This window comes from Marmota marmota, unplaced genomic scaffold (assembly GCF_001458135.2).
Source record: "Marmota marmota marmota unplaced genomic scaffold, marMar, whole genome shotgun sequence".
Taxonomy (NCBI): domain Eukaryota; kingdom Metazoa; phylum Chordata; class Mammalia; order Rodentia; family Sciuridae; genus Marmota; species Marmota marmota.
The window spans coordinates 8,836,947-8,909,035 of record NW_025999949.1 but is presented as its reverse complement, the minus strand read 5'-3'; positions in this window follow the sequence as shown (position 1 = coordinate 8,909,035).

The following is a 72,089-nucleotide window of genomic DNA, read 5'->3' as shown; positions in this document are numbered from 1 at the left end:
CTAAAAGACCATTTTCTCATTCTTCAATCTTCCCAATCCTCCAAATCCTCCACTCCCTGTCACATATGTTGACACATTTTCTTTAATTTTAATGTGGTGCTAAGGATCAAATCCAAGGCCTGGTGCATGCCAAGCACGTGATCAACAACTGAGCTATACCCCAACCCCACTGATACACTCTTTATTTAAAACTCATAACTAAGTTTTAAGTATCCATCATCTTATTTTTAATTTGATAGATTGTAGCTAATTTATTTTTTCTTTTCTCAGTCATATCCATATCTATTCATAGGTTTTCTGCTGGCTCAAAAAAAAAATAGATTTTTCCTCATCTGCAGTTGAATCAAAGTTGTAAATCCAGCTCATCTCTCAGATCAACATTCCATTTTTATACTACAATATCAGGAAGGTTCATATTTTTCTGTCCAGTGTGCACCCAAATCAGTCACTTTCACTAGAACTATTGAAATAACTTCCTATGAAGGAAAATGTTTTCAGTATTTCAGGAGGCTTAAAGAAGGACAATGAGAGTTTAGGCTGGATGTATTTTGTTGAAGTGCGAGTTGAGGTATTTCAATGAAAATGAGAGAGAAGAATAGGAATGGAAATTTGGGGAAAATGGGAAAGATAAGGTAATGTGAAAAGCAGGTAGAAAATTTACTGAGTTACTTTGCAAGGTATATGCAAATCATGCAAATGCCTTTTCAGAGAAAAAAGAACAATGGGAAATTAACATAGTTCTTTGTAAGAGAAATGAAAATAAAAATGTTTATCTTAAAGATTTAAACATCCCAGTGGCTTAGGGGACTGAGAGGAGGATCACAAGTTCAAAGCCAGCCTCAGGAATTTAGTGAGGCCCTAAGCAATTTAGCAGGATCCTATCTCAAAATTTAAAAAGGCAGGGGTGGGGGAGGGGGAGTTGGGATGTTGCTCAGTGGTAAGCTGCCCTAGGTTCAATCCCTTGTACCAAAAAAAAAAAAAAGAGAGAGAGAGATTTAAAGAAATGTTATACCTAAAAAACTTTGATAATACTAAAAGAAATCCATTCTTATAATTAACCATATTCAGATTTATAACACAGTTTAGTATTTAAAAAGTAAAAGATACTGAGCTTTTAGTGTTATAAAAATTTTCGTATATTTTGGTTCTGAGGGTTTTGGAAAGAATTGACAAAAGGGAATGAAGGGAAGGGAGGGGGATTCGAGTAGTAAAGACAATAGAATTAATCTGACATAAATTTCCTATGTTTATATATGAGTACACAACCATTGAAACTCTACATCGTGTATAATCACAAGGCTGGAATTTTATTTATTTATTTATTTTTTACCACTAACTCACATTTAATAACAATACAGAGAAAACTCAGTCCTGTCATATTTAACAATTTTTCACTTAACTACACCCCTATAATCCCCCAGTTTGCTTTATCATTTTGTGACCTCAATGACATAGACTTTACACTTAACTTCACATTATAATTTTTTCTTATCTGTCTCCACAGCAGAATATTACACATTGCCAACTAAAAACTGTGCGTCCTCGTTTTATTAAACAATCTGTGCTTCATTGTTCCCATCTTTAAAATAAAGGTGCTAAATGGCTAGGATACCTTAAGATCACTCCAGTTAAAAGACAACAGGAATGCTAAATTAAGGTGAGGACCTTTGTGATCAATTTAATGTTCCTGAAAATGGAATTTTAATTAGAATAAGTTATACTCTATGTATGTATAATATGTCAAAATACACTCAACTGTCATGTATATCTTAAAAGAACAAATTAAAAATTGAATTTTCTGCACTTTGTGTGATATTCAACCAGTGCAGAAACAAGCTGTGTGATATTCAACCAGTGCAGAAACAAGCAACAAGCAGTTTTTGAGAATTCCTTGCCTTTTAAACATTGCAGAGAATTGTAAGAAATATGAATGTACAAATACTGTTTCAGGTACTGTACTAGTGAATTGCATAATTAATAAATAAATAATTGCCTGGAACACATGAATATGAATGTACAAATACTGTTTCATGTACTGTACTAGTAATTTGCATAATTAATAAATAAATAATTACCTGAAACACAAGTAGTTGTTTTTTTAGCAAGACCTAGGAAGAACCTTGCTGTAGTTTGGCTCTAGAATGTCCCACAGAGGTCTATCTGTTAAAGGCTTGATGTTATTGGGCATTAATGGAATCTTTGAGAAGTGGGGTCTGGGAAGTTCTTAGTTCATGGGTGTGTGCTCCTAAAGGGAATTGTGAGACTGAACCATTCTTCTCTTTTCATTCCCTGACTCATGTAAGTGGGTTAGCTCCACCACATTCTCCTACCATGATGTACTGCTTCACCTGGTTCAAAAACCATGGGTCTTCCCAGTCTTGGACTGAAACTCCCAAAATTGTGGACCAAAATAAACCAATAAATCAATATAGGTTTATTTTCTCAGGTATTTGTTATTGTATGAGAAAGCTGAGTAACACCAACCCCTTATGCTCCCTCTTGGTGTTCAACTAGTATCACATCTACCTTCTAAATATTTTTATCCAATATTTCCTTTTTTTGAACCCATTAATACTACACAAGTTAATACCCTAGTAGCTTCTCTCCTCAAATACTATAAAAGCCTCCTAACAGGTTTCTGTTTTAGTCTTACCTCTCTAAACACCACCCCATTGCAACTAGAATTGCCTTCTAAAATCCAAAGCTGATGTCATTACCCTGATTAAAAGATCCACAAAATTTTGGGGTTCTAATTGTGCTGAACCACTTGAATTTTCTCTCAAAGATTATATCTCCTATGTTGTACATGTTTTTCCTTCTGCTGCTGTTTCTCTTGCTCCTGCCCCACAGTCTATACTTACCTAAAGTCAACCTGTGCTAACTTACCTATTTTGGCCATTCCTCTAGGAATTCTTCCTTGAGCCATTCTTTGCCTGTTCCTCTCTGAGAACCCTATGGCCCTCTTGAGTGCATCCACATCAGTGTTAACACTTTGAGCATTGACATTCATCCAGCTGAGTTTTCAATGACAATTGACTTGTCTATCTCCTACATTTATTTCTAACCCAAAGGTAAGAAATGTGAATTTTAACTCTATATTCTCAATAGCTCTCACAGAATCTAATTAATCATAGACATTCCTTAAATGCAAAACATTTTCATTTGGGAACACTTTTCTGTTAGATAGTAACAGCATACATGGACTATTTTCCATCTTATGCATACAATCCCAAAAAGTTATTTTAAAAATCTTTCCTTTTTATAATCACTAATTGCTCTTATTTCCTATTTTCATGTCCTGGAGCATTGAACATCTTTTGGATTAACATTTTGGAATTTATATAGATAACCATTGTAGACACTTGTATAAAATGATAAAAGAAGTAGCAAATTTCAATGACAAATAATATTAGAAAACTGAATTAAAATCTTTAAGTTCTTAAGTATTCCTGAGACATTTTTCCCCATCAAGATAGGTCTTTCGAAGTACAATTACCAACACTTAAATTTACCCTTTTAAAATGTGCAGTTCTATGAGTTTTGACAAACGTTTATGCTTGTAAAACCATCCCAATAGTCCAGATATAGAATATTGTCATAACCCTCAAAACTTCCCTTAATCCTCTCTATAGTCATTCTTTTTTTCCCATCCCCAGCCCTGACAAATACCAATTTGATTTCTGGCCATGTAATTTGCCTTTTCTAGACTGTCTTACAATCATACAGCTTATAACTTCTATATTTGATTTTTCTTACTTAGCATAATGTTTCTAGGTTCATCTTGATTTTGCATGTATCAATAATTCATTCCTTTTTATTACTGAATGGTAGTAAGCATATATAGCACAATGTGTTTATTCTTTCAGGAGTTGGTAAGCATTTGGGTTATTTGCAGCTTACAGATATTATGAATGAAGTCGCTATGAAGAGTCATTAACAAGTCTCTGTGTAGACATATATTTGTGTTGTCTTTGAAAAATGCCTGAAATGGAATTGCTCAGTTGTATAGACAGTTGTTTGGAAAGACTATTTCCTTATTTCATCGTACTTTCTGTTTCATTTGCTTATGTGGTTAACTTTAGGCCGATGCCATGTTGATTACTATAGCATTCTAGCTGTATAATCTTGAAATCAGGTAGTATAAGTCCTCCAGTTTCATTCTTTCTCAAATGGTTTTGGTTATTCTAGACTTTGTATTTCCATACATATTTTAAAATCATCTTGTTAATTTCTACAGAAAAGCGTCTAGGGATTTTGATTGGGATTATGTTGAATCTAGAAATAAATTTGGGGAGAATTGATTTCTTAACAATATGGAGGTTCTAATTTATAAATTTATTTAGGCCTCCTTTAATTTCAGTGATCTGGTTTTGATCACAGGTTTCTATTTTTCATTGCACATCTTTTAGAACTAATTATTTGGGACAAACTGGAAAATGTTAATATAAAGAATAAATATGTAACATATACAATTTTTTAAACTTAGGCTTATTAATGAAGAGTAACCATAATATAAATAAAACACTTCACTTATTGCCAACCACATAATAAATGCTCAAGAGAAATTCACACATTAAAAAAATTGATTCAAATGTTAATTTGAGCATTAATTCCACACATATTGTACATTTATTCTTTCAATAAGATCACTATTAGTAGTATTATGGATACTATTAACATGAAAACTAAAATAGCTTATTTATGTTAAGTTACAATTGGGTTCCTCTACCCAATAAGAAAAATAGATAAATATTATTTCATAATTATAAAGAACAGTTGTCTTCACAGCTTAGACTCATTAGATTTCCACCTTACCCTGCAGGTAGGACTGATTAAATTAAATATTCCTTGGCACCTACACAACTATTGTTATTTTAAATGTTGGAAATAGGGCTGGGAATGTGGCTCAAGTGGTAGCGCGCTCGCCTGGCATGCGTGCGGCCCAGGTTCGATCCTCAGCACCACATACAAAGATGTTGTGTCCGCCGATAACTAAAAAATAAAATAAAAAGTAAAAAAAAAAAGAAATACTTAAATGTTGGAAATAATTTATAAAATTTATCCTACATAATACAAAAAGGGGTAAACATCCCTGCTTTTTGGTCTAAGCTTGTTTATGAGGAATAAGGAGACAGTTGACTTTCCAAGTCTTGTATGTGCCATTATACATGTTAGGAAGGCATCAACCATGTGAAAAATCTTGGAGATCATTATCTGATCATTAACCATTACTTATTCTAAAGCAAATAAGATCATTTCTGTGGTATTCACAGAAAACAAGGATATAATTTGATAATCACAAAAACAAAACATTAAAATTAAATGCAGCTTTACCTTTTATTTTATTTTTAACTTAGTTCCAAACCTATTGTCTGCCCTAGTGTTATGCAACCACAGATAACTTTATTGATTCATTACACACTGTTTTCCATTTCCTCAGTGTAGTCGGTTTGTTCCTTTATGTGTAAGAAGTCTCAGAAAAGTCATAGCACCGGACAATGTACCAAATTTCTCCTCCCTGATAAAAATTTTTGCTTAAACACTAACCACATGGCTCTAATGATTGGCTATCGCTGGATCTACATTTCCTGACATTTTAGGTGACAGTTCATAATAATGCCTGTAGATGATTTTGATACATCATATTGTTAATAGAATCTTTAAGTCTAGACTGGAGTTTATTTTTTAGGTTTATAATAATGATCTGCTGTATTCCAAACAGAATGGTGTGTGTTGAGTGCTTACCTTAAAGCAAGAACAGTTGGGTAGCAGGAAGTAATCATGTTGCATTTCCCATTGGGAGGAAAGAGAAAGAAAAGATTAATTATGCCTTCATTCCCTAACTCTGGGAGTACATAAAGAAAAGATATTGCATCAATCAATAAGTATACATTTGGTTAGAAATGATGGTGGAATGTGATGGACATTATTATCCAAAGTACACGAATGAAGACACAAATTGATGTGAATATACTATGTATACAACCAGAGATATGAAAACTTGTGCTCTATATATGTAATAAGACTTGTAATGCATCCCGTTGTCAAATATAAATAAAAAAATAATTTAAAAAACTGATCCATTTGTTATGAATCTGACTCAGAGTGATCTGAAGTCCAGAAAACCAGCCTTAAAATAAAAAACCTAGGTTCAAGACCTACCAATGTTACTTGCCTTAGATAACTTTGCTAATTTCTCTTAGTTTTCTCATCTGTAAAATTCTCATCTTAATTCATACTTTTATGGTAAAACTATAAAAGTGATTTGCAAAATATTGTATAAACTACACATCACTAAAATGTTAGTATCTCATGTGGAAATGCGAAAACTTGGAAATAATTGCTGTCTTTTTAAATAATGTTAAAAAATTGTTTATTTTAAAGTGTTTTAGATTGTTTTCTGGTTTTTGGGTTTTTTTCTTATCCGTGATCAAAATGACTACAAATATATTTCTTTGAAATATATATTGATATTTTCTGAGTTATGTACTCGATGTTATAAATCTATAGCTTCTAACATTGTTATTTTCCCTCCTGTGGTTATAAGCACTTAAAACCTAGCCCATTGGCATCTGGCCAGTCTCTTCAGGTCTTGAAAATAATTGTTAGTAGCTTGTGATGACTTCACCTAATCTTTAAGGAACCTAAGAGGAAGGCATTGGAATTTAAAAATTGGAAATCTTTATAAAAAAATATCTATTTTCTCATATCCACTTCATCCATTTGTAGAACCATAGATGAGTGAGATTATACAAATGGGTTTTTCTAAGACAAACTAAAAGTATATAGTTCTTTAAGAGTCCCTCTACCTCCAGAAGGCTCAAGCTGTGTCTAAGCTAGCCAGCTGCGGAGCAAGAACACCCTTCATCCCAAGATGGCTGATCCATGAAGAATGCATGGATTATGCAGTAACCATAACAGGACAAATGGGAGAAGTGATTTATGAAGCTCTAAAAAAATGAAATGTTATGTTTAAAAGTTCACCAACTGATTTAGGAACTGTTATTAACCAAAAAGTTTAAAAAATGCTTGTCTCTTCCATAAAGGAAAAGTATCCATCTCACAGTTTCATGCCTATTATGTGTATACATACTACTTCTTCCTTTCTTCCTATATATGTACTCTATACACTTTATTGGGGAAAGAGGGATGAGCCTTTGTATGAAAAACTTGTGAGCATACGAAAGATGAAAAAGATGGATTTTATTGAAATTAAATTCTGTCTTGGTAAATTTGTGCTTTTTGTCTCTATTTTCTTAAGATTTCCTTCTATAGCTTTTTTCAATTGGCTTTGTTATAAATGAAAGGGTATGTTTTAAATGTACCATTCATAAAATGCCTTGTTATCATATTCTAAGAAAAATTAAATGTGTCTCCATAATGAATTCAGATTTATCTCTATATTCAGTTTATATAATTGTATAATTTTGAATATAAGCTATAAGACTTAAAATTTTCAAAGTACAAATAAAGTAAGTATTAGGATAGTTGACATTTTTTATTTTCTTTCTCTTTATAAACTTAACATCTTCTGTTTCTTTTTGTGCATAATTATAATATTCCTTTTGGCTTCTTATTTGAATTCTACTGGAATATCCTAAGAAACATTTAACAGTTTTTTTTTTTTTGGTACCAGGGATTGAACCCAGGGCACTTATTAACAACTGAGCCATATCCCAGGCCTTTTTTATATTTTATTAGCAGCATGGTCTCATTGTTTAGGGCCTTGATAAGTTGCTGAGGCTGTGTTTGGGCTCACAATCCTCCCGCTTCAGCCACCCTTGTCACTGGAATTACAGATGTGCATCACCATGTTGGTGGCCTCATTTAACAGTCTTTAAAAATATTCCCTGGGGAATGATTTCTACTTTTTTGATGTGCAAAACAATTCTACAATGACCACCCCTATATATGCCATTGTATACTTTCATCTAATTATTTCCTGTTACTGCAGAAGTAGATATTGTGCATAATTATAATTATGAATTAGGTGCACACCGGGTCTTAAGGTGTTTGCTGTAAAGACCAAATCAACTTCCAGAACAAAAAGGTCATAATATATATATTCCTGAGAATTTTGAGAACTTGCCTGTTCACCCCTATCCTCACTACCATAGATTTTGGTTTATTTGTTTTTTAAATTCAGGGGTTTCATTTACTTTACTCTTTATTCATCAGTCTCCTCAGTAGTGTTATATTAAGAAATAGTATAGCAACTAAATAAGTTACATAGAGAAAAGTGTTTGAACTAAATATGGAAAATAATTAGCATTAATGTTATGTATTCATTTTAGTCATATCTAAAACCATTAATTACATATTTACATGTAATTATATAGATATAAAATATAAAAGTACATTAAATTACATATATTTGTAAGTCTCCACACATGTCAACATTTATAATTAGGAATAACTTAATACTTAATGTTTTAATAGGCATATTATTTTTTGCAGACATCTTAATTATGACAAATTTGCCACTACACAGTCCATTTTGAAACCACAATAATACATTCCAGTGTATTTTTGCTGGGAAATTGCCATTCTGGGAAGAATGAAGTCACTTGGCCTTAATTTGGTGTATGCATCAGAACATGTTCAAAGAAAGCAATATTTAATCAGAAGCCATTAGTACAATGGCTACTAATTTAATTCAGTAAATTTTGGTTCCAATAATGTTTATTTATTTCATGTCATTTTAAAAAATGCTGTGCTAAGGTTTTTACTAATCATTGGATTTGTTTTTTTAAAGAACCAAAACTTAAAATATATACCATAAGCTAGAAAACAAGCCAGAAACAAAGCCTTTTCAGAACTGTGGTAAAATCTGACTAGTTGGCACTGATTTCCATGCTGATAACTAATGATCTCTGTCTTCTTTGAGCTCATACATTTTCACATTATATATTTTATATCTATTCTATCACATGACCATAAGCGGTACTACTTTCATGCATTACATTAGCTCATATTAGTTTCTCACATGATTTAATCATCTCTAGAAAGCCCTGAGGGGATGGAATGCAAGACAGGTAAAGCTGATGAGAAAAGAGAAACTAAGGGCCATTAAAGGGCTGAGCTCTATCACTGGAGTGATGTCACTGGGATAGGGAAGGAGAGGTCTGGGGAGAAAAAATAAAATTAATAGTTTTACATTAAGCTGGCCTGCCTTATGAGATTTAGATTGAAAGGCATTACAGTTTTCTTTACATTTAGTTTGGGCAATTCTGGGAAGAGGGTTAAATTTGGGGGCACTTTGATGCAGGAAAGACAGTATATCTGGTAGGAAGGAAAAGGAAGAAGAGTGAAGACATTTAAATAATAGAGATTAGAAAGTATGCTCAATATACTTGGAGTTGCAACATAAGCACTTGGAAAAATGCAATGCATGTTTATATACACTATGTCCATTTCCAAATATAACACCAAGGTATGAAAGTGAAAAAGTTTTGGGGCTGGGGATGTGGCTCAAGCGGTATCGCGCTTACCTGGCATGCGTGCGGCCCCTTTCGATCCTCAGCACCATATACAAACAAAGATGTTGTGTCCGCCGAAAAACTGAAAAATAAATATTAAAAAATTCTCTCTCTCTCTCTCTCTCTCTCTCTCTAAAAAAGAAAGTGAAAAAGTTTTCACAAAAAGGCAAAATATTATATTAGCATAATTATTTATATCACTGACATATTAACTTTTAGAGCCAAGTTGAATTTCACCACTTTGCCTAAATAGAACTGTTGTTTCAAGATTCACATTACAGCCATTTCCATTGATTAGAAACTTAATCTCCAGAATCTTCTGATATGTATCAATACCAATTTGTTTAAGACAAATTATAAAGAATTCCAGAAAATGTAGTTACCGATTCAACATATACTTTCAGGAGCCTTTGCACAGTAAAGTAGCAAGATAAAAAGTATTCATTTCTTTTCAGGGCATAAACTTAAAATTTATTTCATTGACTTATAGTTAATTTGAATTGTTCTTGCTCCACTTGTGTTAGCAAGCGTAGCAAGCCTGGAATACTAAGTAATTTTTCCAGGTACACTCAACCCATTAAATGTCAAGTTTTCAGTTCTGCATATGTTTCAATAAAATTCATGCAGGTACACTAGGAAATCATAATAGCTCTGCATATAGTAATATAATTATACTGTTATGTAATTATATTACTATACATATTATGTACTGTAATTAAGTTTTTGTATGTGTTCCACATCTGGGATGATGGGACAGAATGGGTTAATTGGTATGGTTTTCTGAAATGCCACAAATGAATGTGATGTACTTTTAAGGAAAGCAGTTTCTCCAAGGGAAAAGGGCATGTCAACATGCAGTTGAGATTAATTGGAATATGAGTTCATGTTGTTGTAATAATGATGCCATAAGTATAAGATGAGAACATTGACATTAGATTTAGAACGTAAGAAGAGTATACTGCCTCTCCCCATAATAAATCATTTTGAAGAATTTTTAGTTTATGAAAGTTTAACATTTAAGGAGGTCATATAAATTATCCTCTTACTCTTTTTTCAGAAATTAACAATGTGCCTAATAAAGTGCCTTTGAGAAAAATTAGCTTTATCTGGAACTAAAATTTTTTTTGGTACCATGGATTGAACTCTGGTATGCTTAAGCCCTGAGGCACATCCCCAGCCCTGCCTCCCGCCTTATTTTTTAAGATAGGTTTTGCCAAGTTGCTTAGGGCCTTGCTAAATTGCTGAGGTTAGGTTTGAACTTGAGATCCTCCTGCCTCAGCTGCCTAAGCCTCTGGGATTACAGGTGTTAACCACTGTGCCTGGCTATAATTCCACAATTTATGTAAACATATTGGCTACAGAAATTATCATCACAGAAATCTTTGTTCTTTTAAAGGGAATTAGAAATGATTGAGTAAAATTTCACCCATCATTATGTAATTTACCAATTTTAGATTGGCAGTAAAATTTCTTCTGACACTAAGTAAAATTAATGTAAAGTACAGAAGTGCAAATACTTGGGTAGAGACAGGATTAGGAGAGAGATGGCCTTAAAGTCTCCAGGGAGGCAATGAAGAAGCCTAACCACAATTCTAAAACCTGAATAAGATATTTTCAGATAGTTAGAAACAAAACAAAGCTAATGCTGAGTTCTTCCTGTTAGACCCAGTTCGAACCACAGTATAAAGTTGATGACTTTAGTACTCAAGATTCTATGAAGTAAAAAGCAATTTTATAGGTAAGGCAACTAGGGAACCTGGCCCAAACTCTCAGCTGGTTGAAGGAAAAGCTGAAGATCTATCTTAAGAGTCTGATTCTGAGTTTCTTTTAGGGGTCAGGGTAATGGTCTTCAGTTTTTCTCTCTTTACACTCAGGCTGTGGAGAATAGTCAAACTAAATCTCTTTACCTCCACCCAGTTTGGCCCTCATTTATACTTTTAATGCTTCCTCTTTTATCAATTCATCTATAATAATTAGACTTTTCAATCTGTTTTCCTTTAATATTGCTGTGAATGGATAAACTGAGACTCCTTCAGAATAAAGCCCACTGACCTTGAAGACCCCTTTATTTTTAAAAACATCTTATAAAACAAGAGCTTTGTGTTTCATAGCTGGCATCATGGGAGTAGTGTCTTTTCCTTGCGTTCTTACTGCAGCCCTAATCCTTCCTAGGACAATGCCTTTGAGGCATTTGGTTGAACAGGCAGTAGAGTTTAACTAGTCAGTGTGGAAAAACAAATACATTTTTAAAGAATTTATAATATGAAATAAACAGGATAGTTACACACTATCATTAGTATGAGGCCAGAATTTTTAAAATCAACCTGGGTGATGAGAAGGTATGAAAACAGGAAGAAACTTTTAAGAAGATTGTAAAGGAAAGTCTTTGAGAGGGTCATTTATGTACCTTAACTCAAGAGCTGAGGATAAAAGCAAACGAAAGGAAGTGAAGAGTTGGAAATAAATCATCAATCAGGGCCTTTAGATCATGGTAAGGAATTTGAATTTTATACTAAAATAAATGAAAGCTTGTGAAGAGGTTTAACTAGAAGAGAGTCGTAATCTTATTCATATTTGTAAAACATCCCACGAAAAATGGATTCTAAAATGAGTATGTCACTTCCATGTGAAGATAAAAAGCATTTGGAGTTCAGGCAAGTGGTCTGTGCTAGACATGCTGTTCAGAGCCCAGTAAGTGGTTAAGATTCCTGAAATAGAGTAGAGACAGAAAAGAAGAGTATCCAGGACTAATTCCTAAAGCTATTCAAACTCAGAAGCTTGGGAAGAGCAGGAAGAGGATAATGTGGTAAAAACAAAACTTTGACCAACCAAGAGTTATTTGTCATGAATCCTGAGAGCTATGACCTTGACTTTGGAGTTTCATACTAATCTGCTATCATTAAATATGACTTTGCCAATATGAGATCTTAATTTGAGTTTGTGTTTTTGTCTTGGAAAAAAACTTAACAAATATGAATGAAATTGGATTTATGATATTAGTTATTATCTTTTGGCCAGTAAAAATCAGTGTATTAAGGCACACATTAAAGAGGTAGGGCTAGTTTATAGAAATGTCTTTTTTAATGTCCAAATATTGAAAATTATGATTCGACATTAAAGACATGTATCATGTCAGGCTAAAATTAATTAGAGTTGCAATTATTGATGATATTATAAAATAATATATTTTAGGAAAATAAATAAACTATTCACAACATAACCACAGTCTCTAGAAAGATACTGTGTGACTGTCCAGTTACTCCAGTCTACCCAAATTTTAACTTATAATTTTCCCCTTAAGCTAAATTTTATTACTCTTTCAAAAAGCTATTGTTTTAAAGTTAGATTTAATATGGGATAAAATGTATCAAAGAAAACACAAGGACACAGACAACTAAAATAGATTCATTTGGTGCATAAATATCAGCACAGAAAAAGAAATATGTTATCCTGTGTCATTTTTTGAATTTATATATCAAATTAAGTTGAATAAAAAGTTCCACACTTTTCTTCAGGCAAAATTTGTTGTTTTCTTAAGCAGCAGTTTTCACTTAATACAAAATAACTCTGTGGCAAATGCCCAGATTTTATATTAACACATGTAATTTTCCAGAGGAAATGTCAAGTCCTATTGCTGGCCTTTTAATATGGATTGATTAGATGCAGTGTCAGAGTTCTATTAAGAACATCTGAAATGAAGAATGCCTAGAAAAGTGGGTACATCAGTGGTAACATTAATATTTTGTTTCAAGGGAGGGACTGATTTTTTGCTAGAGCTGCACATTTCTCTGGGATTGAATGTATTGGAAAGAATTCAGACTGCATGATGAAGTAAAAACACTTGCATTCAGATTCCTTGTTATTTTACACATGTATACATTGCTGTCCGGGGAGTTTCTGGTTCCTGATGATATTCATTAGCTTTGGGGTCTCTTAAATCACCCAGCTGTAACACGTTAATGGATGTGCACATCTAATTCCAACACCTCCTGGTCATCCTACTTTTCTTATGGGTCTTATTTGTCAAAGTTAGTCTCTGAGATTTTTGGACCTGAAGTCTTGTCTTCTTTAATACTGAATTAATAACCACACTGTTTTTACTGTTCCTGCTTATATTTGAATTTTATACTGAAATATTTTACTCCTTTCTTTATGATATTTGCAAAGACTGAATTCTGTATTTAAAACAATAAATAGTAGTTAATTTTGAAAATCATAAACTTCAATAAAATGGAAATTGTTTCCACCATATTTTGAGTTTGAATCTAATTTCCAGTTAATATGGCCAAAATTTAAGGTAAATATATACTCACAACTCAGAATTAATCTTTCTGTTATCTCTTTTTTTCATCATGGTCATAGATGGAGAAGCTGACTTAATATTTTTAACATATCAGCAGATGTACTGCTTCTTTTTTTTTCCCTAAGAAAATCTTTATTTACCTTTTTTCCACATGGGTTACAGAAGTATTTTCCATGATACTAGCTTATTCATTTAATATTAAGGATTTATTGAGCATCCACTATGTGCCAAACACTACATAGAATTTTAAATAAGTTAAACTGACTTCCTCTTGTTAAGAAGTCTGCTTCTAGAAGAAAGTGTAGGCCCAGCTCTCTTCTCAGTTTAGGAACCAAATTTATCAATACAATTAAGACTCCTAAAGTGCAAGAAGTAAAATTAACAATCAATAAGTGGGATGATATCAAACTAAAAAGCTTCTTCACCACAAAGGAAACAATCAAGAACATAAAGAGAGAGTCTACAGAACAGCAGAACATTTTTACCACCTACACCTACACATTAATCTCCAGGATACACAAAGAACTTAAAAAACTTCAGACCAAAAAAATAAATAACACAACAAATAAATGGTCAAAGGAACTGAACACAACACTTAATAGAAGAAATATGAATGGACAAAATATATATGAAAAATGTTTCAAGATCTCTAGCAATTAGAGAAGTACAAATTAAAACTACTCACTCCAGTCAGAATAGCAATTATCAACAATACAAATAACACACAATGGAATTTTACTCAGCATTAAAAGAGAATAAAATCATGGCATTTGCAGGTAAATTGATGTTGTTGGAAAAGATAATGCTAAGTGAAGTTAGCCAATAACAAAAAAACAAATGCCAAATGTTTTCTCTGATATAAGGAGGCTGACTCATAGTGGGGTAGGGAGGGGGAGCATGGGAGGATTAGATGAATTCTAGATAGGGAAAAGGGGTGGGAGGGAAAGGGAAGGAGCGGGGGATTAGCAAGGGCGGTGGAATGTGATGGATATCATTATCCAAAGTACATGTATGAGGACTCAAATTGGGTGTCAACATACTTTATATATAAACAGAGATATGAAAAAGTGTGGTATATATGTGTAATAAGAATTGTAATGCAAAAAAACCAAAGTATGTGTATAAAGGCATGAATTGGCATGAACATACTCATAAAGATATGAAAAATTGTACTCTAGATGTGTAATAAGAATTGTAATGCATTCTGTTGTGTATTTAAAAAAATAAAATCAATAAAACTTGAAAAAAAAGAATACAAATAACAATAAATGTTAGCGAGGATGTGGGGGAAAAGGTTCATTTACATGTTGCTGGAGGGATTGCAAATTAGTGCAACCACTCTGGAAAGCAGTATGGAGATTCCTCAGAAAACTTGGAAAAGAACCACCTTTTGACCCAGTTATCCCACTCCTCAGCATATACCCAATGGACTTAAAATCAGCATACCACAGTGATGCAACCATATCAATGTTTATCAATTCACAATAGCAAAGCTATGGAACCAACCTAGGTGCCCTTTAACAGATGAATGGATAAAGAAAATGTGGTACATATACACAATGGAATATTAATTACTCAGCCATAAATAGGAATGGAATTATGGCATTTGCAGGTAAATGTTGAGAGCCATCCATAGGCTATGTGTGAACCAAAAATTGGCATCACAGCCAGTAAATGGGGGAATGTGGAAAATTCCAGTGGATATTTCTTCTGGCCCAGACCACTCAGACACAGGTGAGCCCTATTCAGCTCTGCCCCAGGTCCTACACAGCACCTGCGATGGGGTGACCTGCTGCAGCTACACAGCCTCTCAGAGATGGCTGTGTCCTGCCAAGAGGCCAATCAACCTGCTGACTGTAAGACATCACGAAACAAGACTTCACCCCTGAAACCCCATCCCTGCCTTTGATGTACCCCACTAAATAAACCATGGGAGTCATTTTTTAATTGTCCAGCTCCAGCTCCTGTGTGGACTGGATCTATCAGGCACTCAGCTTCAAAATTATAATTCTAACTCTGATTATTGTTTGTTCATTAATTATTTCTGACTTATCTTCTGCAGTGGCTTATACCCTTCTGGGCAGGAAGAAGGACCCCCTAGCAAGGCACTGGCCACCTCCCCATAGGTAAATGGATAGAACTAGAGACTATCATGCTAACTCAAATAAGCCAGTCCCCTCAAAACCAAAGGCTGAATGTTCTCTTTGATATGTGGATGCTAACACACCATAAGGTGGGGTGGGGGAGAACAGAAGTTCATTGGATTAGACAAAGGGGAATGAAGGGAAGGGAGGGGTGATGGGAATAGGAAAGACAGTAGAATGAATCATACATAACTTTTCTATATTCTCACATGAATACAAGAACAGTGTAACTTCACATCATGTGCAACTACAAGAATGGGATCCTAATTAGAATAAGTTGTACTCCATGTATGTATATGTCAAAATACACTCTACTGTCATGTATATCTTTTTTTTTAAGATTCTTTATTGTTAGAATCACATTGAAGGATTCACATTTTTTAAGGTGGACACAATATCTTTATTTTACATTTATGTGGTACTGAGGATAGAACCCAGTGCCACATGCATGGTAGGTGAACGCTCCACCACTGAGCCACAACCCCAGCCCCTTGTTTCCTCTCTTTATCCCTTTCTTCCTCCCCTCATTCCCCTTCTCCTTCCTCTACTAGACTTCCTTTTGCATGTCTATTCATTTGTATTTTTTTGGATTTTTTATATAATGTTATCCTTCCCACCCCTTTCTTTTCTTTTACTCTAGCTTCCGCATGAGAAAAAATATTAGATCTTTGAGTTTCTGAGTTTGGCTAATTTCACTTAGTATAATATTCTCCATTTACATCAATTTACCAGCAAATACCACAATTTCATTCTTTTTAAAGGCCATGTAGAACTCCTTGTATGTATATACCACAATTTCTTAACTATTCATCTATTGACAGGTGTCTAGGTTGATTCCATAATGTAGCTATTGTGAATTTTGCTGCTGTTGTTCTTCAAATGTTTTCATCCTGGGCTAACAGTGAACTCTGAGCAGCCTCTTCTAAAATGTCAGGATATAATAGCAAATCAGAGGGGAATATAGATGTCATATTTACTAAGTACTCAATAGTCTGAGCCATTATGTCTGATGTTCCTCATTATTTACCACTGGGTCCATTTGTGGTCCAGTAGGTAGAGATGCAATAATTTTGTTTATCTTTATGACTTATTTATCTCAGATCATCAGGGAAGTGTACAACTATTTGAATTTGTAAAATAGCCCTATAACATAGGCTCTAGGATATTTTTACTAATTACCCCATTAGTAGTAATAAAAGGCTGTCATTTATTCATTAATTTTTTGCATTAAGGACTTTTACAAACATTATCACAGCAACTATGTCTTAAGGTATTAGTATCTGTGTATTTTGGAAAAATAAAGGTTCAGCATGACTATAACTTGTTACCCACTAGTAAGTAAAAGAAAGAACTGAGGATATAAGCCCAGGTCCTTGGGCTCACTTGCATTATACCACAGTACATCACTACATCAGGCAGTCTTAGGTTTGTCCAGGCCCTGAGACTATTGGTACTAAGTTTTATAATGCATCAGGTGCTCTTTTCCCCTAGAGGTTGCAATATTTAATTAGTATTTTACTTGGAAGGCAGAACAACAAAATGCAGCCTTGAATACTTTCATATAACTGAGTTGTGATAAATTCCTTAACTTTTTTATGGATTTTAATGAATTTTAATGAATGACCTGCTACTGAAAGAATAATATAGCCTTTGCAAATCTTTTTAAGGTTTTAACTACATGTAAAAAAAGAAATGGGGCTGAGATTTTGGTTCAGTGGTAGAACACTTGCCTATGACATTCAAGGTGATAGGTTCCATCCTCAGCTCCACATAAAAATAAATAAATGAAATAAAGGTTAAAAAATGCAGTAATTGCCTTTCAAAAAAATGTTTATCTTTCTTTGAACTTTATGTTTTGTTTAGATTTTTTAAGTTTTATTTTGTCTGTTTTTTACTTTACTTTCTAATATATCCTTCCTTCACATTTCCACCATATTAATGTTCTGAAGCTTTACTTCCATTATATCATACATATGAAATTTCTAGTGTCTCGTAGTACCTATATGTTTCTAGTCTATTACACAGAGTCTATTACAATTTCAGCAAAACTTAGTATTCCTCAAGCAGGCAGGTATAGTCCCTGCTTTCCCCCACATAAGCCCATCCCAAAATCTTTTCTCATTTCATTGCCCTGACCATGAATATCCCCTTTTGACCTCTCCCTGCATATCTAATTTCACCCATAATTTAAAGCCCCTGTTGATCTCTACTGAGAAGACCTGCCCCACTCTGTGATCAATACATGTATTCTACCTATTTAGAACTTATTGTGTGTTCTACTTCTTAAAACGTCCATCTTCTTAAAATATAAGTTGAACCAAATGATTTTCTCAGCTAAGACTTTTCAGTGGCTTTCTATTGCATTTAGATCAAAATCCAATCACCATGTCATTGGTTTCAAAGCCAGGTATAATCTGGTCTCTGCCTACATCTTCTTCATCAAACCCTAATTAAATATTTTACTAAGAAATTTATTTTATAAAGAGATTCATTTCACTTCTCTAAGAAAAGTCAGCTGAAAAGTTTTCAATAAATTTTCTTTTATTATTTTTATCCAAGTTAATAAAGAGTTATAATGGAATTTTACCTACACAGTTCCTCAGATGTCAGCTCATTGGATTTCTTTATTTTAAGAGTCTGGACCATTGAAGTTGCTGTTCCTACCTGGCTCCCCTAACCAAAATGGGGTGGATAAGACTCATCTATGATTAATTTTCTGTACACATGATTATTAACTTCATCCAAAGGCAGGGATTCTTTTATAATCCACATAAATGATTGTCTTAACATCTGGTTACAACTGAGAAGTGAGCTTTTACCTTTTGCCAATTAATGAAACACTAATCAGTATATATATATATATATATATATATATATATATATATATATATATATATATTCAGAGAGAGAGAGAGAGAGAGAGAGAAAGAGGGAGAATGGGATATAAGGATTTTATAGAACAACCCATACTTAATTTCATTCCTTTATTGTATAGAAACTAACACTTGGAATGTAATAGCTGGAATTGCACTACTTGTATGACTGTGCTTTAAGAACCAAGGTCATCACTTCCCAGGTTAAAGAAGAGATATAATAAGATAAATATTTCAAAGTCTCTGCCTTTAGGAAGAATATACCAAACATCTTTTGCATCATCTCATGTCCCTGGTCCCTGAGCATACTTACCCACACTGGCTTACCTATACTTGCTCAAAGAGGGCTAAGCTGTTTCCCAGCTCAGATGTTTACATGTCTGCCCAGAATGTATTTCCTTTCATCAATTTTATTGGTTATCTCTTCCCTCAGGTTGATCACCTCAAACTTTGACAACTGCTCAGTCTAGAGGAAGTGTCTTCTTCAGGCTGGGGATATAGCTCAATGGTACAATGCTTACCTAGCATATGTGAGGCCCTAAGTTCAATCCCCAGCATTCAAAGGGTAGGGGATGTCTTCTTTAATCTGGGGTTTAACAATATGAATGTTTCTTTTACTGAGCTTTTTTTTTTAAAAAAAAAACTCTTAATTACTGTTTATTCATTTATTTACTTTTTTTACATTTTTCCCCGTTGACAACAGGTTCAATGAAAGCTGATTATGATTGTTAACTATTTCACATCCAGTGCCTAGTACACTGGCTGGTACAAAGACCATAGTTAATAAATATGTGTTAAGTGAATACTTTCCATTTTTTAACTTTAGAAAAAGATATTTTATGTACTTATGTCTTGATTTCTCATTTAGACTATACTACCTTTAAAGAAAGAGACAGGATCTTAAATCTCTTGATCAGGCATTATAAAAATGTTTATTTATATCGATTTATTTTTGTGTTTTAGACTTTCAATTCATCACAAATTCTTTTGAATCTGTATTTCATTATAATATTGGTTGACATCTTTTAGGAACCCCTAAAAATTAATTCAACTGACAGGGAAGATATAGATGTTTTAGATTAGCTCATACAATTCAGGGGGGGCGGGTACTTTCTGAAAGAAAAAGATACTGTATACAAATCAGGTATGTTCCTTAGAAGGGACCTGTGTGGATGAAAAGAGCATAAAACTTATCCTTTGTTTTGCTCTAGTATAATAAATCCATCTTTATTTACTAGGCTGAAATCTTGATTGCAACATGATTCTTCTTGTACTTATGTCCTGAATTTGTGAGATGTAACATTTGAGCCACATTCATCCCACAGCTTTTTTTGCCTGACCTTTGATGCAGCCCCACCCTTCCTCTGCACACTCGTCACTGCTGTTTACTGCATTCAGCTAAATGCCAACTGGATATCAGTATGAGAAGCCAGACTCACCAGAACTGCTGTTAATAACACTGATACTAACCCAGTGATGTAAGTAGTGATGGTCACATTGCTCTAGCTATGTATTGGCTTGGAAATATCATTCTTTCTCCCTTTCAAAAATGTTGCCCTTGGTCCCAAGTTTACTTTTTTTCTCCTTTTAACTGTCAATCTGCATCAGGAACTTTCATCTATTTAACTAACAATAGTAACTATTTTTTTTCTGTTTTTTCTTTTGTTAAAGAGTTAAACAAATGCATAGCAGCCACTCCACTGTCCATTTGACTTACTTGCCAGCTATATTTCAGTGTTAGAAGTTTAAGTTTTACTGATAAGGCAATAAACTTAAGGGGGAAATTGGACATATACTAAATATGTCACGAAGAATTAGAGTTTCTCAAATAAAGTTTCCTTGCAGGAGCAGAAGGGTAGCCCTCTGCCCTGCTGCCCATATTTTAGGCCAGTGAATTATTAGCTTTCACAGTGAGCAGTAGTTTAGTGGATCTGGGGATGATTTGCCATCTGTGAGGGAATGTTTAAGTTAAAAGATCTATGTCAATGATTGGGAATGCTGAAACATAGGTAAAGAAAATAAATGTCTTGAGGGACATTAACTTGTAGAGAGCATATTTACCCCATATGACTACCTTGCTTGCCTGGAGAAAGCCAGATATTTAATCTCTGAGGCTGCAATTGGAGCAGAAAGTAATGGAAATGATGACAAGAAAAGGGAGAAGTGGGTTGCTTAAAGGATTATGATCCATTTTTTGTTTTGTGATTTTAGAGTAGTCCCCAAGTAAGAAGGAAGACACTGGGCTGTGTTAATGCAGCATTCAATCAGTACCTTCTATGTGCCAAGTACTGGGCAAAAAACTGGGAATAAAGCAGTGACTAGGACAGGGTCCCTAACTCTAAGGAACATACAGTGTTGTAGGAAAGAAGACATTTAACATGTACCATGTTAGTGGTTTATACCACATAGTAGTCACAAAAAGGAATAAGTTACTTTTGATTGGGTATCAGGGAGGACATCTCCCTGATACCTGAGTTACAAGTGGAAGATGCTGTTGATTGCTGAATTGAGTTCTCTGGAAAGCAAACCCCAAGACATAGATTTGGGTGCAATCCCAGGATGCACTGTGAGGAATTGAGACAATAAAGGGTGCCTGAGTGGGTGTACAACCACTGTGGGCAAGTGGGCCTCCATTCTACTAAACATCTAAGAGATGCCTCAAAAATGTTCCAGGAATGAAGAATCTGCATTAATTGCCCACTGCTTCCTGCTTTCATTGGTTGAGGAGGATTCCTCCTGGTAGCACAAGCTGTCATGAGCAAAGAATGGGTATTCTCAAGCAGAGTGAAACAGAAAGCCATGGGTATTATAAGGCAGTAATTGGGGCATCCATAGTCTCTGCTAGAGCCGTCTATTGAATAGCTATTCTTGCTCTCATTTGATTCATTTTTTATAGAATTCTGATTTTGTCATATATTTGGAAGTATAATAACCAGTGGGCCCCTCTTCAACCTCAGAGAGTGAGAGTTGATTAGTATAAGTAATTAGTATAAACCAGTTGTGATCATTCTACTTCTCTTTTTAAGCATGAAACACTGGGCAAGAAGCTACAATTTGATATTTACTGGGAACTTTCTGGGAAATTTTTTCTCAAATTTAAAATGTGATAGAGGCAGGAATTTATCACTTTTCTGCCACTCCATAGGGATTTATAAGCATGCAGGCTTAGAGCTTTGACAGCCATCTTGCAAGCAAGTCAGAAAAGCCTGAAGATGAGAGCAGAGGGGAAAAAAGAACACCCGGGTCTTGATTATTTTTTTGAGCTGTTATAAATTTGTAGCATTGCATTCACCTATCTTCTGGGCTTCTTGAAAACATAAATAACAAGGCTGAGCTTACTGACTAAATGAGAGGCATATAGCAGAGGAGTGATCAAGTTTGACTTGTTGAACTGGATGGATGTCAGTCATAGATGGTGGCTCATCAATTGTTAACCTGTTCTTCAAAATATTAACATTTATAAGACTAGATATAACATAAACATTTTTCTCACTTTAAATATTTATTGTTTTCTGGGATTTTCTCCAACCCCATTTCTAGAGTTCTCACAGGACAGAATGGCTTCCTGGACCACAGTAGACTTAATCATGCCTTTTGGACTCTTCCTTTCAGATACAGCTGTTGAATTACTTTCACTATTCTAGCCCCCACCCCAATCCTGGCTGCTTCTCATCTATACTAGCTAACATAATAGAGGTCTCAGCTTAATTTGCCCTGTAGGAGCAATTATGCATTTGAAACAGGACCTGAAAAGTCTCCTGAGGGGAAGTGAATAAGGGTACCATGATGTGGAACAAGAGTTTGGAGATTCAGGTACTAAGATTCTATCCTCAAAACTGTCCATAGCCCAGAAAGGACCTAGACCTATGCAACAACAGTAGTACCACAATGAGGGGCATAGTTTTATTGCCAAGAAATTTTGTTACTCCCAGAAAACCTAAGTCAGATCAGAACCTGTTCACTTGCTCATCTAGCAGAACTGACCATCCACTGAGAAAGGATTATACATGTTTTTACATCGTTGTCTTGAAAAGTTTGACCTTTATTTTTATTCTTGATCAATTTTCCAATATCTGATAATAGTTTCCTTCCTTAGGGCCAAGGGACAGTCAGAATTCAGAGTTTCCATATTGGATAATTATGAAAGAAGGAAGCACTAATTTTCATGTATCCACTCAAAATGTATTTATTAACACACCGGTAAGGTATCAAGCGCAAGTCTAAGTGCTGTGGATACTATCAGGAACAAGACACAAAAACATCTTGCCTTTTGCCTTTATGATATACATTAGGGGAAGAAACAGACAATAAAGAAGTAAGCAAGGGGGCTGGGGATGTGGCTCAAGCGGTAACGCGCTTGCCTGGCATGCGTGGGGCGCTGGGTTCAATCCTCAGCACCACATAAAAATAAAATAAAGATGTTGTGTCCACCGAAAACTGAAAAATAAATATTGAAAACTCTCTCTCTCTCTCTCTCTCTCTCTCTCTCTCTTTCAGTGTGATATGTAAATCACATGCAAATGAGAAAAATATACAAAATAATTGAAGAGTGAATAGGGATGAGGGACAGGGCAGAATGGAGGGACAATTTTAAATATAGCAGTCAGGAAGTTGTCAATAGAGGTGAAAGTTCCAGTTGATAAGACCTAGGGGAAGAATGTTAAGAACTGAGACAAAAGATGATGCATTAGAAGGCACTGAATTTTATTACAAACTGCAGAGAAATGTCCCTTAAGACAAGGAATTACTGTGATCCTATTTAATTTTCCAAAGTCAATGTAGGGATGAAAGTAGAAGTAAGAAAATATATTTAAAAAGCAGGCACGAGAATGATAAAGAATCAGAATGCTGATTGTAGGGTTGGAGAAAGATGATTGAGATTTGGGAAGAGTAAGCATGGATCTTGAATTTATCCATTTGTTTTAGTTCTTTAAAATAAAAAAATGTAAAATAAGAATATATTATCATTCACACAAGCTAAGAGGTAGTTATGTTGTATTTAATGTTATTATTTATTGTTCTTATGTTTGAGATCTACATTTTTAAAGGCATGTTTTATTTGTAGTGATTACTAACTGAAGCATCAAGTAGAGCCAGTCAGGGATGAGAAGCTTTCCAGTGGAGCTCTGACACATGAGACTTATGGCCTCTCCAAAGGGCAACCATTACCCAGCTCTCATTATCTGTTGCCAAGCAGGAACTCAGACTTCTTACTGCCAGAGAACTTAATAACCTGTGTTTGGTTTTAAATGTGAAATGTCCTGGTTTTTAAAGTTGGCAACTAATTCAAATTAACCAAACAAAGCAAAATGAAACACTATGAGGATCCAAACCCCCGCCCCACAAAAGTACAAATGCCTGTGCACTGGATTCAGTCTACAGTTTACCATCTATCACCTCTGCTGTAGGGTCCTTTATCATAATCTCTTTGTGTGACAAATCTAGGCAAAATACTGTAAAATCTTTACTGTGGAGGGCATTATTCAAGTAGGAAAGGTAAAAATATTCCAGGGCTCTGAAGAAAAAGTGTACTAACAATAATTCCTGGCATCCCTGCAGGGGAGAGTTTGGCTATGGTAAGGGTGATTCTTAGCTTCTTGTGTACTTTGCAGTCTGCAAATCCTTCACTGTAAGAACCTCAAAAAAAAACAAAACAAAAAAAAAAACAGACTTTTCTATTGACTCCAAGGCTGTGTCAGCAAATGCCAGACCCAGCAGGCCCTTTCTATTGTATGTTAAGATTCCAAACAGCTGTAAATAGTTTATGCCAAGATCTCTACAAGTGTGACAAACACACAGCATTCTACATGCCCCAGGAGGCCAATTAAATCTAGGAGACCATAGATGACAGTCTCTGTACACAAGAATACAGTCTGCACGCCTCTCAGGGCTGATAGCCATGATATTTTTTTTCTGTTCTCTCCTCATCAGAAATTAAGCCTAGGGTTGAAGGTTATTTACCCATGGACTATAGATTAATTTTTAGCAGAAACATTTTGGAACTGAGTACCTCCTAAAAATAAATTACTGTCTAGATGTTGAGTTCATATTTGTTCTTATCAACATCTTCTCATGTGTCTAGCTTACATTGTTCCTTCTTATAGGTCTTCCAGTCTGTAGAAGAATTGAATAAACATATTCTTTAGACAGAAAATGCAATTATTAAAATATCTTCAAAACTGCTGAGAAAACCTTATGTTAGAAATTATTTGTGAGACTTTCATAGGAATCAATCATTGTTAATTTACAAACTTTCAGGCAGAAAATCAGTCTCTTCTAAAAGTAACTTGATTTCATTTCTGACAAATATTTAATATTTTTTAAATTCTTTATTAGAGTATTCTTGTGTCTGGACCAGATTCATATAGTAACAAATTGTAATATATTATTAGTTTCATGGGATTGGAAGAGCCCAAAGGGGATAAACTGAATGAATGATCATATGGTGTTCTTATGAAACTTTGTGTAATTTTCAGCTGCTGTAACATCTTAGGGGGGAAAAATGGTTTTAAGAGACACTCACAACAAATAGGAGACTTCTGGTGTACATTACACCAAAAGTAGCAGCAGCAAAAGGAGAAAGAAGGTTACTGATGTTGAGTCCTATCTAGTAAAAGATAAAATAAATATAAAATCTGAGGATGAACTCAGTAATTACTTATTCTGTGAGTAAACATTTTCATATTTGACTATTATTCCCAATATAAATTAATCAAATTCCTTGAATTTTTAGAACCAAGAACAAAGTTCTCAAATCACATTATTCCAAACAGGTATGGTTTCTTGTTCAGTTGTTTTACATATGATTTTTTTAAAAAATATTTATTTATTTATTTTTCGGTGGACACAACATCTTTGTTTGTATGTGGTGCTGAGGATCGAACCCGGGCCGCACGCATGCCAGGCGAGCGCGCTACCACTTGAGCCACATCCCCAGCCCCAACATATGATTTTTACCTGCATTTTCATCCTACATATGACATTTGCAGCCAAGAAATTCTCTTGGACATTGGCAGTATGTAGAAATCCGAAAGTGCGAGTTGGAAGATATTTTAAATAACTAGAAAAAACTTTTTTCTCAGTTATATATTTAACTGATTCTAGACAGGGATTATTTTCCAATCAAATTTTAATATTCTCATTGAGCAATAAGTATCTACTTTTATATTGAGAGACTGAGGATAAATATATAGAATATAGTTAGGAATGAAAACATTTACCTGGATAATTCAGAGAAAATGAACAAACAACTACCCAGGAAAAAAGCCTGCTATATACATCAAATTTTCTCATGTAGTAAAATAGATGTGTTTTTGTGGTTTAGAAGCCAAAAACAAACCATGAGCTCTGGCTTCCTTTTTCTACATATTGAAATAACAAGCACTAACAGGTAATAACATCTTCATGTTGTTGATTAAACTTGTTCCAAAGTTTAGGAGGGGAGCCTTGGAACAAAACACTGGGTCACCCTGTGGTTTGCCTTGCCAAGAGTACAACAGGTCCAGGGGATAAATTCTTACCTAGTCTCTGTCAAAGGAATCTCATTTTTTATTGGCCCATAGGTAAGCATGCAACCCAGTCTGGGAAAATGAGTCATAAGGAGAATATCATTGGGAAAAGAATATTTCTTTTCTGCCTCCCCTTTCTTCTTCTTCAAATATTCTCAAGAAATACTATAGCATCTTGATCATAGGTTGGGGTCACAGAAATCAAAAGAATTCCAGACACATTGAAAAACACCTGATACTGTTGAGCCTTTGAGGGAACTGCCAATCTCTAGATTTATTAAGTGAGAAAACAAACTTCTGTGCATTTAGACCACTCTAACTTGGCCTAAAACATACAACTAAAAACATTTTAACTAAGACATTCAGAATGAAAAATTATACTGAAAAGAAAACCAGAAACAATAAATAACAAATGTTGATTGAATCACTATGTGCCAAGCCCAACTTTTAAAATCAGGTTCTCATTTATGACTCAAAACAATCCTATGAGGTAGACACTGTCATTATCTTCATTTGTCAACAAGAATGCTGAAGTATGGAAGAGTTAGCAACACAATTGAAAAGTGTTAGAATTAAGTGCTTAAAGCCAAACTCTTTACCCTTTTGAAATTTTTATAAATTAGCTTTTAAAAATCAATTTTATTTAAACTGAAACAAATAAAATGATTATTGATGAAACTGTCAAAAGAAGAATGTTCTCCAGTCAAGAAATCTAACAGATGTATAATTGCTTCTCCTGTAGTTGGTTCTCTCCAAACTGTTCTGCATTATTGCTAATGTGCTTCGGGGATCATTGATTTCTGGCTCCATTGCTACATAATATCTTGGCATGATATTTTTGGTAGAATAGTGCTCTAAATTCAGTATCACTAAATCTTAGTAAAGCACAGGTACAGAGAACCTTTCACACATGCAATATGTAAGCAAAATACCTATTAATTTAACATAAAATGATACTATACTATCTCAAATTCAATTTAATGAAAAGGTTGACAAAACAGGAAAAATACTAAGAAAGATTTACTACCACTGTATTCAATCAGTGGACTCATTTTTTTTTTATGAATCTAAATCAGAAGCAGAGAAAAGTAGGCCTTTTCAACACCAACCATATAAACAGCAATCGTCACTGATGGGGGGCAGGGGATTGCATATTTAGTAAAGAGATATTTGTTACAAAAATAATTTTCTATGTGCTTCCAGTGGGTCATTATAAGAAAACTAACTTTTAAAGACATGATACAGAGCTATATATTGGGAAATCATTCATGCATAGACTTTTGAATACATAAACCAACACATTTCTATCATGGACATTGAACTTACTTAAAAACTGTAGTTGACTCTTAATGGTTCAATTACTATGTCCAATTTCTTTTTACTATACCCCCCAAATTTCTTTCATATAGCATTAAATTTCCTTTTTCACTTATGTTTAGACTCTATATTTTTATCAGTGTTTTGATAATAAAAGATATATTTACAGACTAGCTTTTATTTCACTTTGGCTTAAAGATTAAAATAGTTTTTTATTCTTTAAACTACAATGGAAAAAGACAAATGGAAAGAACCAATATGGTTAGGAATGTGGAATGATGTTTCCTCATAAATATATTGATAAATCATGTTGGAAGATAACCTCTTTTAGGATGCACATTAATTTATGGTAAATTTTTAAAATATCCCAGAATACCAAAATCACATTTACTAATATTTTGGAAGTAGCAGCTGCAATAGTAAGCATATAGTAAGTTTTTAAGTTGATTTATCTATTCAGAAAATATATAGGAAAATTTTGAAGTCAAATTTCTCTTCTCTCCTTCTATAACAGCTTGGATCTTAAGTGTCCCCCAAAGAAACATATGTATAGGGCTTGCTATTGGAACGTAAGAAAACCTTTAAGAGGGCTGGGTATGTAGTTAGTGGTACAGAATTTGGCTATCATATGTGAGGTCTTGAGTTCAATCCCCAGCACCACCAAAACCAAAAAGAGCACCTGGGGCGTATGGGAGGTTGGTTATTAGATCACTGAGGATGTGCCCCAAAAGGGATCATGGAAATCTAACCCCTTCCTCTCTCTTTTTTGCTCCCTGGCCATGAGGTGAGTAGTTTTCACTCCATTATATGCTCCCTGCCATTACACCCCTACTGGTTCATAGTTTAGAACTTCTAAAACCCTGAGACAAAATAAAACTTTTTTTTTCTTTATAGATTGATTATCTCAGGTATTTGTTATGATGACAGAGCGCTAACACACACAGCTTCCCACTATAATTTGGATTTGTTTGTAGTGTAGTGAAAAACCTACACTCACTGTGGTATTTTTGGCAAGTTCCCTAACATAATCTGAGTCTATTTTTCTCATTAAAAATCAAAATAAACTCATGACCTCAGAGTTTTTCTGAAATTTTTACAGCTAATATTTTTGAGACACTTTTATAAAACTTTTTAAACTGTTCCTCCTATGCCATCAAAACTTATTGTGTATCATTGTTTAGGGAACCACTATAACTTGTCATAACATTATAATAGTTTTGAGTTAACTGAAGGAAAGAACTACTGACATTAGTCCTGAGAAGCCCAATTTTACCACCCTGCTAAGATAAGCAAATGAATTTGCTTAGCTCCTTACTATGCATATTCTGGGAAATTTGTGGCCCTCCACAGACTCCCAGATATTCCTTAGGATGGTAGGGGCATGAGAAAAGATTGAGGATATAATCATCTCTCAACTCCCAGTCATGATCCCCATTTACTATTTTGCTTCTGTAACATTCCTCTGTCTCTACCTTTAATTCTCTGTTTATTTCCCAAAGCTACACTAATAAAAGACTTAGATATTTTTATTAAATAAAACGAGGAGTGGGAATATGCCCAATAAAGAACAGGATAAAGTAAAATTAATCATTAGAAGACTGTATTAAAATAAAGTGGCTCTCCATCTTTCAGTATTTCTATTGCCTTTCTTCTGTTACATCTACCTCTTCTCTATCAAAGACCTCCAGACTCCAAATTTGTACCACTACCCTCAACCAATTGGAGGTTCTGATTAATATATTATGCAGAACATTCTGTTTCTCAGTTTTCTCTCACCAGACCATGTATAAGGACCTTTCCTTCACTTAAAAATACTAATATATCTATTGAGGTGTTTTCCTCAATTCCAGAACAGAACAGAGATCTAAGCAGAAGCAGCATTGAAATTAGAGTTTAATTTTAAAATCTCTTGAAGCATTATGCAACTACTTCCATGAATTATTTCATGTAACCTTCACCACAATTTCTTGGATGGGGACTGTTGTCCTAATTCTAAAGACATCTGAGGCCAATTTTAACTATTCACTTTTTCTGTTCTTCTATATTTTGTTAAAGAAGAACAATTTCATATAAGCTAGATTTAAATGATATTCTGATCTAAATAAGCAAACTAATACAGTGTTCAATCAAAGCCAGAAATAATCAGTCTCATTGATGGAAAATAATTGGAATAAATTTGTGTGTGTATGTGTGTGTGTGTGTGTGTGTGTGTGTGTGTGTTTAGCTTCTTCTCCCCTGCATTAACTTTATAGATATTGTAATTAGCTTTGTGCCATAGTTATCTACTGACTTGACACTTGGTCCTATTGCTCATTCTGTTTTTATACTTATTCATAATAGTTATTACTCAGTTATGATTGCCCACTATAGCTTTCAAGGAAATTGACTTCTGCACTTTAAATATAACAGAAATTTATGAATCTTTTTATCAGATATGTACAACTAATTCACAATAGTGTTAATAATATTGCTTTTTTTTTCTTTTGGAGATTCTCAAATTATTTAAGGGGTTTTGTTTATTTTTTTAAATACTTGGAGAAATTCAACATGATTTTTTGGCATATGGACAAAGAATTTGGAATGTTATATTCTGATTTTGTTACTCTTCCCTAATCCCTAAAAGATGTTGGGCAGTTTTTAAAGCCTTTTCTCTGAAAATTCATTTTAAATTGAGAATAATGCCTAGTTATTAAGGATACAGAATATAGCAAGGCAGAGATGATTTTAAAGGTGTTTCAAAGAATGATTTTTAACAGATTTTGCAATGAACAGAATTAAAAGGTATTTTATATACAATTATATGTGTTTTAACCATGGATTTTACTACATGTAAACAGTCTTAGTTGAGCTTACAGTACCTGAGTTTCATTTTACATTCCAAGTAATCTAGTCTTCAGAAAAATGCTGATAATAAAACAGAATGTTTTTGTTTTTATTTTAACTGTTATTCATTACATGATTTAAAGAGCCAAATTACATAGATCAGAGAAGCTTTATTATGAAAAGCAAAATATTAGAAAATATTTTTGTTACTTGTTTCTGTATTTCTAAAAGAAATAAAAATACATGGTTTTGATGTTACTTTTTCTTTTTATCAGTAGTAGGTGTCATCTACTGATGACTTCCTATTAAGCCTAAACACATGGGTCTCCTTCCTCCCTCATCCCATCATACATACCCTTGTCTTCCATCTCTAATACATCCATTGTAATTATGTCATAATTTTAGTTAGATCATGGTTCAATGTTTATATCACTATAACTTTCTAAAGGCTCTTCAAAGATGTGGCATTGAAATGACTATTACTTTGCTTTTATTACTAATCTTCACAAGATGATATCAGCACTTATTTTACCATCTTTCCTTTCTTTTTTACACTCAAAATATAGCCTTTAAATTTGTCCTTTTAAAATTTGTATCCTTTCTCTTCTTGTTCTTGGGACTTATGAAAGCTTTATTTTTATAATTGACTATAACATCCCCTAAACCTTCATCTTGATCATTCACTGTTTCACCACGCTTAGTCCTGTTTACATTTTTTTAAGTTACTTAGAATAACAACTTCAAACAGAAGGATTAAATCTTTAATAGAGATGAAAACAAAATAGTAAATATAAATAAATCAACTTAATTCTTTCCTAATAGTGGGAAATACAATTTCACAATGAGTATATGAATATATATAAGGGCCACTTGTGTGCACCGGGAAAAATAGAATCTAGCTGTAGAGCTCACCTTGGTTCCATTTAACCTTTAATATTTGTGACTTCCATCTTCTCAACTTTCTCTATTCATGCTCCAGGCCAAGTATTTATTGCATAGGAAGAAGGCTATGATACACATGAGCACACCAAAAGGTTACATTTTATCTTGTGTAAATAAAATGTTCACAGTTCAAATCTGGGTGTCACTAAGTATTTTCCCACCTCCTGTTGCTATTAGAGAAGGAGGTCACTGGTTTAAATAATAAATTTCTGTGCCTTATTCCTACTTATGTTCTGTTACTTTAGCTGCCCCACAACATTTTAGCCAGCAAACCCGAATTGTTTTTAGAAGGTGTGAAGTTCATTCTTAATTTTTACAACTTGATCTTCACAGAGTTTGAACATTAGAAGTCCATCGTGTCTTCAACTTTAAGTTCCTTCCAAAAAGTTAGTTTGAAATTGTACATAAAGATCCAGTTCATCATCACATGGTATTTAACATTAACCATTTTGTCACTGACCCTTCAGCTTCTGGGACAGGAGCAAAAGAAGTAAAAGTATATACATAGCAACATGGCCAGCAAAACTGCTGTTGTATAAACATGATTTAACACAGACAAAACAAGTAAGTCCAGCCGTTGGATTGGGAAGTTATATGGTTTTCTCAGTTAACACTGATTGTAACTAGCTTTTCTACCTCTGAAAATAAATAAATTAATAAAACTTATCAAATGCTATAATTTATCGTGCCTGTCATTTGTAGAATGTATATATCCAGGAGAATTTGCCCTTTCCATATGGTTCAAGTTATTGGCAAAATAAACCTAAACAAGTGATTTTTTTTTTTTTTTTGGCCAGGAATTGAACTCAAGGGTACTCAACCACTGAGCTACATCTCCAGCCCTTTTTTGTATTTTTTTTTTTTATTTAGAGACAGGGTCTCACTGAGTTTCTTATTGCCTCACTGTTGCTGAGGCTGGCTTCGAACTCTTGATCCACCTGCCTCAGCCTCCTGAGCCACTGGGATTACAGGCATGGGCCACCATGCCTGGCTTTAAACAAGTGCATTTTGAAAGCATAGATGTGAATGCCTTCCTCATTGGTTATAGCTGACTACAACTATCAGTTTTTATTTTAAAATTATTAGAGCAATTGTGGGGTAGGAGGGAGGTGTGTGTTAAACTTGGAAATATGACCTAGAATGATTTACACCATATACCAACATATATAAAATCAGCTTCCCTAGACAGAAGGAATTAATTCTTAGCATTTTATTTTATACAAGGTTGTGATTTTTGTCCCTGAAGAAGTTCTCTATGTCTTTCTCAGTATTTTGATGTTTCCGTATTTTGGAAAATACAAATAAGCAAGAGAATGAAATAAAAGATACAATTATTGCAAAAAAGGAGGCAGTATTTACAGGTAATATGGTTATTTCTGTAGGAGACCCCTAACAACAGGAAACAGAGTTTAAAAAGTATACTAGTTTGAAATAAAACAAATCAATGACTTTCTTACACACACCAAAAAGTTAGTTTGAAATTGTACATAAAGATCCAGTTCATAATAGAAATCAGTCCAAAATCTAGACATAAATTTTTTTCAAAAGGAAAGAGAGCATTAGGATTCTGCTGAAGATGGCAATATATAGAAGGGGTAACATTTCTTTTTTAAGAAGACTCAACTTTATGATGACATAGATTATATCTGATCTATGAATTCATTGTGATCCCAATTGAGAAAACATGCTCTGTAAAATGTGAAAATAATAATTTGAAGTTGTATGGAGCAGATGATTAAATATATCAGATTATTGAGGAAAATCTGAAAGAAAAACAAAGTAGACAAGCCCTACTAAATATTAAAACACTTGAAGTTATAGCAATTAAAATAGTATGACACTGGAACAAGAATAAAAATGTCAATTTACATATCAGAAAGTCTAAAACTGGATGCAAGTACATTTGGGAATTTAGCATAATCTGTGGAGGAAAGACTGATTAGCCAATAAATAGTACTTGGATGGCTGGGTAGCCATTTGGAAAATAATTAAGCTAGAGTCCTACCTTATTCATTATACTAAAATAAATTCCAGATGGTGAAAAAATTAAATTGAAACCATAAATGTGTTTAAAAAGAACTCAGATGACTGTTTTTAATAAACTTAGAAAAGGCTTTTAAAAAGTGACATAAGACCTAGAATTCAAAAGGGAAATACTGATAATTTTGACAACATAAAAATGAAAGTTTTGTGTGTGTTTGAAAAAATGAACATGACAAATATGGAAGACAAAGGGTTAATTTCTTTATCACAAATTTTAAAAATTCTCAAAGTTCCATAAAAAAAATGAAAACTCAATAGCATAATGGACAAAATACTCAGAATAGCTGGCTTCAGAAAAAGAAGCTTTCATTATATAAACCTATGAAAAGATACTACTCTCACTTATAACTTTACAAATTCAAAATAAAAGGAAGTAATAAAAATGCCCATAAACATATAATAAGCAAAGATCAAAATTTGATAATATTAGGTATTACATATGTATTAAATATGAGAACATGATACTATTGATGAAAGTTTGGTGGGAGAATGAATTAGTGTACTTTCTTGAAGGTCCATTTGATATTTAACTAAGTATAACATAAATTTCCATTGAACCAGCACCTTAGTGGTTTAAGCAATAGATAAACTCAAAAATGTTCAAAGATACATGGCAAGCAGGGTTTAAATCAGCAGGTAGGAAAAGTTATAGTCATACTGATTATTAAAACACTTCTGTACCAGCTGGTAAATGGTTGCTATGCTAAACTTGAGTTTCTCACTCAATACCCTGAACACCTGGCCCTCAGCAGCGGACTTCTCTGTAATCCAGCAACTAAGGGATTAATGCCTGACACACTAAGGAACCACCAGGGCCTCTGTTGAGCAATAAAGTTGAGATCGATTTTATTGGTCCAGTAGTTATGACATAAGGATTGTGAAAATAATTTCAGTATCATGTATGTGAATCAGAATATTAATTGTAGTTTCTTTGAAAATACCAATAACCACTAATAGAAGACCAAATACATAAATTGTATAATTATACCAACACTATGAAACATTATTAAATTTAAAATCTGTGTTGTAGAATATTATGTAATTATTATTCCCTTTATATTTTTATATGTTTAAATAAAGAGATTCATTTAATAAGAAATAATTATAATATGCATAGAAAATATCAGGAAAGATACAGTGAATTGACCAATGAGGACTATATTCAGGTAATAAGATATACTATATACTTTTACTTATATACTATTGTACTGTGTGATAATTTTTCCTATTATTCTGTATTGATTATATAGAAATCTATTAATTAATATTATTAATTCTATCACTGGCATTTTGAATCTTCTTCATGGGAAGTCTGAAATCTTTGTTTCATGAACCCAATTTCAGACTAGAGAAGCCTATGAAATGTTTCTTGCAATCAAGTTTTCAAGGTATAAAGTAAAATACATCCTTAGGAGATCAGAGGAAACCAATTATTTTGTAATACAGTTATCAGAATACTTTATTTTTTAAAAAATATTTATTTTAATTAGATATATATGACAGCAGAATGCATTTTTTTAAAGAAAGAGAGAGAATTTTTTAATATTTATTTTTTTTTAGTTTTCGGCAGACACAACATCTTTGTTTGTATGTGGTGTTGAGGATCGAACCCGGGCGGCATGCATGCCTGGCTATCGTGCTACTGCTTGAGCCACATCCCCAGCCCAAGCAGAATGCATTTTTAAAATTCTTCTTAGTTGTTGATAGACCTTTATTTTATTTATTTATATGTGGTGCTGAGAATAGTACCCAGTGCCTCACACATGCATGGCAAGTGTGCTACTGCTGAGCCACAGTCACAGCCCCAGCAGAATGCATTTTGATTCATTGTACACAATTGCAGCACAACTTTTCATTTCTCTGGATATATACGATGTAGCGTCACACCATATGTGCAGTAAAACATGTACCTAGGGGAATGATGTCCATCTCATTCCACCATCTTTCCTGCCCCAATATCCCTCCCCTCTTCTCCCTCCCCTTTGCCCAATCAAAGTTCCTCCATTTTTCCCATGTCCCCCATTCTGGATCAGCATCCACTTATCAGAGAGAACATTTGGCCTTTGGTTTGGGGGGATTGGCTTACTTTGCTTAGTAAGTAATAATTATTAGTAATAATGATATTCTCCAACTCCATCCATTTGCCTCTACAAATGCCATGATTTCATTCTCTTTTAATGATGAATAATATTCCATTGTGTATATATACCACAGTTTTTTTTTTAATCTATTGAAGGGCATCTAGCTTGTTTGCACAGTTTAGCTATTGTGAATTGAGCTCCTAGAAACATTGATGTGGCTGAATTACTATAATCTGCTGATTTAAGTCCTTTGGGTTAGACTGAGGAGTGGGATTGCTGGGTCAAATGGTGGTTCCATCCCTAATTTTCTGAGGAATCTCCATACTGCTTTCCAGATTGGTTGTATCAATTTGCATCCCACCAACAATTATGAGTGTGCTTTTTTCCCCACATTCTCGCCAACACTTATTGTTGTTTGTATTCTTAATAACTGCCGTTCTGACTGGAGTGAGATGAAATCTTAGTTTTGATTTGCATTTCTCTAATTGGCTAGAGATTGTGAACATTTTTTCATATATTTGTTGATTGATTACATATCTTCTTCTGAGAAGGGTCTGTTCAGTTTCTTAGCCCATTTATTGATTGAATTTTTTTTTTTTTGGTGTTAGTTTTTTGAGTTCTTTATATATCCTGGAGATTAGTGCTCTATCTGGTGTGCATGTGGCAAAAATTTGCTCCCAAAATGTAGGCTGTCTCTTCACCTCATTGATTGTTTCTTTTGCTGAGAAGAAGCTTTTTAGTTTGAATCCATTTGATTTATTAATTCTTAATTGTGCTTTAAGAGTTTTGTTAAGGAAGTTGGGGCCTAATTGGAAGTGATGAAGATTTGGACCTACTTTTTCTTCTATTAGGTGCAAGGTCTCTGGTCTAATTCCTAGGTCCTTGATCCACTTTGAGTTGAGATTTGAACATGGTTAGAGATAGGGGCTTATTTTCATTTTGTTGCATATGGATTTCCAGTTCTTCCAGCACCTTTTGTTGAAGAGGCTATCTTTTCTCCAGTGTATGTTTTTGGCTCCTTTGTCTAATGTGACATAGCTGTATTTATGTGGGTTTGTCTCTATGTCTTCTATTCTGTAACATTGGTCTAATATGTCTATTTTGTTGCCAACACCATTCCATTTTTGTTACTAAAGCTCTGTAGTATAATTTAAGGTTTGGTATTGTGAGATGCCTCCTGCATCACTTTTCTCACTGAGGATTGCTTTGGCTCTTCTGGACCTCTTATTTTTCCAACTGAATTTCATGATTGCTTTTTCTCTTTCTGTAAGGTATGACATTGGAATTGGAATTGCATTGAATCTCTATAGCTCTTTGGGTAATTCAGCCATTTTGACAATATTAATTCTGCCTATCAAAGAACATAGGATATCTTTCGTTATTCTAAGGTCTTCTTCAATTTCTTTCTTTAGTGTTCTGTAATTTTTATTGTAGAGGTCTTTCACTTCTTTTGTTAGATTGATTCCCCCCCCCCCTTTTTTAGGTCACTGTGAATGAGATGATTTTCTTGATTTCTCTTTGAGCTGATTTGTCATTGGTGTATAGGAATGCAACTAATTTATTAGTATTAATTTTATATCCCGATACTTTTCTGAATTCATTTATGTATCCTAGAAGCTTTCTGGTGCCCTTTTGGGGGTATTCTAAATATAGAGTCATGTCATTGACAAATAGAGATAGTTTGAGCTCTTCTTTTCTATTTGTATCCCTTTAATTTCTTTCATCTGTCTAATTGCTCTGGCTAGGATTTCAAGGACTATGTTGAGTAGGAGTGGTGAAAGAGGGTATCCCTTTCTTCTTCCAGTTTTTAGAGAGAATGCTTTCAAATTTTCTCTATTTAGAATGATATTGGCCTTGAGTTTAGCCTATATAGCTTTTACAATGTTGAAATATGTTCCTGCTCTTCCTATGTTTTCTAGTATTTTGAACATGAATGGATGCTGGATTTTATCAAATGCTTTGTCTGCATCTATTGACATAATCATGTGATTCTTATCTTTAAGTCTATTAATGTGATGGATTATGTTTTTTGATTTCCATGTGTTGAACTAATTTTATATCCCTAGAATGAATATTGATCGTGATGCACTATCTTCTTAAAATGTTTTAAAACAGGGCCTTAATGTTATGGGTTACATGAAGTTAGCTCAACTTTCAAAGTACAGTGAACCTGCTATATCTCATTTCTCTTTCTTCTCTGCTGTCCTAACATCTTTACTTTCTATGTGAACACAGACTTTCCTTTCTACCTTTGTTCCCCATACTCACAGTTCCCTTTAATCTTTCCACATTTGTAGATTGACTCCAAGCTTGGTTTAGTACCACCTTCTGATCTTGATTTCAATGGTGGTTATAATTAGCCTCTTATCTATCAAGATATTGAGCCTTACTCATGATAAGGCATGCAATTAGAAATATTATTCCAGTATTAGGGGTGGATTGACATTGATCCACTCATACTACAAAAGTCTTCATTATGCATAATGATTCAAAGAGTCAAGGTAACAGGGATTAGTAAAAGAATCAGTAGTTATGGTTTTTCTAAAATAAGAATTTTTAAAAAAAAATGGTCAGAAATTGCTGTTTATTCTGAAATTATACCAAATTTCCTTCCTGGTTTTTACTACTAATTTTTGGAACTGGGTTTGATTGCATGAGTGTCTGTGTATGTGTTTATATTATAATACATATAGTAGAAAATACATGTTCTAAAATCAAGAAATTGAGAAACAGGAGAGTAGTAGTCATATGTAGTATAGCTGAATCATATTAGTGATGAAACACTAAAATGTTGTGTGGCAAAGTCTGAATAATGGTGGAGTCCTATTAATTAAAAATCTCTCTCTGCCAAGATCTCCAAATTCTCATTCCTTCAGAGACTTTGTTTTGTAACTTTTCCTTGGACAGTATAAGATCTGTCATTATAATGTTCCACCGTTTACTAGGCTAACATCTCTGCAACCAGATAATAAGGTGTTTTACATAAATTCCTAATTATAAATTTGTTTTATGATGGCTCTGTTAAGAACTCTTGTTAATTTCTTTTTTAGTTTGTTGGAAGTATCAATACTAAGTGGCTATGGTGAGATGACTCGGAAGTTAAAAATAATGTTATTTTCTACATTTACTGGAAGCTGATATTATCACCTACTTATATATACTAATCTTTTAGCTACTCTGGAAAACAAGTATGAAATGAAATCCTTTCCTCTGTGACTCATAGGTGAAAAGAAGCAAAAATAATGACATAGAATTATATAATATATACAAATATAAAATATTAAATGTATTTAAGGTAAATGTGAATCTATGTGCAAATCCAACTTGGTAAATAGCATCTATTTATCTTTTACCAAAATAGTTCTACAACTTTCACTTAATCTTATATTGGGTCATTATAGATAGGACATATACTTAAAAATCCAATAGCAAAAGGAAAACTGGTACTTCTGTTTTTTACATTATAGATAGCTTGTTTCTCATTTGTGCCTTCCTCCCTCACCAACCCCAAATCTGTCATACAGCACAAAAAAGAATCAAGCATAAAGTTACTCATTAACTCAAGTCTGACCTTCCTGAATTTCCCAAATTTACTACAAAAAATTGTTTCTTTAAAAAATTAAATATATCATCTCTTAAAATATATTTTATGGGACGATTATAGATGGCAGAGGAAAATAAGGGAAAGATTATATAGTCAATTAATTAAAAATCTGTGTGGGTTTTTGACTATAGAACTTTTAAAGACTTCAATGTAATATTTTCATTATACTCTTTGTAAGAAAAAAGTCATACATAAAATATTCCAAGACTATTTGACTACACAGCTTATTTTAAGATGTCATATTTTATTCAAACGATCAAGTGGCAAGTGGAAAACATTGTTTTGGACTCTTATAGCACATCATGATAGCCTTTACAAACTTATACATGTAGATTTGAATAACTGATTTTATCTGAAACCCTGGGTTTGTGGAGAGAGATTCTATAGAGAAAAGTAGTATGAAAGCAAGCTGGGTTTTATAGAGAGTTCAGAAAAAGCAATGCTCTCAAGATATTTTCTTTATAATGATAAATTACTCCAAACTCTTTAGTTTTCTTTGTCAACTAGTTCTTAAAAACACATTCCTTGTTTTTCTTAAATGAATTTTCACTATCTTCTTATGAACAGACATTCCCATATGAGGCAGAGGTTTTCTGTTAGACAATTTGAAAATAATTCAGTACACTAGCATTAGCTTTTTTTTCCAGTCATTCAGGAAACACGGAGCATTTTTAAAAATGGATATACCAGTTACCCAGATCTGATAATTACATCCAACCCATGTAATGAAATGTTACACCATGTCCCACAAATAGGTAAATGTACTATGTCTCAAAAATGAAAAATTATTTTTAAAAATAAATAGATTTTTCAGATAGCCATTCATCTACAATTAGGCTTTCACATCTAGAAGGAAACTTGATCTTTGGTGGAATGACTAGGGAAAGTTGACCCTAATAGCCTTATTTATTAATTCAGTAGACATTTATTGATTTTACTTAATATCCATTATTGTGTTATTTACTGGATGAAATTTTTTTAAAAACTGTATGACCTGCCTTCAACTTGCATGAAAATATAAAAACACAGAGTCAAAATTGCTACAACATAGGTTGAATGGGCATCAATTATTACAAGTTTTAGACAATTTAACAATGATAGTATGAGTCAGAAGCCACAATAGTGTTTCATTTGAAATACTCTTGTTAGTGGTTCTCAAATTCTAATGATTCTTATGCACATTAAAGTTTGAAAATGATCTTTGGTTTCTTCTTTGATGTGTAAGGAGCTTGAAATTGTCACTTCCATCCTCATAATAAAGAAAAACCTGAACAAATGAAAAATCAATAACTTCTTAAATCCATCACAGCAATGAGATCACACGGCAAACTGTTGCCCCCAAAACTGGTGAGATTGAAAAATACCAAGAATTATAGTTGTCCAGGAGTAGAAGCCCAGAGAAAAATCTGGGCACTGAGGCAATACTGGTAGGAAAACAAAATGAAATTGGAGACTTGCTGGAGATTCTTATGGGCTAGATAGAGAGTTAAAAACTCTGTGGGATCCAGTTTTAAACTGATCTAATATTTTCATTAGTTTCACTTCCAAGTACTCTAATAGATCTTAAGGGTAAAGAGGCAAAGATCAGGAGAAAATTCTCTGATCCTTCTGGCAAGAGGAAGAAATTAATCATTTTGAAATATACCCAGCATATTCTGTTGGCTTATAAGAGATAGTACTTTACCAGAGCTTATCTGCTTTGGGTTTTGTAAGAGTCTGTGACCTTGAGGAAATAACCAGTTTTAGTTGCCTCTAACTTACAGTCTCCTCTGAGTGGAGTGGAGGGAGAAGCTGAGACAGTTTTGTGAAGGTGGCAATTCAAGGGCACAGGCGTACTAAGATTGGGACCTAATCATGGGACTATAGAATGTTTTTCTTCCACCCATACCTTATTGCCATACCAGTTAGTCTCCAATAATAACAGTTGGTTATAGCTAAAAAAAATAAAATAAAATAAACCAAGAGAGACAGAAAACTACAAGGTTAAAATCCTGTTTAAGAAAGTCTCTAGAAAAATCCTTCAAACAAAAACAAAGGGTATAGAAAGAAAGATACTAAGGGAAATTTTAGCTTCTGATACCTACATTTACAGCAGAGTACACACAGCCTGAATCTTTGCCAGACAATTTAAAAAGTTCAGTTAGGCCTATATACATTGGTTCTTTTGCATGATACATCATCTTGACTTTCAATGGAAAATTACAAAGCATGCTCAAAAGCCAAAATAAAAATTTTTTGAAGAGACAGAGAAGGCATCAGAACCAGATTTAGATCTTCAGATATGGCAGAGATTTTGGAATTTTTAAACCAAGAATTTAAAATAATTATGAGTAGTATACTAAAAGCTCTAAAAATGCAAGAATAGTTTGATAATACAATAGTGATATGTAAACTAACATAAAAAACAAAAGGAAATGCTAAAAGTAAAAAATACTATAAGAAACAAAGAATGCCTTGAATGGACTTATCAGTAGAATGGACCTAGTGGAGTAAGGAGTAAGTGATCAGGAAGATATTTCCATAGAAACTTCTCAACTAAAAAGCAAAAAGAAAAAAATAAAAGGCAAAAAACCTAGAACAGAATATATGAGAACTGTGGGACAATTACAGAGGTATAATATATCAGAAAGTCAAAGAAAGGGCATAAAAATATTACATATAATAATGATTGAACATTTTCCAAAATTATTCAGAGATATCAAACCATAGATCCAGGAAATTCAGTGAACACCAAACAGGAAAGATACCCAAATTTTTACCCCTAGTTATATTCACATGACAAAAATTCAAAGACAAAAAGGAAATACTGAAAGAAGCTAGGTAAGTAGAATCTTTCTTAAGAGAATCTTACAGAGGAGCAAATGATAAGAATTACATCATATTTTTATTCAGAAAATAATCAATAAAAAGAATGGAATGAAATATTTGAGATATTGAAAGAAAAAACTACCATCCTGGAAGTCTTATCCAATGATTATCTTCAAAAGTGATAAAGAAATAAAACTTATAAAAATTGAGGACATTTGTTTCCAATAGAACTACTTTGTAAGGAATGTTTCTCTTCAGAGAGAAAAAAAATTACATGGATCAGAAACTTGGATATACATAAATAAAGGAAGAGGTTTATAGAAGGACAAAAAAAAAAAGGTAACATGACACATTTTCTTTGTCCCAAAATTGATCTAACATATAACATCGTCTGTAGTAATAATAGCAAGAAGTATTTTGTGATTATAGCTTGCTATAGTTTTGTGCAGGGTGACAGATAAGGGTCTAGTCTCATTCTTCTACATATGGATAACCAGTTTTCCCAGCACCATTTGTTAAATGGCTGTATTTTCTCTCATGCATGTTTTTTATTAAGGATCAGATGATTGTAGATGTGCGGGTTTGTCTATATCTTCTGTTCTGTACCATTGGTCTTTGTGTCTGTTTTATGCCAGTACCATGTAATTTTTGTTAATATAGCTCTGTAGTATAATTTGAAATCAGGTATTGTGAATCTTCTAGCATTGCCTTTTTGGTTGAGAATTGCTTTGGACATTAAATTTATAGTGGAATTTATATTCTTATGAGGCAGTTTTTTACTCTTTAAGACAATGTAAATGAATATAAATCCAAAAGAAAAAGAAAATCAGTATGACTAGAACTAAACTACATACCATAATCAATCAAGTAATTCTAATTGACATTTACAAAATATTTTATTGAATAACAGCATAGTACATATTCTTCTCACACTTACATGGAACATTCCCCAAGGTAGATTTTATTCTGAGTCATAAAATACATTTAATAAATTTTTAATAAATAGAAGTCACACAAATTATGCTCTTATATTACAATAGAATTAACCTAAAAGGCACTAACAGGAAAATAGTGGAGAATCACACAAGATTTTGAGATTAAACAACATACTTCTGAATAACACACAGGTCAAAGAGAAAATTTAAGACTATTTTGAACAAAACAATATGAAATTGCAACTTAATAGAATTTCCTAGATGCAGGAAAAGCAGGGCTTAGTGGGAAGTTCATAGCATTGTATGCACATATTAGAAAAGAAGAAAGATCTAAAATCAATATTTCAAACTGGAGGGTGGGAGCAAATTAAATTCAAAGTAAGCAGAAGAACAGAAATAATAAAAATTAGAGTCAAAATCAATGAAATTTAAAATAGGAAATTAATAGAGAAAAATCAACAGTTCTGGTTCTTCAAAAATAACAATAAGATTGATAAATCTCTACCCAGATCAACCAAGAAAAAAAAATAAGTCACAAATTTCTAATATCAGAAATGGAAGATGAACCAACACCATTGATCCAAGGTAAAATGAAAGCATAAAAAAAGATATATTATGAACAACTCTATACCCACAAATTTTGAAAACTGAGATTAAAAATCACAATCTCTCCAAACTCACATAAGGAGAAATAGGTTATCTTAATGTACCGACACCTATTACAGACATTGAATCAGTAATCAATAAACTTCTAAAACAGAAAGGACCAAGTCCAGATAGATTCACTGGTGAGTTCTATCTCAAAAATTAGAAGCAGTGGGAATATTTCCTTATCCTGTCTACAGAGCACAGCATTACCTATTCTAATAGCAACACAGGATGAAAACATTGTGAGAAAGTGAATACTAGAACAACCCCTCTCATTAACACAGGCAGAAATTCTCAAAAAATATTAGCAAATTTATCCATAAACACCATGATCAACTGGCATTTATTCCAGGTATGAAAGGCTATAATCCATCACATTAAAGTTTTAAAAATTCTTATTTTAGAAAAACCATAACTACTGATTCTTTTACTAATCCCTGTTACCTTGACTCTTTGAATCATTATGCATAATGAAGACTTTTGTAGTATGAGTGGATCAANTTTAAAAAAAAAAAAAAAAAAAAAAAAAAAAATATATATATATATATATATATATATATATATGACATTTATAGATAGATAGATAACATTTGACAAAATTTAACACCCATTTATGATAAAACTCTTCAGCAAACTTGGAACAAAGTGGGGGATTTCCTCAAGTTCTACAAATAACCTACAGCTAACATCACATGGAAAGGGGTAGGTTATTTGTAGAACTTGACCAAGTGGCATTTATTCCAGGTTAATATATAAAAGTCAATCTCTTTCCTTTATGCCAGCAGTTAACAACTAGAATATAAAAATGGAAAAAAGTCAATGCTATTTATATTGGTATTAATGTGAAATCCTTAGGTATAAATCTAAACACACACACACACACATATATAAATATACACACATATATGACCTAAATGAGGAAAATCATAAAGCTATGATGAAAGAAATCAAAGATATAAATAAATTTATTGCACATTGATGAGAAGACTCAATATTGCTAATATGTCAGTTCTTCCAAAATTGATTTATATTTTCAATGGAATATCAATCAGTATTATAGCAAATTATTTTGTGGATATTTGCAAACTGATTCTAAACTTTATAGAGAAAATTTAAAATATCCAAAATAGCCAATATATTATTAATAAGAGATTAATGATATTATCAACCTTGAGAACTTACTGTAATGCTACAGTAATCAAGACAGTGTAATATTGTCAAAAGAATGACAAATAGATTAATGTAACAGAATAGAGAACCCAGATATAGACCCCTACAAATAAAGTTTACTGATCTTAACAAAAGAGCAAAGGCAATACAATGGAGGAAGGATAATATTTTCAATAAATAGTGCTGGAAAAATCAGACTGAAAAAAAATTAATCTGTATACAGATCTTACATATTTCAATAAAATGAACACAAAGTGGATCACAGATCTTTAAAAAATGCCAAAAATATAAAATTACTTGAAGTTAACTTCAAGTAGCCTGTCTTTTGCTGCTATCACAGAATATCACAGGCTAAGTAATTTAAGTGAACAGAAATGTGTTAGTTGACAATTCTAGAGGCTGGTATTACAAGATGGAGAGGCTACATGTAGGGAGCATTAAATTGCTGCACCATATCATGACAGAAGCATCCCATGGTGAGTGAATGCAGAGAAGGCCAAATTTGTTTTTATAATATACCCACTCTCATCACAACATTAATACATTCATAAGGTATGTACCTAATTATCTCGCAAAGGTCCCAATTCTGAGCACCACTGCATAGAGGATTAAGTTTCCAACATATGAATTTCGGGAGAAATGCTTACATAGCAATAGCATGTAATAAAAGTTAGGTAACATTGGATATCACAATAAGTTTTTCCATACAATATTCATGATATAAGAAGTTGATAAATAGAACTTTTTAAAAATTATTAACTTCTACTGCAAATGGCATTATTAAGAGAATTAAAAGACAAGACACAGATTGAAGGAAAATCTTTGTAAAACACATATCTGATAAAGTACTGCTACATAAAACACACAAAGAACTTTTAAAACTTTATAAGAAATCAAACAATCAGAGAGTGGACAAAAGATGGGAACAGATATCTCACCAGAGGCAAAAGCAATTAAGTGAATGAAAGATGCTTAACATCCTAGGTCATTAAGGAATTGTAAGTTAAATTAATTAAACAGTAATGAGATAATACTATACAATTATTTGAATGGCTGAAATCTAAAAACTCTAAAAACAAACAAACCAAAAATCTAAAAACAACATCAGATACTCTCAAGAATGTGGAGCAGCAGAGGTTCGCATTCACTGCTAGTGAAAATTCTTTGGAAGGCAGTATGGCAGTTTCTGAAAAATGAATGCTTTCCTTTAAAAAAAAAAAAACTTGTTCTAATTAGTTACACATAGTAGCAGAATGAATTTTGACACCTTGTATACAAATGGAGCACAACTCATTCCTCTGGCTGTACATCAGGCAAAATCACACTGATCCTGCAATTATACATGTATGTAGGGTAATAATGACCATCTCATTCCATCATCCTTCCCAACCCCACATTCCCTTCCCCTCACTCTCCTCTGCCCAATCCGAAGTTCCTTCATTCTTCCCTACTCCTAGCCCCATTGTATATCAGCATCTGCTTATCAGAGAAAACATTTAGCCTTGGTTTTGGGGGTTTGGCTTATTGCACTTAGCACGATATTCTTCAGCTCCATTCATTTACCTTCAAATGCCATAATTTCATTCTGCTTTAAGGCTGAATAAGATTCCATTGTGTATATATACCACATTTTCTTTATCCATTCATCTGTTGAAGGGCACCTAGGTTGGTTCCATAGTTTAGCTATTGTGAATTGAGATGCTAGAAACACTGATGTGGCTGCATCACTGTAGTATGCTGATTTTAAGCCCTTTGTGTATAAACATTAGTAAGATAGCTGGATTGAATGGTGATTCCATTCCAAGTTTTCCAAGGAATCTCCATACTGCTTTCCAGAGTAGTTGCATCAATATGCAGTCCCACCAACAATGTATAAGAAGAATGAAGCAGAAGGCATCACAATACCAGACCTTAAACTATACTACAGAGCAATAGTAACAAAAAGGGCATAGTGTTGGCACCAAAATAGACATGTAGAACAGTGGTACAGAACAGAAGACACAGAGACAAACCCATATAAATATGGTTATCTCATACTAATCAAACATGCCAAAAACATCCATTGAAGAAAAGATAGTCTCTTCAACAAATGGTGCTGGGGAAAGTTGAAATTCATATGTAGCAAAATGAAATTAAACCTTTGTCTCTCACCCTGCACTATACAAAATCAACTCAAATGAATCAAGACTTAGGCACTAGAAGAGAGACCCTGCACCTAATAGAAAAAAAAAGTTGGCCCAAATCTTCATCATGTCAACTTAGGATCTGTCTTCCTTAACAAGACTCCTAAAGCACAAGAAGTAAAATAAAAAATCAGTAAATGGGATGGATTCAAAATAAACACTTTTCATCTGTTCTAGCTGTCACACTCCTTGTTATTTACCCAAATGAGTTGAAATCTTATGTCCACACAAAAACCTGCACAGCAATGCTTATAATAGCTTTATTTTTAATTGTCAAAATTTGGAAGGAACCAAATGTCCTTCAGTAGGTAAATGAAAAAAAATGTGGTACATCTGTTCAATGGCGTATTATTCAGCAATAAGTAGAAACTTGCTATCGAGCCCCAAAAATGTATAGGAAGCTTATGTTTATATTACTAAGTGAAAAAAACCCAATCTGAACAAAGCACTTACTGTATACTTTTAACTATAAGACATTCTGGAAAAGACACAACTATAGAGACTGAAATATCAGTGGCTTCCAGGTCATCAGAGGAAGAAAGGGGTAATGAATAGGTTAAAACATGTCACAGGATTGTAATAGTATAATATACAATTTATTTTCTAAAGTAATAGATTATTTATCTTAAATGGATCATGAATACAAATTGCATTTGGAATACAAAATACCTTTTCCTCATGCATTTTCTTTTTTATCACTTTTAGTCTAGAAATATTGGAAAATAATTTCAAATTTTTAATAAAATAATGTACAAACTTTCCAAGGCCTTCAACTGGTACTTTAATTCTAAGGGAGTATACCCACCAGTTCTTGGATGTCTGCCCTGGGATATTAGCTAGTGGTTTGACTTCTTACTATACATAATACAACAATCTATGATATACCAGAAAATTTTACATTATTTCCTTCTACTTGAAAGCAAATAGGAGGAAAAAAAATCCTTAGAAGGCGCCAAATTGCTATTTTCACATGTCCAACTGCAATTTCAAGGAACAGTCGAGTTTGACCAGCCTAGTGCAACAAGAAGGCCAAGCTGACTCTAACCCTGTCTTTAATCAAGTTAACCACACATAGAAAAGAAGTAGGCATTTGCTATTATGGCCTTTATCAATATAAAATGTGACTCAATTTCATAACTCCCTTTAATACTTTGTAAAATTTTCTTTAGTTGTAGATAGACAAAACCTCTATTTATTTATTTTTATGTGGTGCTGAGAATCAAACCCAGTACCTCACACATTATAAGTGAGTGCTTTACTACTGAGCCATAACCCCAGTCCCTGTTTAACACTCGTAGCAAACGCAACTTCCTCTTTCCTATTTTTCAGCCCATTGTCAATCAAAGTTATCATATGCCTACTTTTAAAAAACTTCTTTAAAATGAGGACTAAGTAGATATTATCACTTCCTTGGCCACTGGGGTAATAAAGAGTTCTCCATTAGTTCACTTAAAAGAGCCACAGTGGGGTTGCTGGGGTTGTGGCTCAGCGGTAGAGCACTTGCCTTGTATGCACGAGGCCCTGGATTCGATCCTCAGCACCACATAAAAATAAATAAGTGAAATAAAGGTATTGTGTCCAACTATAACATATATATATATATATATATATATATATATATATATATGCATATATATGTATATATATTAAACTATAACTAAACTATTATAAACTAAAACTATTATAGTTTTATATATATATATATATAGTTTAGTTATAGTTTTATATATATATTTATATATATAGTTTAGTTATAGTTTTACATATAAAAGAGCCACAGGGAGTAGGAAAAAGAGGGAAAGAATAAATAATAATGATGAATCCCTTTTAAAGGAGTAAAAAAATGTCAACCTCCTAACACCAAGATGTTAAATATGAACTTTGAGCTTCTCTTCTTAACATCTTTACTGAAATATAACTCACATACCATATACCTCACTCATTTAAAGTGTGCAGTTCAATTTTAGCATATAGCATGTTGTAGTCATCATCAAAATAGAACATTTTGATTCTCCCTAAAATAAAAAAAAAATGCTTATTAGCAACCAATTGCCTTCATTTACTATTTCAAGCAACCAGTTGTCTTCATCCCTATTTCACTCCCATTATAAGCAACTACTAGTTTACTTTCTGTGTTTGCCTCTTCTGAATATCTCATATAAATGGAATCATATAATATATGTTCTTTTGTGACTAGTTTATTTCACTTAACCCATGTTTTCAAGGCTCAGCCATATTATGTATCTGTATTTCACTTTATTTTCTGATGAATAGCCTTGCATTTTATTGAATATCACATTTTATTTGTCATTGTATCAGTTGATAGACTTTAGAGTTATATAAACATATGCATAATGCTATTTTGGATACTTTGTGCATAAGTTTTTGTGGGGAGGTATGTTTTAATTTTTCTTGTGTAGATATTTAGAGGTAGAATGGCTGTCTATGGTGATTTGCTATAGTTTGGATATGGAATGTTATCTGAAGATCCATATGTTAAAGGCTTGTTCCCCAGAGTGAAGTTATTGGGAGGTGGTGAAACCCTTAAAAGGTAAGTCCTAGTGGGAGCTCTTAGATCATTGTGTGGTATGCCCTTGAGGAGAATAATGGGAATCCAGCCCTTACTCTCTCTTTGGCAACTGCCCATAAGGTGAACAGTTTTGATATGCATTCCCATTGTGATGTGTTGCCCTCCCACAAACCCCCCCAAATAGAGGCAGTTGTTCATGGATTAAAACTTCTGAAATTATAGGCCAAAGTAAACTTTTCATCTTTTTAAGATGATTATCTCAGGTATTTTGTTATATTAATGAAGAGCTAACTAACATATAATTCTGTTGAACTTTTTGAGAAACTGCCAAAATGTTTTCCAAAGAAGCTACTAGTTTATATTTTCACAAGCAGTGTTGAGGGCTCCAATTGTTCCACATTAGATCTCTTTTATAAATTCACATTCTAAAAAACAAAAGCACAGGCAGATAGAAAGAAAGGAAGGGGGAAGGAAATAAGTCAGAAAGGTTTTCTGCTTATAGGATCATTCTGATGATGGATTAGATTATTTGGAATGGAATAAATAAATATCTTCTTAATTATGTTGATCATTTTCCCCTGTATTCTTAGTCTTTTTCTCAGTGGAATCATGATCCTAAATATTTTTATGATACATGAAGTGAAAAAATTGCAAGAAACAAAAGCAATTTTTTATATATGCATGCATGTTTTCACACAAGCATATAAAGAATCTGGAAGAAAATATACCACAGTTATAATACTTTTAATTTTGAAATCAGGGTTACATATGGATTCTTTTCTCCTTTTTTACTTTATTTATACTTTGTAAAAACAATAAGTATGTGTAGCTTTTTCACTTTAAAGAGAAAATATGATCCTCCTGCCAGTAGACCCTGTAACACTGGTTCTCAACCTAGGTGAACATTATTAAAATCATCAAAGAAGTTTTTAAAAACTACCAGTGACTTTACTCTCTCTTCCTGAAAAATTAATTCTTAATTGGTCTGGGATGATTATAATGTGAAATCAGAGTAAGGTGCACACCCTGTACCTTCCATTCCCTGCTATCTTATTTGTTGAGTTTTGCTGGAGGGAAGAAAAAAAAAAAAAACCCTTCCTACAGGCTGACAGTCTCCTGATGTGAGCTTAGTTGAGGTTATTTTATTTATGGTTTGCAAGGTATTATCTTTACTGGGTTACATCTGGAGAGGTTTCCTTAGTATCAAGAGGCTACTTCAAGAAACATGTGAAGAGGTGTCCCAAACTCTCTCCTGGCAAGTGTCATGGGAAGATCAGCAACTTAATGTTGAAATGAAACCATCTGGCACTTAACGGAGTTCTACACATAGAGTAAGGTGTAGTTTTTAAGCCACTCTTTAAAATAAAGCTGTCTTTGGCTTAATCAATAAAAATGCTTAGATAATGATGTGTCATGCAGTCCTCTTCTTTGTGGTAATGAGAGATGCACAGAAGTGGTGTGGGGAGGGAGAAGAGAAAACAGAAGTAAACACAGAATACCTCAGTAAGAATATGCATCACTGAAAATTCTACATGGATTTGTCTTCTTTATAGATACAGTAGGTGAATAGAGAAAAGCAAGGTCCTTTAAGTTTCTTGATACTGGCTTCTGCTATAAAGTAACACTTCTTAAAGGAAGAGCAAAGAAATCAACATCTTGGCTGAATAAGAGTCAGTGCCTTTTTATGTTCCTCGTACTTTCAATACTAGGAATCTTTGAATCCTTGTCAGATCTATTCATGAAGCATCTGAAAGCTTTTACCTTAAAAAATTGGAAGCATTCACTTCTTGATAAATCATACTCTTGATTCCTGTTTAGTCTATATTCCCTGACATAAGAAGAGGGGTAAAGAAAATGATTATTTTTCTCTGTAACAAAGGGAAAGTGCTACTGAATTTAGGCAGCTCTTCTTACAAATGACAGTAGTTTAAGAATTATTTTCATCTCTTCATCTACAAATCAATTTTCATGAGTTTCTACTATGTATAAGGCACATAGATACATGGGGAAAGCCAAAGGTAAATGTTATTCAAACCTTCAAATTCTTATGATAAAAAAGGGAAAAATTTTTCAGGTACTCACCATTTTAAAAGGAGGCTGGGGATGTGGCTCAGTGTTTAAGCACCCCTGGGTTCAATCCCTGGTTTAAGAAAAAAAATCGGGTATTCAAAAAATTACTGAATCATATGGAAGAAGAAAATTTTTATTAAAATGATACAATCTCTGAGAGGATAGAGCACTTTTAAATGTAAATTTCATGTTTTCTAACATTACCTCAAAGTGGAATTTCTCCAACCATTTAAAAAGTGGTATCAGCTTTCAAATGAGTGTATACAATTGCTTTAAATTTCACTGTGAGGCTTTTTGCCTATCCTTTGCTCTTACTGCATTTTTTAAAAATTTTTACTTTTGTATGATCAGTATCAAGTGTTTTGTTGTTTTGACCTTTTGACTCCTGCTTTGAATTGCCACATTACCTGTAAGTTTAGAATGTTCATTTATAATCATGCAGGTCATTAATATCAAGGAAGATACAGAATTATTCTCCTGATTAAGTCTGAAATTTTAAAATTTCTTAACATTTAAACATAATGATAATGATAGTGATGATTATCATTTGTTGAATGTTTTCAGTTTGTTCCTTCCTGTGTGCTATAATGCTCTTGAATATTATCCCTTTAGTACTCAAAAACATCCTATGTATTATTCCTATTATTTATTGTTATTTCTGAAAATGCATATAAAACCTTGATTTTATTCATGTATCTTATAAGCTATAACAACCAGTGAAAAAACCAAGACAGGTAAGGGGGTTGTTGTATCTCTTGAATTGGTTGAGTTTATACCCCTCCTTATATTGCTCTTTTAAAAATATCTCTTGGTAAATATGTGAGTTATACATTTGCCTTAGTCCATTTTACGTTACTGGGTAATTTATTAAATAAAAGGTTTATTTGGCTTATGGTTGTAGAAGTCCAAGAGCATGACATCAGCATCTGCTCAACTTCCAATCAGGGCCTTATTCCATATGACAACATGGTGGAAAAGTGGAAGGGGAGGACAGCATGTACAAAGAGAAAGGGACAAAGACTGGCCTGCTTTATAATAATCTGTTCTTACTAACTCACCTGGGAACTATGCTAATCCTTTCATGAGATTGGAGGTCTCCTGACTTCCTTACTTTTTCTTTTATTTTTTAATCTTTTATTAATTATAGATGGATATAATACTTTTATTTTATTTATTTATTTTTAATGTGTTGCCGAGGAGCGAACTCAGTGCTTCACACATGCAAGAGGAGCACTGTACCACTGAGCCACAATCCCAGCCCCTTCCTTACCTTTTAAAGGTCCCAACACCTCTTAACACTGCCACATTGGGGACTGTTGTAGTTTGTTTTCTGTTGCTATTAAAAAATATGTGAGCCGGGTGCAGTGGTGCACATCTGTAATTCCAGGGGCTCAGGAAGCTGAGGCAGGAAGATTGTAAGTTCAAAGTTAGTCTCAGCAACTCAGTGAGACCCTTTCTCCAAATAAAATATAAAAAAAGGGCTGGGGTTGTGGCTCAGTGGTAAAAAGCCCCTGGATTCAATTCCAAATGCAAAAACAAAAAATGTGAGATGGGTTATTTTATAAAGAAACATTTATTTTGGTCCACAGTTCTTTAAGTCCAAGAACACAATGCTGGCATTGTGTTTAATAGTATTCTTAAATAGTAATATATACTTAATATAATGAGTTTTGAGGTTAAGCAATAGTTTTGCCTCTTGAAATAAGACAAGATATTAAAATATTTTCTCCTAAACCACCATATTTGTTATAGTTTAGTTTACTTAAGTATACATATATACATTCATGCACACTCATTTTCAACATTTAAACCTAAGCTTATTGATGTGATTTTTAAGTCTTTTGTTTGTTCATTATTGGTTCTTTGATCACAATCTTTCTGTCTATATACATTTTTCTTCTTGCTAAAGTTTATTTTTTTGGTAATATTTCAGACAGGATCTGTCAATATAATCTTTCCTAGGCTTTGTACACCAGAATTTTTTAAAAAAATTTCACCCTTTCTTGAATGTTCATTTAGTTGAGTAAATGAAGTGGAAAATTATTTTTCTTTAACAATATGAAAACATAATTCCTTCTGACATCTTTTGCTGATGTCAGGTCTATAATCATTTCTTAGCAGATGGACTCTTATTTCTCTGTATGAGTTTGGAAATTTTAAAAATTTGTCTTTGGTCTTCTAAAGTTTCACTATGATGTCTAAGGATAAATTTTTTTTAATTACCCTACCTAGCATGGTCCATTCCTTGAGTATGAAGATTCTTGGTTTCCCTTATTTCCAGAATATTGTTTTTTTCTCAATCTCATTCTGAAGAGAACATTATTAAATTTATTGAAATGTGTTAGAAATTTTCATTTCATCCCCCATGTCTCTGAACTTCTTTTTTCACATTATAATTTGTTACCAATAAGTTCACAATTAATTATTTGAAGAATAATATATATGCTATGTGTTAGACACCAAATCATCTATCTTTTCACATTTATTAATTTTCTTTTTATTTGTATTTAATACTCTTTGATCATATATTGATCTTTTCCTTTTAATTATCACATTTTTCATTTCTAGAATTCCATTTTGTTTTCTTTCAAAACTGTCTCTTCTTTTTTAGAGACATTAGCTTCATGACTTTTATTTCATATTTATATCTTTAAACATTTAAAACAAATTTGTTATCATACTGTCCTATTTTCTATTGGTTGTAATGTGAATTTTCCTGTTTGTTAAGACTCCAGCTATCTTTAGAGGGAATTGTTTTCTAAGGCTGTGTCATGATTTAAGGTCATCAAGTTATTACTGTGCATAGTTTTATGTCTACCTCTGCCAGTCCTATGAAACTCTCAACCAGTTTTTATAATAATTTCTTGACTCTAGTTTCTTGATCAAGCATGATATGATTAATTTTCAACAATGACCTAAAACAAGAAGCCATTTTTTTCCCCAAATCTCCATACCATTAGAGAGAACTTGTCTAGTCCTTCCAGACCCTCAGATTTAAGCTGGACATGTACTAGTAGATTTCCATGCCATCAGGCCTACTATTGAACTCTCACCTTATTTTTCACCATTTTACTCTTGAGTTAGAATCTCATCACAAGAATATCCAGGTTCAGTAATCTTATGGGCTATTTGACATTAGCTCCCACTTACTGTTGTAGCTTCAGATTGTTTCTCTTCGTTCTTGGTACCACATATGGTCTTCCTTTTCTGTTGTTGTTCTCAGACTTATATATGTACATGCACATTTTGGTGGTATCTATTTAGCTGTACTTTGTGTTGGAGCAAGCCATACTGACCAGAAATCTCTGTTTCATCTATATAATACCACGTGACTAATTTGACTTCTCTGTATACATAGTTTGCTTCCTTTTATTTCCATTAAATAAACCAACAGATTACCTAGGCTATCTAAAACATGTAGTCTGAAATCTTTTTACTCCATCTTCATGTGTGCAGGTCATCTCAGATGGCAAATGGCTGAAAGACAATCACTGCACTATCTGTACACATGTATTAGCATCACTGGAAGATAAAAATAAACAGCAGTGTTCATGGAGTTTCTGAAGATTCTGTTTATGAGGAAAAACATCATTTTCTAAATTGGCAACTTTCTTTTAGGTAATTCTATTCCATGGATTCAAACTCCACTGCAGCTTTGTTTTTGGTTTGGCAGTGATGTTCACTGGTGTGTCCATATTATAAAATAGCTCCTCTTGAATAGGCAGAATGTTTTGCTCCCTACCACTTTTGCTTTCTGTGATCAAATCTCAAGAAATTAGAAAGTCTTTCAGTACTAGTCATTACCTGCAGTTACTTGATTTAATATTTGGTCAAATTTACTGCCAAACCTAAGATGTAAAACTTTTTTCTTTTCCTGTGTGTGTGTGTGTGTGTGTGTGTGTAGAAGGGACAGAATTATGAACTATAAAACCGAGGTGAAAGGAAGGTGCTAGGAGAAATGTTCAAAACATTGATGTGATTTATGAACATGTGGCAAACAGATGTGGTGGAGTAATAGAGACTCTCTTCTCCTTTTAAAAACTGGATCACATTTGTGTCTTTCTTATACCTCTACCACCCCCAGGTTCATAATATGCTTTATTAAAATTCTCTGCAGGACATACAGATGATTAATAATTTTTGATGACAGAAATTTGGTTTTGGTAAGCTGCACGAAGATAAATACAACAGGGCTATTTTAACCTCTGTATATTATGCTTATTAGAGTGAGGCTTCTCTGTAAAATGGTCTATGTTGAGATTGTGTGTGATTTATGGCAATGTCACCAATGACCCTGGTTCTGGAAAAACTCTTTTAAAATCTCTTTTGTTGTAATTATCACTTGTGTTTCACTTGTCATTAGGGAAAATTATTTTGGGGAAAAAAACATAATCAAGAGTGATTAAAATAAAATAAATATCAAGTAGCTATCTACAAATAAAATACAAAGAAAGCTCTGAGATAGATAGACATTGAAAATAAAAATTTAGTTGTAACCAATTCTAAATGTGGTATGGTAAAAAATTTCGGATAGGGAAACATTGGAATATTTGGTTGTGATTTTCCTGTCAGCTCTGACATGTCTGAAAACTTTAAACAAGTTATTTAATTCTTTCTATCTTTGTTAGGAGAGCAAGTGCTACAATTACTTCCTGTTACAATTAGTGTTAGGATAGCAAGTGTACAGTTAATCCCTGCAATATAGTTTGAAAAATAATAAAACAGAATTGTAAAAACATTGTATCTATGTGGCAAGAAATTCTAACAATATAAATGTGTTTATAGAAAAAAAAATGTTTTTGTCATCTTTCCCAAGTTCTCAATTTCATTTGTCTAGCAGCAACTGCTATTCTTTTGAAATTATTAAATAAAAGTCCTAATAAAGCTCATCATCTTTCAAATAGAATTATTGAAATTTGCCACAAATTGCATTTAGCATTCTGTATTATTCACAGTAAGTTAACAGTCATTTGTAAAGCTGGCAATTATAGCAAAGTCATATAACTCCCACGTCGCTCAAGTGATATATTTAGGAAATTCTGAAAAAGACAAAGGAAATTTTTTTCAAGAATAATTAACTGTAGGGCTAATGTTTACTGACTTAATGACTTTGGTTTTGGTCTTGATTTGCAATTTCTGAACTCCTCCATTTCTCCCAAGCAAAAGTGAGTTTGGCAGTTTTCTGGAAGTCTCAGAGAATGATTGTTCCATGGGGCCTCCTACAAAATACTACAAGAACCAGCATGGGGCCATGCTGTCCTTAATGTGTGGGGTTAAAAGAGAAAAAAAGTGGAGAACCCCAGTACTTTACTCTATATCCTCTTTTATTTTTATTCAGTTGGGGAAATTATAAAAATGATAACAAGAATTAAAACATACATGGTAACATTCAGAGGTCTATTCAGAGGTCTAAATGGAAGTCTGTTATTTTGATTACTTAGACAACTTTCCTCTGTTCAGATTATCAGCTTGCCTCTTACCTATATCAGTAATAACTTATAACTCAGTTTCTTGGAAAAAAAAACAGGCATAAAACCTTTCCTTTAAAAAAAATGAGTATTATCTTATTTTCTTTTTCTTTAGAGTATTCTGTCCTTAGACTAAAACTGGGCTAAGGCATTTAGACTTGAATAACTGGAAAGTCTCTTGGTTCTTTTCTAAATTGAAGTGCCTTGGTGGTTGACAATTAAAAAATAATTTGCAATTCCTGGAGTACTCTATGGGTTTGGTTTTTAAAACCAGTTTTTAATATTCAACATGTAAGTTGGAGCTTGAATAATAGCTAGTGATTTTTCAAGCATGGAATTTGTCCAGTTTTGAGTAAATGCCTAAGCTGACATGTCTTCAAAAATGTAAATTACCACATTCAATTTTCCTGGGAACCAATGAGATGAAGTGATTTTTTTCCAAATTGTAAAATAACTTTATATTCAAAATTTTAAAACAAAGAAAAGCAACCTTTCTGTACAGGTGTTACAATTCTCATAGTCCCCATTCTTTGTAGTATGACCCTATTATAACATATATTTTCCAGGCCTTACAGATTCAAATCTTGAGAGTGAGGGAGGGAACCATCTTGTATATCTTTTCAGAACAACAACAACAACAACAAAGCTAATGTTGCATTAATCCATAATTTTTTTTAAAAATCAAATATCCTGATATCTCATCAGTCTAACAATTCCAAATTAACAGTCCAACTTTGACCCCTCTTAGCTAACATGAACAAAATATTGCTTGAAGCCTTTTTGTCTTTCTTGAAACTAGTAAGTATCAATAATAATACAGAAGCTGAAATAGCATTTTAACTAATAAAAAGAGGCAACTAGATAACTGAGAACTTGAAAAATAAGTTTCTATCTCACCTGATTCTCTATTTGTATCAATACATCTCTAAATAAAACCTACACTATTTCTTTCATTGATTCTATAAATAATTACTTAGCAACCTCTATGTATTAAGCATCTTGCCAGAAACTAGGTGTATAAAGAATTAAAAACAAATAAATAAGAAAAATGAAAGAAAAACAGCAACAACAACCACAACAAAACAGTATCCCTGACTTTTAATAGCTCACACTGAGGATACTACACTATACAATATGACTACTATGACAGAGATATGAACAAAATTCTATAGAAATATGGAGATAAGAAGATATGGTGATGGTCTTTCCCAGGTGTGAAAAGAAGCCGATCATAGTGAGGAATGGGAAAAAGAGTACAGAGCCATGAACAGAGATTTGGAATCAGATATTGGTCAGGATGCTTGAGTCCACATTGCAGAGGACCCTCTATATTCTATTAAGAAATCTCCCTGAATTCATTATAAGCAATGAAGACTTTTTTAAGGTTTGCAAACAGAAAGACCAATATGTTTAGGTTTGAGTTTACACAAACCACTCAACACTACAAAGTAATAAATGGAGGGAACAAGACCCTAGTAAGGAAGAACAAACAGGAGGCTGTTGAGAAGATGAAAACCTAAATAGCAGTGGGAGTCAGAGGAAGGGAGTGGAAATTAAGTTGCTCAGTCCTAATGTACTATTGTCTATGTTTATTCCCATGCCTGTTCATGCCCTCCTCTGACAAGCTCTCCCTTTCAACTGTTTGTGCATTCTGCATATTTTCCATTTACCTCCTTTAAACATTATGACATATTGCAGGCATCCATAGAGTACAAGGACAAATGTAATGAACACCTCTGAGCTCACTACTCAGTTTGGAAATAAAACATTAGTACTAACTGGGATCCTCCAGGTTGATAAACATAGATTTAGTTATGTGGTTTAGCTTTATTTTTATTGCCAAATAGTATCTTATTGTATAAGCATACCAAGATCTGTTTATCAATCTCTTATGAATAGATGTATAGATGTTTAGATTATTCCCACTTTTGTACTGTTATAAGCAATGATTTTATAAAATTTTTGTCTTTGTCACTTTCTTTCTTTCTTAATTTATTTCTTAATTTTTTTCTTAATACTCAGGTTTGAACCCAGGGATATTTAACCACTGAGCCACATCCCTAGCCCTTTTTATTCATTATTTTTATTTTGAGACAGGGCCTCGCTAAATTGCTGAGGCTGACTTTAAACTTGTGATCCTCCTGCCTTAGCCTCCTGAGATACTGGGATTACAGGCATGCACTGTGGTCACTAACACTTGTGTCATTTTCTAGCATGAATTTTTGATGTATAAATATGAATAGAATTCCCATTATATTTCCATTTTCAGTTTCATTAAATACTGATAGATTGTTCTCCAAAGTGATTGTACCAGTTGCACTCTAACCACCTATTTAAAGAATAAAAATTTAAATTAAATTTAAAAACATAAGAAGTAAAATAAAAAGCTCTTGGTGGTCCACACCTTCCCAATACTCAGTATTGTCACCTCTTTTTATGTTGCCAGATTATTCCAAGCTCTCTAAGCCACTGAGTTTTCTTTAGCTTTTTCTTTTTTTAAAGGTCTTTTAATGTCTTATTTAAAAATCACACTGTTTTACAATTCTTACTTTGCGTTTGTATCAGACTTCATTATGTAAGCTAAGCATTAGGAGGCACAATAGTGGTAAAGCTTATAAAGTGTGCAACAGCATCTGATGGAGTTATACAGCATTAAGTAGGTCCAGAAACGTTATCTAAAACAGTATATTAAATCCTTTTCTGAGATTTGTGCCAAACACCAGACAATGTGACAAGAATCATGTGTGTCTCAGATAATCCATTGCCAATATTTACAAACATTTTTATATGAGTAATAAGCACCCACTTATGCACAAAAAAGGTACATTCCACATACTTTAGGAAGAAATGTAGTTAAGGTTACTAGAATTTTTCAGTAATTACTTTTTAAGGGTAAATTAAAGAGTTATTTTCTTTTTTAAATTTATATATGACAGCAGAATGCATTACAATTCTTATTACACATACAGAGCACAATTTTTCATATCTCTGGTTGTATACATACTATATTCACAGCAATTCATGTCTTCATACCTGTACTATGGATAATAATGATCATCACATTCCACCATCATTAATTACCCCATGCCCTGTCCCTTCCCCTCCAACCCCTCTGCCCTATCTAGAGTTTGTCTACTCCTCACATGTTCCCTATCCCTATCTCACTATGAATCAGCCTCCTTATATCAAAGAAAACATTTGGCATTTCTTTTTGGGGGGATTGGCCAACTTCACTTAACATTATCTTCTCTAACTCCATCCATTTACCTGCAAATGTCATGATTTTATTCTCTTTTATTGCTGAGTAAAATTCCATTGTGTATATATGCCACATTTTTTTATCCATTCATCCACTGAAGGGCATCTAGGTTGGCTCCATAGTTTAGCTATTGTGAATTGTGCTTCTATAAACATTGATGTGATTGTGTCCCTGTAGTAGGCTGTTTTTAATTCCTTTGGATATAGACTGAGGAGAGAGACAGCTGGGTCAAATGGTGCTTCCATTCCCAATTTTCCAAGATATCTCCGTACTGCTTTCCATATTGGCTACAGCAATTTGCAGTCCCACCATCAGTGTATGAGTGTACCTTTTTCCCCTGTATCCTCACCAACACTTATTGTTGTTTGTATACATAAAAGTTGCCAATCTGACTGAAGTGAGATGAAATCTTAGAGTGGTTTTGATTTGCATTTCTCAATTGCTAGTGATGATGAACATTTTTTCATGTATTTGTTGATTGATTGTACATCATCTTCTGAGAGTGTCTCTTCAGGTTTTCTTTAGCTTTCTTTAGTTTTCTTTAGCTTTTTTAGGATGGGAAGCCCCTGGAGGATTTGAGTAGAAGGTTAAAACTATCTGATTTTGTAGGATCATTCCAGCCACTAGCTTGAGAACAGACTAAGGATGCGAAGGGATAGAAGCTATGAGACTAGTTAGGTGGTTGTTTCATAATCTCTTCAGATAGCAGGAAAATTAAACCAGAGTGGTGTGGCAGACTAATAGGAGAAAATTCTTCAATCTCAGTCAGAGATAGTGCTTTCTTAAATCATTATTTTATAATATTACAAATCACATTATTATTTCTCTTCATTTCTTTTCATTGACTGTTAGGAAACTTAGAGCCAAACATGTGACTCTTGATTTGTGGAACACTTTGATGATCAGTTTATAAGATTCCTTCCAACATTGAAAGTACCTACATAAATACCTAGCTACATAGGAAGAGGGTCATGCATGACTCAGTGACCCAATTCTGTGTTTCTGATATCTAAAAGAAAAAGGAAAGTAAACAAACAACAAGAAATCATTTCTACTGCAGTAAATGTGCTGAAATTCTAAAATACATTGAGTGTTGACTTCCTCTCTTGCTTCATCTTATTTATTCCATCAACCTATTTTCTTAATACCAATTTGATCCCTCATTTAATTTTAATTCTACCATATTATGTTAAGTATGTTTTACTAAGAAAATAATCAAATTAGTTATTTTATTTTCAAACAGTTCAGTGACATTCTCAGAGATTTGCAAATGCTCTGCCATGCTAATATGTGGAGAGAAGGGGTATTCTGTTGGAGGTTTTTTTTGTTTTACCAACAAGATAGTTTCCTCAGGTTTTTAGGCAAGTTTTTCCTTCTTGTTTTTCCACCTCTAAGTGACATTTTAATTAGAAGCCCACTTAATCTATGGAAGATCAAATGACAGAAGAGATTTTTGGTTCTCAAACTCTCTTTACTACTTGGAATCAACCCCAAATAAAAAGTCATTTGTAATATGCATTGAAATGCATTATGCTGTCATATATAATAAATTAGAATAAATTTTTTAAAACTTAAAAAAATGTCATTTGTCCCAACTTATAACATTTGCCTTTGCACCTGGTCACCAATCTGTTCTGTTAGTGTTATTAATGTAGGGGGACCTCAGTGGCTAGGAAAGACTATTAATACTTCTAGATTTCTTCCTTTTTCCTGAGTCTTTGCACTTCGGGAACTGATAGAACAATTAAATTTCAGGCAGAAGAATAGGTGATGAGATGGAGCAGGAAGGACCCTTCCTTCATCTACATAATTCCTCATCCTTTATGATGATAGTTTTCCTCCATTACCTAAGAATGGTATTAAGATTTATATCACAGAATGTCTAATCTCTAAAAATTTATATTTAGTCTTTCAAAGATTTTGGTATAGCAGTGGCAACAAACTTGACCATACTTCAAATAACATATAAAATTAATTAAAAGAGTCTATCTCCCTAAATTACCAGGATATAAAACCACCATGGCATTTTAAATCACAGTTGACACATCATGTTGGTCAGTGCCTGAGAGCTAAATATTACACAAGTTACTTCCCCTCCTCTCATCATGAAAATTTGTGATTTTAGTAGTGCAATAAGTGATTTTGCTTAGAGGAATGTTTGCTTCTTTTGTCATGGTGGAATGACTGATTCGATAAATCTGATTTGATCCAATAATAATGACCCTGGTCCCATATGAGGGATAGGTTGCTCTTAGCCTTTTAAGACTGGTAAAAAGAGCTGAATAGGGCTCTGACCTCAAGAAATAGCAAAATCCTCAGAGAAGACCAGATAGTTGCACAACATAAAACTTTCAGCCACATTTAGATGCTAATCTTGTGAGGATATTGCTCTCCCTACAACCACCAGAATGCCCTTCTAGATAATGGAAAGTGTCATTTTTAAAGTTGTACAATACATACCATTAAGTATGGAATCATTTTTGTATTTAAAATGGCATTTTCAAAACAAAGAGTTAATTACCATTGGAACTGAAGTTCTCAAGAATTTACTCTGCCTGGATTTAGACATTCTCCCCAACTCTCTCCTAGCTCCCACACCACCCTCACCAATTCACCAAGCCATTTGGCATTTTGGGAACTGCAGAAACTTTCTCTGTGTAATTTCTGTTTTTTCTCAAAGCGCTGTTAGTGTGAGATTGATGGTGGATGCTTATCAGACATATTGAATTATGTGAAAGGTCATAGTTAGGAAACAGGGATCACAGAAGAAAGAATAGCCCCAGAAAAAGAAAAGTTGAAGAATAAATGATCCCCTTCCCTCAACCGCCTTCTCATTAAAGGAATAAATGTTGAAAACAGGAAATAAGAAGAAAGAAAAAGAGAAAAAGAGGAAGGACAAGAACTCCTAAAACATGCAAGATAATTGCATTGTCCTTAAAAGTCCAAGAATAGCTCTCGTGAGAGGTGGAAAACATGCTTATCTCTCTGTAGTGCCAGAACATGCCTTCCCTTCCCATCTCATAAAGATCCAAAGTTATTAACATTAGTATAGTTGCATTAGCATGAGAACCCCTATCTCTAAATAGCCTGGTTTTGCCATAAAGACCAAATAATTAGAGGACTGGAAGACCCCTGGGAAGGGGTAGAAATGCTGGAGATTCAGCATTGTAAAAACTTTAAAAAAATGATATGAGTTTCTGGGTCTCAACACCTGGAAGTGCCAGGAGGGTGGTGTGCCCAAAAAGGGCATGGAAGCTCTGTGTTCCCTCAAACGTTGCCGTATACATCTTTTCCACTCACTGTTCCTGAGTTGTATCCTTGGCATACAAGGTCATTATTAGAGACAAATATAACATTAAGATTTATTCAAGGGAGGTGAGAACCTAGAAATTTGAAAGAAAAAATTAATTCAAAATTAAACTCTAATACAGCTAAAAGATATTATATTAAGTCATTTTTGCAAATGATTGCATCTTTTACAGTATATACATAATGAATAGCATATAGTCAATAAACTGTAGTCATCTAACCAAAAGTAATAAAATGAAAGCTGCCCTTCTTGAAATCAGTTTGTAAGTGAAATAGGCATTCTTCAAAATGTGTTTAGTTGCTTTTTGCATAGTGCTTTTGCTTTAAAACTCCTCTTACTGCGTCACTCTCATATGCAGGATTTTTAGTGTGACTTTCTGCTTTGTAGCCAATTACTTTTTCTGAATTATAATGCCTTCTACAAACTGACTTCAACTATGATATCCAGGCTCTGTGCCCACTAACTTGCTTCCTCCTTTACAAATAAGATGGTCTTCTCACTGTCCCCACACACTCACTGCCTGATTCCAGTCTTCACACTTTGCCCTCTACTTTTCCATTTTTCAAGGTTCAGCTCAAATTCTACTCTCTCCCTAGCAAGTTTTCAGTATAGCTCCTCTATTCTCTTTCCCTTTTCTACAAAATTCAGTTATTCCAATGAATATTTGAATGTTAAGTACCCGACATTGTGCTGTATTGGGTATAAAATACACTTTTCCTGCTTTGTAGTTGGACTGTTTACACTTGAATTCTTTCTATGCAATGTACTAGGTCTTTAACTATAGACCGTTTCTTAACCAACTTATGCCGGTTTTATCATCTTTAAAATGGAGTAACAATCACTACCTCATAAGGTGATTGTTATTTTTAAAGAAGATAATTGCTTAAAGTTTTATGAGCAGTGTTTTATTTAGCAAAATGTCTAGTGAATATTTATTATTATTTTCTTTTGATTTTGTTATTCATTTTCTCTTTTTCTATTTAAAGTAGTCTTTGGTGACTTGAAAGGTTGGTTTCCTAAAAGCAGAATCAAGATAGTTGGAGCTGGTTGTTGTGGGAAGGGCTGGGTTGTGAGACTGTAATGAGGGCAGGGACCTCTGCTTGTGGTCCTAAATAGAGAAGACAGATTTCCCTATACTTGTGGTGTGGTGGAAAGAAGATGAAGCAGGTGAGGCAAGCTGGGGATATGGGACTTGCCTGGGAGCTCAATTTTATTCTGGCTTCTAACTTCTACAAATCTGAGATGGAGATCCAGGTGCAGAGCTAAAGGCCCTCTGCAGTCTTGGGCTTCTTCCTTTCTTCCTTCTTTTCTTCCTTTTCTGGGTTTTTCGACTTTTAGAACTCTGGAGGAGGACCTTTAGCTCTGCATCCTGGATCTCCACCTCAGATTTATAGAAATCAGACTCAAAGGAACTACTGGTTTTAGTTTTCTGCTCATGTAGAACTGAATGTGTAAACTGGGCAACAAATTCAACTTTCTCAGAGAGAACATTAGTTACACCAGTTCATGTTTGGCACATTCTACCACACCCATCTGAGCCTTCTTCTCATCCTTACATTCTATTAAAGTGAATGGCTAGCATCAAAATGCCTTTACACTTCACTGAAAAAGTCACATCAAGTTTTCATTTTCTAGCTATATTGTTTAGACAAGTTTTGCTTATAAATGATGGTTTTCTGTTCTGCATCCTTGGCCTTGTCCACTCCTAAGCTGAGAAGAACATCTATTTTAGTAAGCTTTTTTTCACTGCTGTGACTAAAGGACCTGACCAGACAACTATAGAGGAAGAAAAGTTTATTTAACGGCTCATGGTTGCAGAGGTCTTAAGTCCATAGAAGTCTAGCACCATTCCTTGGGGCTCCAGCTGATACTGAATAGCATGGCAGGAGAGTTTGGCAGAGGGAGGCAGCTCACATGTTAATTAGGAAGCAGAGAGAGAAGTCTCCACTTGCTGGATACAAATATATACTGCAAACTACATCCCAATTCCCACCTCCTCCAGCCACAACCTCCCACTTCAGTTAATCCCATCAGGGACAGATTTACTGATTATGTCAAGGCTATAATCCAATCATCTCTCATCCAAATCTTCTTGCATTGTCTCACAATTGAGCTTTGGGGAGACACCTCACATCCAAACCATAACAACATCTATAGCATATACTTCACGTAACTCAAATTCATTTATTGCATGGTACTGCTTCTGCAGGATTATGGATAATGATTTTAACCTCCATAGATGCCATACCCTTCAATTGGTGTAATAACATACCTTCTACTGGTCTGCAATAAAAAAAAATTGGACAACTTTGTTTCAGGCAGTGAGCTTCCCTACTGACATCTGCTTTCCTCCTATTAATTGGGTCTGCTGAGATACATCAGTTACAAATGTGTTAGCCACATTAGCAATGCAATCATCCATGTGGACTTCAGTGTCAATTCTTACCAAATCACCTGCCTCAAGAACATAGTTCTAAGTATTCTTCAAAGGGGAGAAGTGATAAACACAGTTACTTACCAAAAGGCTGATAGAAAAGGCAGCATCCTTCTTTCTTTCTTTCTCTTTCTTGAAGATTCTCTATTTCTTCCATAATCATGACATCACCTTTCTCACATAGGTTCAGAATCAATAAACCTGAGCTGGATGCTTCCACCAAACATAGATGTACTCAGTTAATGAGTAAACAGCCCATCTCAGGTTCTCAGTGAGTTTGCTTCTGTTTCTTGTTCTTACCCCACATCTTCCTACCACCACCACTGCAGGTTCATTACCCTAAGCCATTGTCTGCTGTCTCTCTCTTCCCAACAGTAGGCTGTAACCAGAACCACTCTTTCCACCACCAATACCACTACTACCACCACCACAAGACAGTAAAGGGGGAATTACAACTAGATACAGGAGTTCTGTGAAACTACATCAGAGGAACACCTAATTTAATCTGAGAGATCAGGAACTGACTTCCAAATTAAGGCCTGAAGGATGAGTAAAACAACACAGAACTCAGTTGTCTGTGATTCTTAATTGGCCAAATATGAGCAGTTTGAAAACAGCTTGTAGGAATAGCAATGAAACAGTTCATGTCAAGGAGGTTCAAGAGGCAGGTTCAAACTTAATTCTCAAAGTGAACATTGGGGATTGTCCCTTGTTGCAGTATCGGGTTCACATACATCATTTTGGCCCATTAAGGTTAGTGATCATCATGGATGAACATGTGCAACTTTAAAATGACTTATAGGCACAGCAGTGAAACACAAGTGGCAGAGAGGTTTCACAGGAAGGTTCTCACTCAATTCACTTACTCCAAAGCATGTCCTCAACTGTATGCTCAACTACTCAAGTTATTCTGAATCTGCTCATTATTGCCTAATAAAGGAAAAAGCAATAAAGTGCATTTTCATGTCTTTGGTACATGCTTTCGTAATTCTTTTCTTTCCTTTCTTGTTGTTCTCTTTCTTCAATTCTTCTTTCTTTATATCTTGAGTGATTCCTTCAGAGATCCAGCAAACTAGTTTCCCCAAGTGTTGTGGTTTAGATATGGAGGTGTCCCCAAAAAGTTCATGTGTGAGATAATGCAAGAAACTTAGAGGTGATTTGTTGGGTTATGAGTCTTAACTTAATCAGTGCATTAATTCCCTGATAGGGATTAACTGGGTGGTAACTATAGATAGGTAGGATGTGGCTGGAGGTGATGGGTGCATAGGAACATGGGAACTGAACTCAGAAGCACTGAGCCACATCCTAAGCCCTATTTTGTATTTTATTTAGAGACAGGGTCTCACTGAGTTACTTAGGGCCTCACTTTTACTGACACTGGCTTGGAACTCACAATCCACCTGACTCAGCCTCCTGTGCCGCTGGGATTACAGGTGTGCACCCCGGCCCTTTGTCCTTTTTGAAGGAAGCTCTGTCTCTACTTCCTGGTGCCAGGTGCTTTCTTCTACCACACAATTCCACTATGATATTCTGCCTTACCTCAGGCCCCAAGGAATGGAGTCAGCCATCTGTAGACAGAGATCTCTGAAACCATGAGCCTCCAAATAAACTTTTCCTCCTTAAAATTGTTCTTGTCAGGACATTTGGACACAGAGGCAAAGAATCTTACTAAGGCACTTAGGGTTTTGTTTTTAGTCCCTGTACCACCTATATTATACCTTACTCATGCTACATATACTTTCTTGCCTTATTGGACGGTTGCTTTATGTATTTCACTCTTGTCTTCAACCCTGACCTGCTCTCCTGTTAAACTGTAGACTAGCTGGGGCAGCGGACTGTGCATCCTGCTTGCAGGCTGAGTTTGTGTCCTGCTGAATTCCAGGAAATGCCGTCCCGATGGGGCACAATGTGATTGTCCACCTGAAGCTAAGCAGTGCTGCAGCCCTGGAACTCTGCATGAGAGTTCTTATGTATTTCTCTGATGTATCTAAAGTAGAAAATCAATAAATATTATTGTTGATTATTTGAATGAACAGCCTATTTTTCATGTTTATAAAATCAAAAACAGCTAAAATTTTCCAAGAGCTTTTCATCTCTAGTACTTGAGTATTACTTTTCTAATAATCTATAATCCATTCCAAATAATTATAATTAAAGGTAATCCAGTAAGAAAACATTTAAACAAATATATTTGTTGATAATCTAGAAATTAGTGGCATTGTAAAATTTTTATTTTAAATTAATGAATGCATTTGTATCAATCTCCATATTGTGTTTATTTGGTTAAATAGGATTTGGACATTAAGGGCACAAATTTACCAGATTTTTATTTTTACTTTGTAACACCTCACAGAATATTCTCTGTGTATTTATAAAATGATGACTAAAAGGCAAAACTCTTTTCTAAATGCATATTTCAATTTAAAATAAAAATTTAGCCAACAGGTATTAGACAGTGACCAAAATGAATAACTCTGAGAATAACAGACACATGATAAAATGGACAAATGCTTGGTAGTTTCTTTCTTTTGACTGATCTCATGAGTTACTTTATTTTCTCCAAAACAGACTAAAGGGAAGTTTTTGTCTGAGTTTCCAATAGGAAGCATAAGGCAGCAATCATATAAAAATAAAAATGTAGAGCTGGCGACATAGCCCAGTGGTGTAGTGCTTGCATAGCATGTGCAAGGCCCTGAGCTCAATTCCTAGCACCATTAAAAGGGGAAAAAAACTTACATAGTTTAAATAAGTGACCTTAGATCTCACAAATCCATGTTATAATGCTTGCTATAAATTATTTTATAAAATAGTAAATGCTTTAATAACCCTACATTTGGATTCAATTGAAATGCACAAGTGCCATTAGGTTGACTTTTGAACTCTCCTGATTTGTGGCACAGATAAGATTAAATGATAGACTAATTAATTTGTGCACAGTTCTTAAAGTCTCTAAGTCTTGACAAGTTAATGAATATGGTAAAGTTAATAGTTAACAATTTCAGGCTACCTTAAGTGCATTAAGTACTTTAAAGGTTTTGGTCAACTCTTAGGGCCTGTCATTGATACCTGAGGAATGATTTCAGCTTCTTCCTGGGACTGGTATTCCAAGAGTTTTATTATCCATCTTCCTATAAATATTAGTTCTTGTTTATGTCCCTTAACTTTGTTTGCCAGGCTGTGGTCTTGACTTCCATTCTGATCAAAAGATGGAGTCACTGTTTCCAGAGCTACATGTATATACATGTAGTTTTGTTTGTGTGTGTTTGTGTTGGTTATCATGAATTTTAGGGAACAGGACTAAGATATACCTGTTAGGTCCTTTCTTACTTTGTTTTCCTTAAACTTCATTATTTGTGAACAGAAAGTTTACTTGCCTGATTAAAGAATATGTAAGGAAATACACACAATGAAACAAATGACACAGGTCATATAATATGTTCAAAGTTATACATATAAAAAAAGGTGGAACCTGAATTTATATACAGAACTACATGCCTATTTCCCAAAAAGTATTTCTTGAATCTTCTACTTTGTAGCAGAATCTCTTCAGGCTTTTGCTTGAAATATAGTTATGGTTCCCACCCTGGTCTCATGGAAACCTAGGGATAGATTCCAGAAACACTGCCTTAGTGTGCCCAGAAAGTTCTTTAATGATAGACTTTTAAAAGATAGTCTATAAATGCTGGAATAAGAATATGAAACACAAATAACTTTTCCAGTTGAAACATAATTTAATGGAAAGTGTCAGGCACCTGAAAATAAGGGTTTATAATGACAAATGCCTTTTCAGGGATGATTATGGCTTTATACTAAGTTGATGCCAATAAATCTTTTCTACAAAGCTCAAGTCTCAGTCCAGGATGGTAGTAAATCATAATCCATGACACCACAGTTTCAAAAGAAAAGCAAGCAAGGAGAATATTATAGATGTTGCTTTTCTGGCACTAGCCATCCAAAGATTAGTTGTGTTGGCATAACTTTTTTCTCATGACCTATTTTTAAATTAATAATAGAATAACTAAGATTATAACTGGGGAAATATGACCATCAAAAGGAAAACAAATGTTCTATATGTTAAATGAGCAGATTTTTTCATATTTCTTTTTGTTTTTAATGTATAAAGTTGAAGGTATACCACATTAATATTCAAAAAGACATAAAAAAGAATTCTAATCCACAAGAGGAATTTATTTTCCTGATAATTAACGATAATTTATATTATTAAGAATTTCTAAAATAATTTGTCTCAAAGAGACATGATTTGATTACTTCTTTTCCTTACTATTTCAACTTACATGACTTTTAAGAAGTTGTTTAAAGGGCTTACTATTTCCAAAATTTCAATATATGTCAAGTTTCTGGAGTAAATTCATCATTAAAGAAAAAGGGTTTCTGCAAGGCATTCAGTTAAAATAAAAAAGTCAAGTTTAAAAACAGCTGGTAGAAAAGAAAGACAACTGCATGCCAAGTAATAGCTGACCAGAGGAACAGTTAGTATCGACAAAAACTGGAAGGAGGAAGGAAGATGGTTCATTGATGGTGGGTGACTTCAGATGTTACTAATTTGAGATAGAGAGTCTGATTTCAAGATTGATTTAGCCCATATGAAAAAAAAAACCAAAACATGAAATGTGCATTATCATATAGAGTTTTGCATAACTCAAGCATAAGAGCCTAAGAGGTGAAGACAATTTCTTGAATAATGCTAATTGGAACCTGAGAATGAATAATCTAATTTAGAGACTTCTCTAATTCTCTTTTTACTAGTGCACAGGAATAAGTTAAAATATAGTCACTTATTCATGTTTCAACTAATAATTTTTCAAAATGTTTCACAGGATAATTTTACCCCATCCTGACAGGGTTGGGAAGTTATAAAAGGGTGAAGAACAGGCATCCTTCCTTGGCTCATCTGGGAGTTTCACTGACTGGGCTTGTTCAGTTTAGAATGGAAAGAGCAGGCACCAAACTACCAGAACTACAAAGGCTTCATTAGTAGAAAAGGTGATAACAGGGATGGAAATACTAAAATAACCTGTCCAGTCAGAACAATTCTGCTACTATAGGGCACAGAGAGCTTATAAATCAAAGATGGAAACACAAGTCCATTCTGTCATGCTTCACAACTTAAGTCACTTTTGTGGGTGCCTAGAATATTGATAAATGTCCCAGCACTTATGTATTCACTCTTTGGGATTGCTCTCTGTATTTCTTTTGACTGGATAATGCCTATCCCCAGACACTGAGGAAATATGAAAAAAAAAAAGCAAGGAGATTCGTATTACTTAAGTAGAACATGTAAAAATTTCCATGAGAATTCTATTTAGAGAATCAGCTGATAATTCCTGCTATCACCAAGACAGGACAATGAGACTTTCCTTCCACAGTAAGCACCAATCTGCCTTTTTACCTTCCCTACTGCAAAGGAACACTAGTGATGTTCTTTTTAACATGATTTTATCTAAAAAGAATACTAAAATAATGAATATTGTGAGAATTTGTCTAGGGCCTGGTGGTGTAGGATGATTGCCTCTAGCCTTAATGGTAGTGATCAAAACTCAAAACAGGAAGACAACATCAAAGGAGCAACCACTAACAATTAATCCATACTTGGCTTTTTGTACAACACAATTTCTCTTTGGGTCTGGTTTTGCACAAGGCAGTCCTGGGAGACCTGGTCTTTTCTGTGAACAATCCAGAGATTGCTTTTCTTCAAGATAAATTGGTAATTAATTAATTTCCTTAACTTTTTTAAGGAGAATGTTTTTCAGCCCTAAAACTAAAGTGCCCACTTTAATATTTTAATACAGACCAAGTATCTATAATCAATCATACTCATCTTTCCCACATTCACAGCAGTTTAAAAAAATTACTACTTGTATACATGATTTTCAAAAAGTTACCAAGTATATATAATTGACATATTTTTCAGCTAATCAGTAATACTTTTAAGCACTTATTTTTATGATTTTCCATTCTGATGATAATTCACTATGGCTTCCCTGAAGCCAAATAAATTCTTAAATTGAAAATAAACTATGTTAAATATTTTTATGAAAGATTTTGAATATTTGGGTCTATTTAGTATGAAACTGAACAAAAATATAATCACCAAATGTACATAAAAATTAGAAATTAGAAATGCTAATGAATATAT